Source organism: Protopterus annectens, chromosome 10.part0, assembly GCF_019279795.1.
Source record: "Protopterus annectens isolate FY-2018-M chromosome 10.part0, PAN1.0, whole genome shotgun sequence".
Lineage (NCBI taxonomy): Eukaryota > Metazoa > Chordata > Ceratodontiformes > Protopteridae > Protopterus > Protopterus annectens.
The window spans coordinates 273459273-273531361 of record NC_056744.1 but is presented as its reverse complement, the minus strand read 5'-3'; positions in this window follow the sequence as shown (position 1 = coordinate 273531361).

The following is a 72089-nucleotide window of genomic DNA, read 5'->3' as shown; positions in this document are numbered from 1 at the left end:
TTGTACTACTTGAAGGCCTTAGCCTGGACAGCGACATATGTTATGCTTTCCGGAATACTGTATTAATTGATCTGCTTGAGAGTGGTGTTAATCTGTTTATATGTATTTTGAAGTCAAAACAGCTAGATGACATGGCATATACAACTGTAATAGTACACAGATAAAGCTTTCTCATGTATACAAACTTGTGTGTGGTGTTATATCCTTTGACCTCTCTGTGGGTATATGTTTCAGGCAACAATTGCCTTTTGTATGGGTGACTCATACAGTGTCAGTTTGATAAGGTGGCAATTGTAGGAATACTGGCTGTTCAGCATGGTGTGCACCCTCTACATATGTATCTTCCTATACATATCTCTGTGTATGTGTAGTTTTATATATATATATATATATATATATATATATATATATATATATATATATATATATATATATATGTATCTGCATATATGTGTGTGTATATGTATCTTAGGAATGTTTATTGCATCCACATTGTACATTCCCTATGGTAGCCAGACTGTACTGCATGATATGTTATTGATACCAGCCTGACATCATACAGGTGGGATGGATTATTGTTAACATCTTGTGCCCATGTTGTGTCGGGTCCTGGTTATGGGACTTGCAACATTTGGTATTGTATTACAGGGCAGACCTGTTTGGCTGTATGGAGGGGGGGGTAATATTAATACGTACAAGACGTATGCAGCTTGGGCCCACTCATCCCCATTAAAGATGCCGGCGGCCATACATGTATTTATTATGTTCTCTTTTATATCTATAGATATATATCTGTATGTATATATATATATATATATATATATATATATATATATATATATATATATATATATATATATATATATATATATATATATATATATATATATATATATATATATATATATATATATATATATATATATATATATATATATATATATATATATATACACATATATATATATATATATATATATATGTATATATATATATATATATATATATATATATATATATATATATATATAGATATATATATATATATATATATATATATATATGCTAGGGCGGCCACAGTGGTGCAACGGTTAGTGTTGTCACCTCACAGCAAGAGGTTCTCTGTTTCGATCCTTGGCTGGGGTGCCTTCTGTGCGGAGTCTGCATGTCCTCACTGTGGTCGTGTGGGTTTCCTCTGGGTGCTCGGGTTTCCTCCCACATCCCAAAGACATGTTGTAGGTGGATTGGACAGTCTAAATTGGCCAAAAGTGTGAGTGCGTGTGTGTGTGTGTGTGTGTGTGTGTGTGTGTGTGTGTGTGTGTGTGTGTGTGTGTGTGTGTGTGTGTTTGTGTGCCTTCTGAGGAAGGTTGTGTGCCGGGCTGGCAACTCGACACCATAAACCTCCACTGCCAATCCTGAGCAGACAGGTGATCTGCTGTGGTGACCCCTATCTGGGAAAAGCCAAAAGAAGAAGATATATATATATATATATATATATATATATATATATATATATATATATATATATATACATATACATATATATATATATATATATATATATATATATATATATATGTATATATATATATATATATATATATATATATATATATATATATATATATATATATATATATATAAAGATATAGATATCTTTAGATAGAAATATATATACACACACACATGTGCTATTGTAAACTGATAGTAACTTTTTTGCTGACTGTAATGGAACTTTGTTACATTTTATTGACTGAGGAGCTTTTCTCCCTGGGTCTCTGCTGAAAATGAACCAAAAGCTCAGTCAGACTAACACGGTTAATACATGTAAAATAAATAAATAAACAATATACATCTACATGTTTAAATACATTTCCTTTGCTGCTGAATGACTGTGCTGAATGATATGTTTGTGAAAACATCAGGGTTATGTATATCTGACATGGCTTAGTGGTAAATCACTTTGGCTATGGTATGCAGGGTTCTGGGTTTCAGCCTTACAGAGGCTGCTTATTTTGTTGCTGGGCAGAACAAGGGCCGTTGGATAGAGAGTGATTAAGGCAATTTTAAGCAGTTGTAAGTGGGTCTGTGTGGGTTTGCATGGAGGTAAGCAATGCTAACTTCCTGTTACAGTTTTTTATACTGATTTATCTTCTCAATTGCTTAACCTGTGTTGGCACTGCTTATCCCAGCAGAAACAAGCTTAAACCCACTTACTGCCACTTAAAAGTGCTTACTCCCTCTTACCCCGCGCTAATTTCTTTAAATGAAATGAAAAAGGGTTGATAGGAAAGTGGTGAAAAAGGGGCACAAAGAGGGAAAGACAGTAGGGAAAATAGCTAGGGGTGTGCAAGAAGGGAGTAGGGTAGGTCCATATCTGCCCATTTCTTCTACGGCAACAGCTGTGCATATACACTGAATTTGGAGATAGATTTGGGCACTCATACCCCTGAGAGAGGGGTGAGAACAACAATAATGTGTTGTTAAGAAAAATTTGCCCAGATTACATGTGTCCAGTGGACATGTGTGTGAAATGGACAGCTATGCATGGGCGGGATTTTTTTTTTTTTTTTTTTTTTGGGAACAGATTGCCCTTTTTTTCAGGTGAGAGTGGGATGTTGGGGAGGGATAGTAAGTATATTTGGAGAGGTAGGTTTGGTTGGTTAACAGACAAGACAAACAAGACGCATACAGGGACAGTATATGACACATGTGGGGGGAAAATACCTTGATGGGGAGTGGTGTTTGGAAATCGGAAACCCATGAGACCCTAGTGGAAACAGTGGGACTGAGGTCCCCACCCATGAGCAGTCACCATTGCAGCTTCACAGCCCCGAAGGTGGCTCTGCCGGGGGTTGAGTAGGAGGGCCAGACTGACCCTCTAGTTGTGACACACAGCTGTCAAGCTAGAGTAGCAGATCTTCAACCTTCCTGCGGAGCTTGCTGCTCACAGTGACACGTACCTGGCGAAGGGTGATAAGTTCCTGTCTGCGCCCACTCCCAGGAGGGTGAGCTCCATCCCCTGAGTTGGTTCCACCTGAAGGTGGTGCAGGACCAAAGGATGAGGAGGTCCTGGGTTGGGCACCAGACGTGCTGGTGCCCGGTGCCACGGCCAGCTGAGGTGGGACAGGTGGGTCCATTGGGAACAGCTTTCCCAAATGTGCTATGGTGTTTAAATGTTATCAAAATATGTGAGTTAGTAATAGTTGACACATTCCAGGATTAGGTGTAACAGCATGCATAGATATTTCCATTAACCCAAACACCAGATATGGAACATTTGCATAGCAAACAGAACACATGCATATATGGGACCACAGTGTTCATTACAACAGCATGCAGGTACATTGATGGCAGCATGCCACCAATGTGGGAGTATTTCAACATGGCACATGCACAGACACAAATTTAAATAATTATCAAACAATAAGACATATGTCCCATCAGTAGATTTAATTCAGCACATACAGATTGAGTTGTGTATTTAGTTTATTGTTGCATATATGGTGGGGGAAGAGAAAGATGTCAATTAACAAGTAGTATATTCCTGTAGCTCACATTACTTTCCTAGTCTGTAAGTATTAGTATTACAGGTATAAGTACACTACCCTATTGCCTTGGTTTGGACAGCGGTATGGCTGTCGACAACTATATACATGAACTGAGTTTTACCTGCAGTATACACCTCTTACCTGGTATACCTGTGAAGATATTGTTTGTTAACACTACCTAACTCTTTCTACACATACTCCCAGATTCCAAGCTGATGTTATGCACATACCTGTCCATCTTTTTTTGCACACACTCTGGGCATGTCTTCACAACATGCAGGTGAACCAGGACATATTTCGACTATTGCCCTCTTAAACCTTTAGTGACTTGTACAATGGCAGGTTTGTTTTATTTGGCATTTTCCAAACATGTACAGGTATGACAGTCAATTATATGACATAAAATGCAGTCTACATGTCAGAAAGTAGCACACTGATATGGCAGGGGGACAGGGTAACAGCCAGCAGATATGGGCCAAATAACTGGACATTCTGGACATTTCTGTACAGTTGTGGGGTATGATTCTGCATACAGCTTACTACCACTCCCAGGATTTGAACCATGGCTGTGTCTGCTAAAAATAAAACACTGTCCATCACAGTTCAGTGTGCTATATAGATACTGCTGTGTATCTCTTGTCTGATTTCTGTCTATAATTCTCCTGTGGTTTTACATTCTGACCTTGTAATTACAACACTCTTATACAGGATTTCCTAGACAGTTGTATTATGTAGTACAGTGTAGGTGACAGTGACGAGTAATACTTTATTATTCTGAGCAACTGCAACACTAACAATGCCATACAATAATAGAGTAAACAGTACCAGTACAGGATATCATTATTTTATTTATAGGCATAGTGTTCGTATCTGACAGACCTGTGGGAGTAATGTTTGTTAGCACCACCTGCATGCTGCCACACAAATTAACAGTTTCCACATTAGTATTATGCACATATGTTTCACTCTGTTATTGTACACGCTCTGGTCACAGCTTGACAACATGGGGGTGGAGATGGGACATACTTACCTAATTACTCTCATAACATTTTGGGGAGTCACTAGAGTGACAGGTTTGTTCTTATAGATGTCTGACAATCAGTTGTATGTCTTGTTTGCTGCCTAAATGTCTGGGATCATCCCACTGATTTGCCAGGGGGGCAGGGTGACAGGCAGCAGCTATGGGCTGATTTACTGGACATTCTGGACATATTTGTACAGTTGTGGAGTATGATTCTGCATACAGCATACTACCACTCCCAGGATTCGAACCATAGCTGTGTGTGCAAAAAATACAGCAGTTCATGTCGCAGTTGAGTGTGCTATTTGAATTTTGTTCTCTGTCTTTTCATTGTTTTCTAAGTCTCTCTCAGTTGTACTATTTGACCTCTTGGGATTACAACACTCATATACAGACATTCCTACACATTTTATTTATGTAGCACAGTGTGGGTAACACTGCTTACTACAACAGCACTATTAAGTGATTGCAACTCTACATTACCATATGATACCAGAGTGAACACATGCAGTCTAGCAGTTAGACCTTTATTGTCATGCTATTATATTATTATTTACATACAACCTATATGAGACTCTCCCTGCCCTATTCTCTGGTGTATGCAGTACATGGCTTAAACAATACAGGTTTTATACAGGCAATTAACTTACTACTACCTTTAGATTTATTTCCTATGACAGGACATGCAAGAGTATTACTAACCTGCCTCGCATTTCAACCGCTGCAGTCTACAGCCATGGGCTTCCTGGTTTGCAGCCCGCTCACCTGCCACTGTGAAAGACATAAGGGACATATTTAGCTATACCTATCCATAATATACATGAGCTGGCAATTATTAAACAGATAGTAGACTGATAGTTACACATGGCTGGGACATCCCCTGTCCTCCTAGCCTCTTGGATCTACTGATCCAAGAGATCCCCCTTTCTCTGCTTCAGGTCGGCACAGTGATGCCTGACCTGCTCACCAGTTTGGGGTATGCCAGTGGCACTGGTGAGGTCATGGGCGAGATGGTCCCAGGATTCCGCTTTGTATTGGCATCCCTGATACTGGCTCTGCAGCAGTCTCTGGTCATGGTCTTTCACAAGGAGTCCTGCCATGACTCTGGACTCCTGGATGCCCCAGCGCTGTGCCCAAAAGTGCACACCCTCTCCCATTCCAGACATAGTGCCTACAAGGGGCACTATGTCTGGAATGGGAGAGGGTGTGCACTATGTCTGGAATGGGAGAAATAGTGCCTACAAGGGGCAGCTACAACCAGTTATGAGATGTATTCCTGCCTGTTGGGTTTAAATAGAGCCATTTTCCTGCACTTTGCTGTGATTGGACAGTTTTGAAAATGCTAAGCTATGGGCAAATCTGCTTACCTAAGGTTAGCATTGCTTAAAGGAGTATAGCAATGGGCAGACTGAGTTAGCTGGCCTACACATTGCTTACACCTACTAAGCTGGGCTGTGCAATGCTTAGCGTTGCTAAACATTTAATTTGCATTATATTTGCATTTTGGCATTGATTTATTATTCATTACATGCAATATATGTGTTTGGTATCCATGATTCATGGTTACATGCACTGTATGGTGTCCTGGTGTTTATTAGGGGATTTCAACACTTTATTACAATGACACCTCACATCTGGGCTTAATACAGTACTCCAGTTCACATACTTATGTCCTGTAGTAGGGTATACAATATAAAACTGTATATAGATTCCTTTCACCTGTTCAGTTTGTATTTTCTATAGTGAGGATCTGTTTGGTGATACATCACTCTTATGTACTGCTGTGATAACTTAGTGGTTAACTGCTGTGACTATAGTATAGAGGGTCCAGGGTTCAAGACCTGCAAAGCCTTTTTATTTTGTTTTTGGCCAGAGCAGCAGCTGATGCATACAGAGTTATTAAGGCACTTTTAAGCAATTGTAAGTGGGTTTGCGTGGGTTTGAGTGAAGGTAAGTAATGCTAACCTCCGGTTAAATATGCTTATAGAGAGTTAGCTTCAATATTGCTTAACCTGTGTCCACATTGCTTACCCCTGCACAAACATGCTTAAACTTGCTTACTACTGCTTACATATGCTTACTCCCTCTTACTACTGCTTAAATATGCTACTCTTGCTTACTACTGCATACTCCCACTTACCACCGCACTAATTTAGACAGTAATGTCTAATGGCTCTTGGGAAGGTGGTGGATTTGGAAACTGTATGGATTTATCATTCATTACACATTTTACCTTCCATTTACCTTCCATTTGTATCCCTGATTCCTGTGTACATATACTGCATGGGGCACTTGTGATTATCTGTGGACTTTACAATATTATGACAATGACACCTCAAATCTGCATTTCCAGTTCACAAATATATGTTATGTTGTAGGTTATGCAACAAAATAAATTGATCATAAAGTGATTTGACATGAAAAATGGATTGTACTGGAGTGGGACTTGAACTGGAATTACTGCTCTTAAGGCAAATGCTCTGCCCACTACATTATTGCTGTACTGCTTCATTTGCATATATCTTGCTTTTTATCCTCTCGTGCCATTTAAGCTGCATTAACCATAGCTAAGTGATGGAAAAACCCACGCACCTATGGTTAAATTTAATCTGTTTTACAAAAAAAAAACACTTATTTATATTTAATGTTTTAACTATTGCTCTTGTAAACTTGGGGGATGTTGCTGGGGGTATGCGAGCACCTATTAGCGGTCTTGCTCATTCTTATTCATACACTGCTGTTCTTCATTGTAGGGCCATGTATATTCTGAGAGCACTGCACACATTCCATGTTGGTTTAGGAGCTCAGGCAGCATGCCTTCATTGATATGCATGGCGCGCTGCCGTCCTGCTCCTAAACGGCCGCTTCCATGCAGGACTAAGCTAGTCCTGCATGTAAGGATAGTGAATCCGGGGGTGTGTCTGAAGTGAAACACTGAACTGCTTTATGGCATTTGTTATAATTGTTGGTTGGAGGACAAATGGTATCACCTATGACATATTGGGCTGTTGTGACTTACACACTAATAAAATTGAGAAGTACCACCTGAGAATCAAATATATAAGAAAAAGAGGGATACAATGTTAACCTTTCCTTATTGACTATCAGTGCCACAGGAGAACTTCATTTTTTTACATGGCAATTAGAGATATATTAATTTCAGAATGAATGGAAATATTGTTAAGAGATGCCTGTATCTGTGTGACTTAAGTAGTCATGGGACTGCATTTCTATGTTAAAGAAGGTATTTGTGGTTGTAAATACATTTTAGAATTATGGAGTTGGATGACCTGATTAATACATGTTAGCATATGTTACGTGCATAATTCACAAGACATACTGTCCTAAACATATATTTATCAAATGTGATGAGTCAAAATAATTCTAGCAAAACTATAATGCACATCCTACCTATGCAAGTGCATTTTAAAATAACTATCATCATTGTTATGTATAACACACTTTGCACACATTATTTTTGACTTATAGAGCAATCATTAATGATATATTTGTTGCAAAAACATATTTGTCCCGATCACCTTCAATAAACACATCACACCAAATGACATTTTCCGACCTTTATTAAACTTCCGCAACATAACTTTGTTATCCAATAGTTATTAATTACAAATGATGACACAAAATGGCTGATTGAATTCCAACCTCCACATCCATGTAATATTAAAAAGGACAGCATGATCTTGCTCATCCTGACCCAGTAAGCAGTGTCCATACCTCCAACTCACTTACTTATGAAGTAGCATCCCACTACTCACTTAATTTACCATTTGAATTGCACATCCCACTTATTTACTTATGAAGCAGTGTCCCACTACTCACTTCATTTACTATTTATTGAATTGCACATCCCACTTATTTTACCTATGAAACAGCATTGCATTGCTCACTTCCTTTATCACTTATTGAATTAACATCCAACCAAATAAGCAGCATCCTTTCCCCGCATGCTTATTTATCTAACCACCTTCAATACTCACTTTCTTTCCCAATTCATTGGAATGACCATCCAAAACTAGAGGGGGAACAGAAGAGGGCACACCTGTCCCTCTTCTCCGCCTTACCCGATCTGACAAATGACCACAATCACCACTATTCTGCTAAAAAGAGGGAGGAAGGGAGGGTAGCACATTCACACCAACATGTGATTCCTTACCCACTTTCAATTGCATATGTCCCTTAAGCCCCTCCCTGACCATACCTCATTTCCTCCCAATCATTCCTTCCTATCTAACCCTTATCTCCTTCCACTCTCTTTACTCCTACTAATATATCTAACTAACCCCACTCTGAAGATGTCCCAGGACAAATTGGTTTGTTACCAAACCTCATTTGTCCCTGTCCCCTTCAATAAACACATGACACCGAATGACATTATACGACCTTTATTAAACTTCCATAACATAACTTTGTTATCCAATATTTATTAATTTCAAATGCCAACATAATACAGCTGATTTAATTCCAACCTCCACATCCATGTAATATTAACCAGGACAGCATGATCTTGCTCATCCTGAACCAGTAAGCAGTGTCCATACCTCCAACTCACTTATGAAGCAGCGTCCCACTACTTACTTCATTTACCATTTGAATTTGACATTCCACTTATTTACTTATGAAGCAGCATCCCATTACTCACTTCCTTTATCACTTATTGAATTAACATCCAACCAAATAAGCAGCGTCCTTACCCCGCTTGATTATTTATCTAGCCACCTTCAATACTTACTTCCTTTCCAAATTCATTGGAATGACCATCCAAAACCAGAGGGGGAACAGAAGAGGGCACACCTGTCCCTCTTTTCTGCCCACCAGCCTAACACAGCTGTTCCCCCTCTCTCCAATAAACTTTCACCAGTCTAGTCACCATTCATTAGGCCAACATCATTCGGTGTACCCTATCCCCACTAACTAAAATGGATCTGTAGCATTATATTCTAAAGCCCTATCACATAACAAAATAGCTCTTTACCCAAAAACTGACAAACCACTGATCCTTTTCCTAAACCAATTGTAACAAATCGTAAATTCATAACCCAGTATAACCACTACACATGAAATAAAATAATCTGTATTTCACAGCCAGCAGAAACCTCAAGGATTTAAAAGACATTACCAGCCAACTGTACAACTAAATCTTAAGCCCCATGGCCAAAAAAACTATGCAGATGTGACTGCCTACCTTCATGCTCCTTACATCCCCATTTTAGCATTCAAATGAATGTGACAACCAAATGAAATCCCTTTAAAGTCAGCGCAGTAACCAGGCTATCATCAACTGTCTATTATAACATAATGTGCATTAAGTAGCCATCATGGCAATAAGCAACTAACCCATCATCCAAGAGCATTCAGCCATCCCTCAAACTATGCAGCACAGAGCAGCACCTAATGTCATCCTCACCTTACTGACAGTACCTCCTAAAGTCCCTCCTGGCTAAAACCCTAGCAACGACACCAAATAGAACATGCCAACTTCTGAAAACTCCAACAGCATGCATTGCTTAAACTTCTATTACCAACATAAACAAAGCACCCAGCTACCAAAATATCCAACAACACACTCGTACCTATGATGCTTCCAAAACGATCCCTACAACATTCCTTCAAGAATAATTGAAGTGGTTCTTGTAGTATTCCCATCTAACCCTAACCTAGTATGAAACATTACAATACCTACCAAGCCCTATGCCGATATCAGCTTCCTGTCAACAGATCATGGTCCTTCTACCAAAACACCAACCTGAATAAATAACTGTAAATGTACCCCAAAAGGTCCAGCCAACTCTGACATGCCTAACTGCATACTTACTATGTTAACTGTCTACCCTGCGCATGAAAGATAATTTCAATACCAAAATTTAAGGGAATCAACTAGTGATTTCTATACAAGCTATCAGCACTGTATGGGCCCAGTTAACTCCTATTCCAATGATTCTAAGAACATTTCCATAAACAAGCAATACAATAAAAATCCCCATGCAATCACTCTAACCCAATAACAGTTTAAACAAAAAGTCATAGTCATGTAAAAATGTGACCTTTGATCTGCAAATGGCTGTAATCATGACATTAAACTGCAAATAAACCTAAAATGCTGAAAACTTTAAAATACCTCCCTACCCATACCTCCCAAGTATACCTCGCTTTGAGGAGCTTCCCTCACCCAAGTCATAAAAAGTCATAGTCCTCTGCGTTCCACATCGAAAAAGTGTGGCACCCATTCCATTCTAGATATAAGAATTAATATTTAGCTTGCATACTAGGCCCTAAACCAGTGGCCTTACCCATGATCCTATGATGAATGGACTCCACTCCACCCATGAAAACCCCAATCTCCTCTTTACAATCCCCCTCCCTGGGAAACCATGTTCCAACATGCCTCTCCTTAACTTGCCCCTACACTACCTCAATAAACTCCAACTCTGCTGTGCCATCAATACCATAGACTTAGGATTACCTGATAACCCATTGTACGCACTCCCGCAGTCAAACATCCCCACAAGCAGAAAACATTACCTTCCAAAACCATTTCTGACAAGTAATGACCACTACTCACTGTGCACTCCCCTGTCTGTGCTGTCACTGTGCATCGTTCAAGAAACCGACACCTCCATTGGAACAGCTTCCATAAGCTTTCGAGCTCCGTCACTTCCGACCATCAACCAACAGCCACTTAAATTCCATTCCTCCACAGTCTGCAACCTCCTGGTGCACCACTCCAGTGGACAGCATAAATAGCCAAGCAGAATCCATCACATCCATGCCACCGACTGCTCCCCACACTATGCTCATCTATGTACAACCTCATTGCAGCACTCCAGCTACCAGCACAAATGTCGACTCTGCACTCATCCCACATTGATCTGGAAAAGAAAAGAAAACTGTAAATTATTTGCATACCCACACACACACATTTGTTAGCACTAAGTGCTGATAAGAGCCCTCTGCCATATCCCAAGTACAAAGAAAACCATGATACCATCTTCTGAAGGACATGAGGTCCAACTCAAAGTCAGAGAAAGTACTAACCACTGCAAATGTATACCAGTGGTAAAATGAGATAAAGCTGATTGGTATGGCCCACCAGCCTGACATACTAGAGGAATTCCAAGTGTATGTGCAGCTACCTAAAATAGTGCTAAAATTCTACATGCTATAACGCAGATGGGAGTTGCTTCTATAGAATGTATAAAAACTTCTCACCTGCCCCCTTCATAAGAAATATGGACCAAATGACAATGAAGAGCAGGACCAATGACCAAATACCAAACCACCACCACCACCATACCTCTCAACCTCTTAGTGCAAGAAAACTGGACAAAACCTTACACAATAGGAGGAAAAAAGAGTCCAAAAATAGGGACAGAGTTTAAATATTGCTCTATAAACTTAGAGAGTTGCTAGAGTAACGGGGTCTGTGTTGACATATATTTTCTGAAGGATTTGAAGTCTGAAACTCAAATGTATGTCATTACTCAGTGACTTCACTCCTCGGCTCATCCCAGTGATTTGAAAGAAAACCACTACTCTTATGAAAAATAGTCTAAAATTATGAGACAAAATATGAACAGTTGAGCGGTATGACCACCACACAGCTTCCTACAATGCCACCAAGTCCTATTGATATCTCAAAATAGGTTGAGGTCCCACATACAGGTTATTCCAGAGTAGTCCAACTACCAAATATGCCACAGTCCCATTAAGGCGGGGTCTGAGATAGCATGTATGCCAGGCAAAGGTCATCCCTGAGGAGTCTGTATGAAGCTGAGTAGAGGGACATGGCTTTAGTCTATTTGTGTAGGGTAGATGTTTAGAGCCCTAGATTCTCCAGGTGAAAAACCTTTATGGTCTCTCCGGCTGCTGCATGTGCTTAGTGAGGTACATGACAAAGGGGGCATTGTACTGAATTAGCCTTATAATGGAAGAATGCAAGTATTATATGACCTCTCCATCCCTGGATGAGATACCTTTAGCTATGAGGTGTGTAATGGAGAACGCATTCGAACAGCAAAAGCAACACGGTGATCAGCAAATCAGGTTACTATCAACCTAGGTTCCCAGATCCCTCGCTACTGCTTGTGTACCTTGAACATTGTCATGAATTCTTACCTGGAAGAGGGTGGAATATAAGGGGAGTCCTGAGCCATTATGCTTCCTACGAAGAACACATAGACCAACTCAAGTAACTGTCCCCCAATGACTTAATCTTTGATTTGATAAAGGCATAGGCTATTAAACAGGCCGATAAAGATGGCACAATTGTGGTTTTGGATAAGAATGTGTATCATGATAAACTGAAGAGGTTAGTGTCAGACAGTGATACTTATGTTTCTATTTCGCCTTTATCAGTAGGACATATTATACAACAGGTTCAGAATAGATTATTAGGACATTTAGAACAGGGTTTAATGAATGGTGACCTTTTTAAGTTTTTGTGGAAAGAATATGCAGTGATTCCAGTATTCAAAGCTCTCCCTAAGATACATAAGGATCTGAGGGACCCTCCCCTCAGACCCATTGTATCAGGAAGGGAATGGGTTATGGAGATTATCTCCATTTGGCTTGAGATAGTATTGAGACCATATGTAGAAAAGATTAAAGAAATATTAAAGGATACAGGCCACTTTTTGAGATGTTTGTGAGATCATCGGGTTATAGAGATGTATGGAGAGTATGTTATGGTTACGCTGGATGTTCAGAACCTTTTCACTGTCATCAGTAATGATTACAGAATTAGAGCTGTATGTAGTTTACTTAGTGAGTTAGAGGTGGAGGATCACAAGTTGAGATTGATATCTCATATGCTCACACTTTGTTGGAGAACAACATCATCATATGCCTGAATGAAGTTTATAGACAAGCACAGGGGGTGGCCATGGGCACCCCCTGCACCTATACTTATGCCAATTGGAGAGACAATTCGTGTTGGGAGCACATAATGTATGGTTAGACAAGATTGGCTTATACAGGTGATTTGTGGATGATGTGTTTATTTTGTGGAAGGGAGATGAGCAACAATTGTTAGATTTTATATCCTATCTGGAAAGCACTACCTCGATTTTTCATTTTACCCCCACATACTCTAGAACTGAGGTTCATTTTTTGGATGTAAAGATTAAGCAAAACAGTAGGAGGGATTTTTTCGACTAGCTTATATAGGAAAAACTGTTGGAAAAACAGTCTACTGAGATATGATAGTATGCATCCGAGGTTCACCTTTGAGAATATAGTGAAGGGGAAACTATGTAGGGTGTCTAGGGTTTGTACTGAGGATATAGATTTTGAGGAGGAGGTTGAAAGCTTAGAAGGATTTTTCACGGGTAGGGGATATAACAAAGAATTGGTTAAAGGTGTATTACAACAGAGAGGGTTTCATAGAGAAGGTAAGATGAGACCTTGGCTGAGGCACCAGAATGAGAGGCAGGCATTGGATGTTATATGTACTCCTGTTAATAAGCCACAAAATACCAGGATTATGTTCACTTATAGTAAAAACATACATGGAGTTTGTGCAATAGTGGAGATGAACTGGAGTATACTCAATACTGATGATAGTTTGAAGGGTTTGGTAGGGGACAGGCCATTCTTTGGTTTTAGGAGAAATAGAAATTTGAAAGACATTTTGGTTCATGAGAATGAACATAAAATAAAACATGTTACAAGCAAGGAAGGAACTGTACCCTGTGGAATGTGCAAGGCCTGTGGCTCTGTTAATAAAGCAGTTGGGTATGTTCACCCAGTTACGAGTAAGGAATTTTATTTTAAGGCCAGGGCTACATGTAGGACAATAGATGTGGTTTACTTAGCTGAATGTCAACAGTGTACAAGTTTTTATGTGGGGAAAATGAACTTCATGTTCAAAGAAAGAATATTACAGCATCTATCTTCTATTAGAACCAGGAATCCACATAATGCTTTCTATAGGCACATTGAACAGAATGAGGGGCATGGATTTAAGTTTAGGGCTATTTGGAATATGAATAGGAATTTCAGAGGTGGGGACATAAAGAACCAGACAGAGTTAGTGGAGACTAGATGGATTCTAGAACTGATGGCACATTGGTTTCCTGGCCTCAATGAGGTGGTTCCAATGAAACCCACCCTGAAAAATAGGTGGGTATTTTACTGAGCATTGATTCATTGTTTTTGGGTTTAAATATTTCCTAAGGAAAATTGTTAATTATCTGAAGAAGGGTTAGTACCCAAAAGCGCTAAGGACTGGATAATTTTATATTGTTGTTTTATTCATTTTATCCTGTGTCATTTGTTGATATTTGTTTTCAGTATTATTAAAACTTTGGAATATATTGGTGGTCTGCAGCGATTTGGTTTTTCGTTTGGACTGTAATAGCAGTAATGTAAGAAGAAAGCACACCCGGCAATGAGTATACCTGCAGAAATAACTATTGTGCCGAGTTGCCCTTATTGTCCTCATTAAACATAATAGTTGAGAGATAACGGGCCCTCATCTGACCATGAGCACCCATGCATGCGCAGCAATGCCCATCCACCATCAGGCTCAGAACCCGCAAAAACCACTAGCTTGGTCAGTGGAGGAAAATCCTCACAAAAGGACACGATAGACTGGGCATACCAGCAAAACCCAAAACCCTGTTGAGACTGAAACAACACAAACCAGCGTAAGAAATGGCAGAAGAGCAGTGCCCACCAGTAACAGCCCACATTATTAATGCAGGGACCTGTCATTCAAAATGACAAATGGTAACATGTAAGCTACCTTGAATACATGTTCAAACAGTCTCAAACAGCACCATCAAGCACTCAAACCTGTATGCGTGTCTCCAATGCCTGCCCCCAAAGACCCACTGCAAATGTCCCTCACCATGACCAGTGAATGAACCTCCCCAAGAAGTTTTAATTTTCATTAAGTAATATCTATAAGCATCATAAGCACCTGCTAATCCTAACCTTCACAATCAATGCCTGCAGGCAATTGCTGAACCACACTCCAACACCCCCGCCCAAAGCATCCAAACACTGAGACCGCTAGGCTTGCATCACCCTTCCAACATTTAGAAAGTAATATGCTGGAACACCTATGCCACCCCATACATTTGCAAATAGAACTCTAAAACGTGCCCCTTTTATCAATGTCCACACACAAATGAAGTCAAACTTGCGATCACGCGATAACATATGAGAGCTGAAAAATACGTCTCCAAAACAGCTCTCCTGCGGCAAGGTGCATTCTGATAGTTGGTCATCTGCATTTCAGTAGCATACACTGTAATGTTCCAGATAAAAGACTCATACATTTCTACAGCACACAGCAAAACAAACCATTAAGGAGAGAAGTGTAACTGGACCAGCTCATCTGAGGAAACCCCACTCCTGACAAACTACAACACTCAAGTTGCCAACAGTCCCCACCCGGAATGAAAACAAAGTCCTCCACACCAAAATGTGATTCCTTATCCAGTTTCACTTGCATAAGTCCCTTAAGTCCTTCCCTGACCATACCTCATTTCCTCCCAATCATCCCTTCCGATTTAACACTTACCTCCCTCCACTTTCTTTACTCCTACTAATATATCTAACTAACCCCACTCTGAAGATGTCCCAGGACAGACTGGTATGTTACCAAACCTCATTTATGATACTCAGTTACATTTAGTCTTGTGTTCCTAATCAAAGATTATTAAAAATGTCATTCTGACTCCCTCAGTAAAAGTAACTGTAAACTAAATTCAAACCCTGCATTATTTGTCTTCTTTCTCTAAATTCACTGAGCTTTCACTTTGTACCACAAAGATAGGTAGCCATTTTCTTTACTCAATATTGTCCAGAGTGCTATGGAACCATGCTCCTTTGTTCTACAGAAAGCAGCCCAAATTTAATTTTTCATTTTTGCCATCAGCCATACACTATGCTTACAAGCTGATGAGTGGTGTGTAATTGTAAAACTTATATAAGTATAGGATGTGTCGCTCAAGGGACAGAGCACATATAGCATTAACATGACCCATTCATCCTTTCCACATTTTGTTGCCACATCACCTTTAGCCTTTGTAATCCAAAGCATCAGGATTTCATGTAATGGCAAATGTTAAGAATGGAGAGGCACAGAAAATTACAGGATATCATTATTAACAAATTCTATACAGTTAATCATTTCATAAAAGTTTAAAATAAAATGCATTTGTTATCACGATGATGAATAGTGAGATATGGATGAGTCCTCCATTATATATGACAAATAAGTCCAAATTACTAATGCTACTGCTTTTGTGTTATCGCATTTAACAAAATGTCATGTTACATCATCCATAGCAAATATTATTATTAATAATGAGAAGAGATGAGTTTCCAACAACAACACATTTGTAACAGCAATTCTTTTGAACTACAGGTAAGATTCTTAGCTGTTATCACATAGACTTTAGCCTGTTCATTTCATATACAACATTGTGTCTCAATATTTATTCTGAAAGTAGTCAGAAAAGATATCTGCATACTGAATTCAACCCCTACATTATGTGTCCTGTTTCTCTAAGCTCACTTCATTTACACCCTGTGCTAGAGATAGTTAATTGACAGGTGAAATTTCTTCACTCAGTACCATCCATAGCAGTGCATCAGAACTAGTCTCATTTGTACTATTGATGGCATTCCAAATTAAAGTTTTGAATTTTACCTTAGAAAGTGAACTATTGTTCACTGCCAGTGACCACTGCCAGTCAAAAGTGTGCAATGCCAAATGGTGGGCGAAAGAATAAGAAAGGAAAAAAGGAAACACTATGAAACAAGTATGTAAAATGTATTTTCTGGTGTTTTCTCAACTTTGTTGTGCTGTAACATGAACACAAACTCTTCAGACATTGCTACATTCACATAAACAGCACCCTGTCTGTATTTGAACCAACAAACCAAGGCATTAAAAACATGAACTTCAGGTTATTTTCAATATTTGCCACAGGCACAGACATATATTAGCAAAAATAAAAAGTAGATTTCATATACTCAAGATGTGACATTGCATAAATTCATATTAACAATGCATAAAACAAGTTCTGAAAATTATCCTTTGTAATTTGCCCATAAATGTGTGGCTGCATAGGATATTGGCAAAATTTAAGTGAATATTTCCTCCCATAATGCTAAACAAATATTTGCATCATTGAGTTGCTTTCTTTTCTTTCTTTTGTGATCATCATTCTCTTATCTACACTTTTCTAACATGAATGCAAAGTGATTTGCACTGGTTTTGATATCTGCTTCAGTGAGTAATGTATTCCCATAGAAAAGTAGACAAAATTTTACTCAGAGCCACAGCAGTGTGTTCATAACCACTTCATTAAAATATTATGAATATTTATTTTCTAAGTCAGTCAATGTAATTTCATACTTTTTGGTAAGTCTATTCCCCCTGACACACTCCCGGTAAGTGTACATCAAACAGGAAGCAACATGAAACACTGAATATTCCTGCAGTCCCACTTATCATTCCCACCTGCAAACCCTTAGCATGTAACAATTCTCAATTCTCATCTTTGCAGTTCTAGGATTAATGCACGCAATTGTGTTACCTGCCCTGCAGTTGGTGAAGATTGTGGAATTCATGAATGCTAATGCAGTCACACCTGAATTGCATATTCACAGTGCTCAGAAGGCTGAATCTGCATTATATAAAGCTATTCATATTGGTACAGAGCTTGTATCATAGTACGGGAGAATGTTTCGATCCAGACAGCTTGATACTGCTATTTGATTTGCAAAACATTTTTCTGCTTTAACAACTGAACTGATGTAAAGGTATGTTGCTGTTTTACAAATTGATTTATTTTTACCTTACTGATGGATTACATTTCACAATACCCCATTTATGTTCTTTCTACATTATTTGTCCATTGCTGTTGGCATAGCCACGTGTATCAGTTATTTCTCTGCACTGAATTTTTTTGAAAGTAAATGTTATTTGCAATTATGGAAACTTTTTTCTGGGAATATGAAATATATATTGCAAAAGAGTGTTGTATCACTTATTAGCAATGTTAAGGATTTTATACTTGTAGTCAATCAAATGTGTTAAGCCTGTGATATATGTCTGCCTGGTCTCAACACAAGTTGATCTCCAAAGAAATTTGTATCCATTTCCAATTGAAATGTTTAAATTCTTTCTGTTAATTCTGCAATGTACAACAGTTGTAATCCTTGAAGACCTTTAGCTTTGTTTTTCTTTCTTTCTTTTTTTTTTTATTTTTTTGGAGGATGGTTGTATTAACTTGTGTGCACTCATAGTGAGCCTTATTTTTTAAATTGTTTTGTATATGATGGCTGCATACATTCATACATATTTTTGTTATGTTGAGGAACCAAATAACTTTCACATGAGACAATTCAGCAGAGAATAAAAATATCCTATATATTGCACAGAAAGACATGTATATGAGAGACTAAGAAATCAAGGTCTTGTCTCCTGTTATTACAAGAATCAATGCTTTTTATACCTTTTTAATTAAAAGCAACATTAATGTAACAATTTTAAAATTACCATGACCAAATAGAACTGAACACTAGAGCAACACTTTTGCTACCTAAGATCTTATGAATGCTTGTTAATGACATTCCATATTAGGCATGAGTTCCACATTTCATAATAAAACTTTCTACTCAGAGGAAATCTTATAATTTTCTAACCTTTCAGCACTTGCAAATATCAAGGAAGAACCAAGTTAATAGGTACATATTGAAGGACACTGATTTTTCATTCTCTATGAAAACATATTAGAAATGAAAAGTACAAACTAACATATTCCCTTCTCTGTACTTCTCACCCTTCACATCCCCCCATCTAATGTTTTAAAGCATCATCTAAATTATAAACAAAAAATAAACCAACAACTAAACCTTAAAAAACACACTCTACCAGGCGGAAACAAACTGGTAAAACGGCACGGACTGTTTATTGATGTAAGCGCTTTCGGCTGCAATAGTATACAGCCTTCATCAGACAAAATACAAAATCCATGACATCCTGCAACACTTAAATATACCCATTCATCATTAAACTCATGAATCAATTAACCAATAAAAACAAGGTTAATTAAACCTGTACAACATTAATATTAAATGTACTTCTTTTTATAAAAAGCACAATTATAAACAGTAGTAATAAATGGCAATTGTAAAAAAAACATTATAAAAAGTATCCACTACAAATAAACTACAAAAAAGACTTGTCACAAAACATGAAAATAGAAATAGAAAAATTAGAAAAAAAATAATAAATAAAAATAAAAATAAAATCCTCATCAAATAAGGAAAAACACCTATACATTGCCAGTTCGAATTCAGCTTAGTTTGTACATATTACATTAATTTATAAATGAGTTTTTATATAAATAATTTAATATAAAACATGAACTAATACTTTACTAACCCTAGTAATCCACCCTCACTACCTAATTACTTATCTACATAAAGCTTTGAGCTTCAGAATACACTTGATGGAAGCAACATCATTCAGCCCTGGAGGTATCTGTGCAGATGCTCTAATTTGCCAAAACATTTCCTGCTCTTCTAGATAGAGCGGCCACGGACCCCCTCTAACATCAATGTTGACCTGATGGACAACAGTGAACAGAAAGTGATGTTCTGGATATTCCAAAATATGCCTAGCAAGTGCATTGGTCAAATCCTTCCTCCCTATGGCATATAGATGCTCATAAATTCGCTTTCTTAACTTCCTCTCAGTTTTGCCGATATAAAACGAGGGGCATTTCTCACATACATCAATTTAAACAACTCCACATGATTCACAGTTATAGTTACCATTGTTGGAAATACTTTGCTTATTGATATTGATTTTGTTACCAGGTAAAACATGCTTACATTGAGGGCACATTCCACATTTTCGCATACCAACTACTTTTTGTTTATTAGTAGCCCTACTTTTTTCAACAATCCCTTTTAAATTAAGGCCCCTTCTATATGCAAAAACTGGATGTGTGCCTAATGTTTTGGCCAATGCTCTATCTTCTAGGATAATGTTCCAATTTTTAACTAAGATGTCCCTAATGGCTTGATAATTCATACAATATGTAAACAGAAAATGTATCCTATATGATGTCAACACGTTGTTATTCATGTTTAACTTGGATGGCCTATCCAACAACGCACCTCCCAGCAAGGGCATAAAATGCCCATTATATCTTTTGCCCTGCACTTCATCTTGTAACTGTTTTATTAGATGGGCTGGGTAGCCTCTACTCAGGAACATTTTACCTATGTTGTCACATTCATTAACAAAATCAACCTCTTCTGATATCATCCTGGCAGCCCTAACGAGCTGTCCTTTTACCACACTTCTTTTTAGGTGGAGAGGATGGCAACTTGAAAAGTGAAGATAACATTTAGAGTGGGTTGGTTTTCTGTAGATCAGAGATTTAAACTTGTTATTAACCATATCCTTACGTATTGTTACATCAAGAAAATTAATTTCGTCCATACCCATAGAATATGTAAACTCCAAAAAGTTAGTCATAATGGAAATACTGTCTATAAAACACATGTCATCTTGGTATCTAGTATACCAAGTTACATGTTGTTGATACATTGCGTTGTTAAATAAAAATTGATGTTCCCAAAACGCCATAATGCTGTTAGCAAAGCTACACCCACATGGTGAACCCATGGCTATTCCGGTATTTTGTAAAAAGAATTGATTCTTAAACACTAAAAAATTATTAGATAAGACCAATTCTAAAAGAGTCTCCACAACATACATCTGCATGGAAGAGGCGCTTTTAGCCAGCATAAAATTCCTAGTTCAATCTATGCCCAATTGGTAGGGGATCACTGTGTAAAGATCTTTCACATCTGCTACAAGAAAAACATACTCTGAATTATATTCAATTTTACTGAGGTTCTCCAAAAAGTCCCAGGAATCTTTGCAAATCTGGGGTTCACCATGTATCATTGGCTTAAGAATCCCATCAACATACTTGGCACAAGTGTAAGTAATGGATCCTCTCCCATCAACTATTGGCCTAAGTGGGGGATCTACTAAGTTTTTGTGAATTTTTGGTGTACCAAATATGGTGGGAATCTTGGGGGCTGGCATGGACAGGAAATGAAAGGTGTTACAATCAATACTACCTTCCAAAAACAAGTTGTCCAAAATCCCCCTAATTTTCCTATAAGCTACATGTATCTCATTTAAGCTGGAAGTCAAGTATACATCAGACTGCAGATGATTTAACATCTTGCTGTCATATAAGTATTCATCCATGAACATCAGACCCCCACCCTTATCTGGCTTCATGACTCTAACCTTACAGTCATGCAAGAGTGAAATAAAATCCAATTCATTTTTTTGAGATGTTACTTGTCTTTTTGTTACTAGAATTACTAGTGTTCAATCTAGCCCTTAGATCTATTTCACAAACTTTTTCAAACATGTTTAAAGCACAGTTCAATGGTGGGTTAAATACACTTGAAACCCTCAGGGTGTTACAAAGGGCAGGTGTATTACCTAAAGAGACTGCCAAGTTCAACTTCCTAACAAACAATTTTAAGTCAATGATAGTTTTAACTAGTTCACCCCTTCTATCCGGGACAAACGACAGCCCTTTTGAAAAAAGTCAATAACAGATTGATCAACAGTCAAAACTGTGTAGTTGTATATTTTAAAATCACAGTTTTGACTTGTAAGAACCGTAGGTCCCATCATTGGAGGGAATGTCATCTCCTCCATTGGTTCCGTCTCTTCCTCCTCTGTGCTTGACCCCTGTTGTTGAATCTGGTATTGTTGTTCCCTTGTCTGTTGTTGTCCCTGGAAAAACCCTGATCATTGCCACTTTGGGCAGGTGCATAATTTTGATTTTGACCATGGCCATTATTATTACTATTACTGTAATTATTATTGGTTTGATTATGAATACGTTTGCTTCTACGAACTGGCACTTGTTCTTGATTTTCAGTATCTTCAGAAGGGGTGACTAGCTCATTTACTTCCCCTCTATTAAATAAATTGTGTCCCACTAATGGGGGAGGGAGGTAGGTTTTGTTGTTTTCATAGTCATAGAGGTCTCTGTCCATCTTATGTTTTTTATTGCTGACCAATTTAGCAATAGATGCCTCTATAATTGAAAAAGTTCTTAAATAGTCATATTTATATCGTGGAAAATCACTGTCCTGCAACAAACCAGTCTCAAGTACTTCAAGTTCATCTTTAAGTACTGTGATTTCCGAACCATAGAAATTAATTAATGATGACAAAAAGTCAAAGCCCTGTGTGTCAAATAGGGCTAGCAATTCTTTGTGGTATAATGAATTATTGACCAAACCAGCAGGGTAACGCCATTGGCGTAATCCTTTAGGAATCACTTTTTTGGATATACATTCCTGTAGGTAAGCAACTTCAAGTTACAGTTTCTTGCACCTAAACAGTTTCTGATCAAAAATATTCAGTTTATCCACAAAGTTACTCACCGCTCCTTCTTGCTGTGAAGTTCTTTCATTACGATTATTAAGTGGACCAAAAAAATCTTTTTTGCCCAGAAAAGTTGCCATGGAGGGTATGGTGGTCGAATTGTTGGCACCATTTGAAATCACTGGTGACTGATGACCTCGTTCGTGAATAACATCCCCACTGGCCCTATGAATGTTTGTATTAGCATTCAATTGTTCAGGTGAACTGTTAATAGACAGAAGCAACGACTGATTTCCCTGACGCGCTCCAGGAAGTGCATTCGGTTCAGTATTCCCTCTAGACACCACCGAGCCTCCAGAAACGTTCCTATTAGCGTTCTGCTCCACTTTTTGTGACAAGTTGTCAAACCTAGTTAGCAAAAGGTAGAATAAAATAGTTGTTACCCAAAGCATTCCCTTCGTCAGCTTTGTTGGTAACATTGGAAGTGTTGATCAAATTAGATTCTCGCTCCTCATCTTGCGAAAAGAGAAGTTGTGAGGCAGTCCTATTATGCCCATTCTGCGTACCAGAAGCAGCGTTACCGCCAGGCATTCCAAAGTAATAAACAGTAAACAAAAAATAAACCAACAACTAAACCTTAAAAAACACACTCTACCAGGCGGAAACAAACTGGTAAAATGGCACGGACTGTTTATTGATGTAAGCGCTTTCGGCTGCAATAGTACACAGCCTTCATCAGACAAAATACAAAATCCACGACATCCTGCAACACTTAAATATACCCATTCATCATTAAACTCATGAATCAATTAACCAATAAAAAACAAGGTTAATTAAACCTGTACAACATTAATATTAAATGTACTTCTTTTTATAAAAAGCACAATTATAAACAGTAGTAATAAATGGCAATTGTAAAAAAACATTATAAAAAGTATCCACTACAAATAAACTACAAAAAAGACTTGTCACAAAACATGACAATAGAAATGGAAAAATTAGAAAAAAATAATAAACAAAAATAAAAATAAAATCCTCATCAAATAAGGAAAAACACCTATACATTGCCAGTTCGAATTCAGCTTAGTTTGTAGTTTATTTGTAGTGGATACTTTTATAATGGTTTTTTACAATTGCCATTTATTACTACTGTTTATAATTGTGCTTTTTATAAAAAGAAGTACATTTAATATTAATGTTGTACAGGTTTAATTAACCTTGTTTTTTATTGGTTAATTGATTCATGAGTTTAATGATGAATGGGTATATTTAAGTGTTGCAGGATGTCATGGATTTTGTATTTTGTCTGATGAAGGCTGTGCACTATTGCAGCCAAAAGTGCTTACATCAATAAACAGTCCATGCCATTTTACCAGTTTGTTTCCGCCTGGTAGAGTGTGATCATCTAAATTATAACAATTATGTACAATTGGGCAGTGACTACAAGTTTTCAGATAAACAGACACTTTTTCATTTGCTATCAGACATTTTTCCATACTGTTTCTTCTTATTCCTGAAATGAACAATCCTTACACAACTACTTGAAAAATACAGTCTTATTTTAAATGAAAACACACCTATGTCTTGATGGAACAAAAATGCAATCTGAATCCTTTAAATAATCATCAGCAATGCATTCAATACAATGTACCTTACTATGTACTTTTTCACATCCTCCCTTATATAGATTAACATGTATTTTACTAAAATCTCTCAACACTTTATTTTCATCTTGTGTTATACAATAAAGGATAAGTACTATTCAGAAATGAACATGCTGATTGGACAGCCCAATCAGTGTGCCCTTTGTAAATCGAGCATATACCAATAGAAAAAAAAAAGTCTGGCTGCTAGAGTAACATTGAACTGCCAAACTTTTTTCTTGACATATACCAGAGGACACACCATGAGAAGAATCAGGTATGTTTTCAAAAACTAGAACAGAAACATACTTGATTTTCCTGATATTTTTGTGTTGTCTCCATAAATGTCTATTTCTCAACAATTAAAAAAAATAAACAAACAGAAACTGAGATTCAGTTTTGCTTCTCCGATGATGATATACTGGATAAAAATGCAAGTTCCACATGCATGTGTAGTACATCAGTATAAAGCAAACAATGTTGAAGATGATGGAAGTGCCCTTATACTGTCAGTTTTTTAAGGAAAGTAAGTATTTTTGGGTATATATTAAATGTTCAAACATTCAAAATTCCAAATTTCATATGGTCGACACCATATGATTGGATTTTTGAATGCTTGAACATTGTAACGGAGATCTCCGTAAGGAAAGATTTCCCTTTTCTGCACTGTAGTGCAGTCTTGGAGTTGGTATATTTAAACAAGGTAGGTGTTTTGTATAGTTTATTTATTTTTATTAGATATATGGACTTTTGAAAGTTCGATCATATGGTGTCGACCATATGAGTTGAACTTTCAAACATTCGATTATCTAATATAGACTAGCATTTTTTTCTTAAATAATGTTATTGTATAAAAGCAATAATTCACTCCTGTTTTGGGTATATCAGGATTTGATGATGGCTGGCTTTACCCCCTTGCTAAAACCACACCAACTGTTGGTAAATCCTTATATACCCATGCACAGTTGTGGATTACTGCTTTATTATACCTATGATCTTTATTAACAGTGGTCAAAACAGTGTTTCAATCAGGTTCAATTTTAATCTCTTCTTGACTGTAATAATTTTAAAATACATGCTTTAAACATATAAATAAGAAGGTCTTACAATATTATTATAATGGCCATAAGCATGAAAAACTTTAGGATCATCTTTCCATCCAGACAAAAGGTTGGCTAATCATGCCCATTGGGAACTATCAGCTTCTTTGGCATCTGAATATTCAGTAACATTTCGAATTATTTTTAGGTGACTCTGGATGGCACCAGTATTTTTGGGAATAAATAAGCAGCACCTCATTTGGATGAGTGTGCATATAGAGCCCTTTAGAAGTGAGGGTCAAGTGCCATGCAGTTCTGTAGCACCACACAGTGCATTGCAGTCAATCCATGCGAGCAAACCCTTCAAAAGCAGTTTGTTGTAGAGTATTATGCTATACCCAGGAGACATCTATTTTACCTACTGGTTTAGGAATGTCTTTAATGTCTCTTCTGTGAAAAGCATTGTGATTGTTGCCTTCTCATAAAGCAGCTGCATGTTGAATAGCAGGAATAACATGATCAATATAACAACAACCAGACCAGTCTGTAGATAACCAAGGATAAGCTGGATTTCCACAAATGTAATAATATTCACATAATATACTGCCATGGTCTGCCTTCCAGCCCCATCATAAATGTTCCAAGTAATATTGCAAGTTCTAACTCTGACAAAAGGTTTTCCATTTTTACAATAGCAAACAAATCCTTTAGCAGTCATTGCTAATTGAACCAGCTTTACAGTAAACCGGGGGATAGATAAATGTTTACTGTTTCATTTTTTAGCAAGAAAAATAAGGTGAAATACATCTCAGAATCAGTCAGTGATATTAGAGTCAGTGGAATATCCTCATCATGTGGGAGTAACAATGTGCGTATAAACCCTGCAGTTGCTAACATTGAGGGTCTATTCATAAGCACGCAAGGCAGAAATAAAAGTATTAAACTGAGGATGTGATTCAGGTGCTCTTAGTTTAATTATAATCAACACCCTTTTTAGCTTTTTTAACAAAGCATGAACGTCTATTAAGAAATGATCTAATACATGTAGTTCTGATGGTCACAGTGGATGATCCATACATAGCTTCAGGTAACAAAAGCAGGCAAAACAAAATGATGATGTAAAGCACAATAACCAAAGTGATCCCCAGTAATGAACAGCATGTTGAGGCTGGAGAGGACTGAGGAGAAATTGTAAACAAGGATGCTGGGTGGGCTGTTCATTATGCAAATGAAATCACACAGCAAAAAGTCATTTACCAAGGGCCTTAATCACAGATGATTTCAAAAGGGAATGTTGTCTGAATAAATCAGCACCCAAATTGCAGGATGAATCAGTGTTGTTGGAATTGGAAACAAGAAAAAATGTTGCTGGACTTGAAGAAGAAGAATCACTGGAAGCTGAATCAGACCAGGATAAGATATCAGAGTCACATTGTTTAAATTCCTGGTCAGGCACCAGAGATAGCTTAAATGCATTCAGTTGTGGGGGTGAGCTAGATGGCAGATGTGCAATCTGTTTGAATGGCAAACAGTTCACAGGTAGTTCTGGATTTGGTTTTGATGTAAAAGTGTTATGGACTTTCACTTTCAGATGGAATGATGCCTCTGGTTTGTAGTCTGGTTCAGCTGGTAATAGGTTCTACTTGTTCACATGATCTCTTGTCAGTGTTTTTTTGGATATACTCATCCAAGAAAACACTGACAAGAGATCATGTGAGCAAGTAGAACCTATTGCCAGCTGAACCGGACTACAAACCAGAGGCATCATGACACCCATGCAGATGGACAATACAGTTATGACTACTGAATCCTACACAATTGCACTTTATAAGCACTTACATGAGTGCATGGATCGTGCTATCCCAAACAGAACCAAGACGCTATCCTCCAAAAAAAGGAAGCCAATCTGGTGGTCCACTGTCATAAACAAACTGTACAACAGAAGAAATAAACTGTTGCAAAAGAGAGTAAAATCCCATGAGTGGAGGAGCTCCCTGGTCAGCCTCAGTAAGAAGCTGCAATCCCTAATAAAATCCTCCAAAGCTAGTTACAAAAACAAAATCGCCACTGATTCTAAAGACAACCACAAAGCATTCTATCGCTATGTCAAGAATCTCAATGGCAACAGTCAGATCTGCTCTGAGTTACAGCACAATGGCACTAAATATACAGAACCAACTGATATTGCCAACATCCTGGCAGAGAGGTTCAGAGCTAACTTTACCCCCCTCTCACCCCCTAAAGAGTCCACCTCTATACCGAAAGAATGCAAAGTTCCTGTAATCACGGCTGCACAGGTAAAAACCACACTCTCCAAAGCCAAGAACACAGCATCCATGGGACCAGACAACATCCCAGGCTGTGTTCTACATGAACTACAGAATGAACTGGCACCCCACCTAAGTATCATGTTCAATCATAGCCTCACCTCAGGCTTTGTGCCTGCTGAATGGTGCACAACGATGGTTATCCCACTCCACAAGGGGGGAGCCACCACGGACCCCGGGAACTACTGCCCCATTAGCCTGATGAGCCTGGTCTGCAAGGCCATGGAATGTATCATCATGGAACTTATAAACAAAGACATTGGTAATCTCCAAACATAGGACCCCACCCAGTTCGGGTTTGTAAAAGGCAGATCATCTTTCCTAAACCTGATAGACTTCTTTGAAGTAGCCATCAAAGCCATAGATGAGGGTAAGGTGGTTCACACAGCCTATCTAAATCTTGCCAAGGCTTTTGACACCATCCCCCACTCTGGAATTATAGATAAACTCACTAATCTAGGTATAAATTCCTATGTCACAAGATGGCTTGCCAACTGGCTCACTGACAGAATCCACACTGTGAACATAGCAGACTCCAAATCTGACTTCAGATTAGTGACAAGTGGAGTACCATAGAGTTCAGTCCTGGGTCCTCTCCTGTTTGGTATCTACTTCTATGAAGTACAGGCTAACACAGAAGGTCTTTGGCTAATGAAGTTCGCAGATGACTGAAAACTAGGAGCCTTGATTGAAAATCCGAATGATGTGGACATCCTATAAAAGGGCCTCACTGAGACAGATGCCTGGTGTCAAAGCCATGGCCTCAAGCTCAATGCTAAAAGGTCCATTGTCATCCCCTTTGGTTAAAACTCTGTACCCATGAACTACAAGATAGGTGGTAGCATACTTAACACCGAAAGTGTGATAAGAGACCTTGGGACACAGGTGGACAGTAGTCTCTCCTTTAATAATCCCATCACCACAGTAGTTAGGAAATCCTTCTATGTGGCACACCTCATCACAAAAAAGTTTCTCATCTAGAAAAGAAGAGGTCATTGTTCCCCTCTACTCATCACTCATTAGACCCATTATAGAGTACAATGCCCCTTTTGCTATGTACCTCACAAGACATCTACAACAACTAGAAAGGCCGCAGAAATACCTCACAAAGAGGATTACCGGCCTCAAACAGATGCCCTACACAGACCGTCTCAAAAAACTCCAGCTTTACTCTGTCGCATATCGCCTACTTAGAGGTGATCTATGCTTAACATACAAAGCTATGTCAAACCCAGAGCTGTTGGACATGCTCCACGTAAAGAAATCCCAATTCCTCTGAGTTACACACTCTAGGGACCTAAACCTTGTCACCACAATAAACAGAACATGGTGGAGGGATAGATTCCTGTCAGAGACTTCCCATACTCTGGAATAAACTACCTATCTATATCAAACAAAGCTCCTCATTAGCACTCTTCAGAAAAATCTTGATGATTGGATGGGAAATAGGAAAATCACCCCGGGGATCACTTCTGTGGGTCTGCTCGACAGTGGCACAGGAAAATAATTTTCTTGGGTGGCAAAAGCCAGGGTACCTTTTTGGCTAGGCTTGTATTGGCCCTAGGGCCAATAGCCTAGTACCTACCTATGAACCTATGAAAAGGGAGGGTTCTTTTGACATGTGACTCATGGATCCAGGTTGTGTGAAATGGATGTAAATAACATTTGCGAGCAAAACCAAGTATGGTCCTTTCCATCTGGGGCTAAGTGAGTATTTTCAGGAATGGAGTTTAATCCATACCTTGTCTCCTAGATACAGGTCATGCTCTTCTGATCATGTGTTGGACTGCAGGCAGAATGATACTTTGGTATTTTTGCAAAAGAGAACACAAGGATTTACAATAAGAAAGCATGGTCTCATCAATGTCTTGCAGCCATAAATGTTTAGGGAGGGAGTGGCAGGCCCTCTTGTGGGTCTATAATTAGCAAAAATGCAGTGTAATTACTATACTTGAGGTAGCTCAATGAAGTACAACTGATTGGAACAAAAGGTTTCCCAGGGCTTGTGTACTAACTGAAGCAGTGCAGGTACTGATTTAGATACATTATATTCTGAACAAATTACACAAGTACTTAAAGTTTTGACCAACTTCAGAGAGATGAGATGCATACCAATCAGTGGAAATCTGTTTTGTTAATGTACTTTTGTCCAAATGACAAGGTAAGTGATACGTCTTAACCCATTGATTTAGAAAGTTTATGGCTCCCTATTGAAATGTCAGCACCCAAAATGCTTAGTGCCAAAAAGCAGAAAAAAAGACTGAAAACCCAGGGAAGAAAGACTCTTGAAAATTGATCTTCTGCTTAAAACTTCTTTTTGCAGGGGGGTAAGTTCCTCTGCACCTCCCATGTGGGAGACAAGGCCCCCACATCCCCCAAATTTATGTATACCAACTCCAAGATTGCCAAACCTAGTAGAAAAGAGAATTTTTCAAAAATGTCATCTTGGACTTGGTATATACAAGTCTGCTCTTTTGATCATTCATTATCTGTATTTCAAGAGTTGTTCTACTGGTTCCCAACATTTTAAATGCTTACCAAACTGTACTGGGGCTATAGCCTTAACCATCTTGTTAGTGCCACAAAAGATCCAGAGAGTTAGTGCAGTCATCACGTATCCACCTTCTTCTGTCTTTGTCTTTTGTCTGATCTTGAACAGACAGTAACTCCAGTAAAGAAAAGTTGACATTTTCATTCAATTACTATAAAAATATAGCCTGAACAGGATAAGATGATGCAGCGGGACTTGCCGCTATATCAGCAAAAGTATTGCCCTTGGAAACAAAGGAACTATCAGTCTTGTGTGCAGCGCATTTTACTACAGCTATCTTTCTTGGTAATTATAAAGCTTTTAACAGTTCATTAACAAAAAAAAAAAACATTTTTAATAACTGTTTCTACTGCTATTTTCTTTCCAAAGTGTACTAAAATAATGCGTAGCTCCATATGCATACCAAGTATTGGTATCTGTGGTTAATGCCTTATCTTTGTCAATTTTACATGCTTCATTTATAGCTACTAATTCTTCTGCTTGGGCAGATGCTTTTCCAGTTAATTGTCCAGTTAGTAAAATATTTGCATATAAATGTGAAAGGCTGCTATGAGTTCATGAAAAGGATGAGATCTGTATTCTGAACCACAATGTTAGTAACAACTGCATGTTTATGGGGTTGTCCTTCATCCACTTTAGGGATTAAAGAGGCAGGGCTAAGTGTTTGGTATTGAACAAACTGTAAAGAAAGGTTATTAAGTAAATACAACTCATATTTACATAATTGTGCTGCAGACATACCTGTCAACCTCTTAGAACAAAAAATATGGAAAAAGCCATAAATTATGGGGGGGGGGGGGGGGGCAAAGGGCCAAAAATAGGGACACATTTTAAATATTGCTCTTACAAATTTAGAACGTTTACAGAACAACAGGTTTTACATTAGCATGTATTTACTGAAGGGTATGAAATCTGAAACTCAAACGGCTGTCATTATTTTATGACTTCAACTGTCAATGATTTGCCAACAATTTGCCAGAAAAAAACACAATTATATGAGAAACAGACCAAAAATATGAAATCAAAATATGGACATTCTGCAAAAATCTGTACAGTTGAGAGGTATGGCTACAGATAATTATTGTTTTAGTTTTCAGTAACAGAGCTTCTACAGAATGGGGAACGGCTATTTTAGTCTCATGCCCAAGACACAGTGCAGCTGCCATGTCTACAATGTGTGCAGTCAGGGCCACTCTCCTAAGGCAGTGGGAGTGGGCTGCAGATACAGGACCAAGATTCTTACTGAAATATGCAACAGGTCGAAAGCCATCATTTCTTATGCTGCGCTAATACTCCTACTGCTACTTTATTTCTTTCATTACAATATTGTAGTTAATAGTTAAAGAATATATTCCTTATGTCTGCCTGATTTTCAGCTTGCAGAATCCGATGTATATGTTACAACTTCTGAAAGTGTTTTAAGTACTTCATATTTTTGTTATTGATTTTTTTTTACTGCTGCTCTTCTTGTTAAGTGTAACTATTTGTGGTATGTAATCCTGGCTTTTATTTTATCTGCTCAAATTGCTTTGTCTAAAGTGTTTTCCCTTTTCCATCCTTCAGCGGAAATTAACCACTTGTTATCCTGAAGCTGCGGACGACATCCCCTCTCATGTCATACCAACTCAGCCAAAGCAATGAAAGGCAACCATAACTTAAAAGGAAACTCTGCCTGGGCCTCCATATGGCCTTGGAACTTAAAGTATGTTCGTTTGTGTAAACCAATGTCACTGCACTCTATAAAGTAATAATTGTAAGTGGCGTGCACACCAAACTAGAGCTAATATGACTTGTTCCCACCTCCACCTCCTCCCTCCACATAGTGTAGTCTCCTGGACACTATAGCTGTTGCTGTAGTAGAGTAAACTTCATAAGACAGACTATAAAATAAGTTCACTATATACTCAGTTCCCTTCTAGTCTTAATTTCCTTGTTAAAATGTACTTACCTGATTTTTTTTTTTTTTTTTTTTTTTAGTTTCAGCAACAATCAGGATCCTGATCCAACCTGCTCTATTCAACCTCCGCCTTGCTCCGGGCTAACTTAGCCCACCTTATCACCTCCTGCTACCTCTATAGACTCCACTAACTTCCCACCTTGCAAAAACATAACTATAATCTCTCTAAGTATACAAAGTATCACTAATAAGATGTCCCATCTTCACTCTCTGATCTCTCAACATACCCTCAAAATTCTTACTCTCTCTGAAACTTGGATACAACCACATATCTCTGACTCAGAAGTCCTTTCCCCAGAATATATCTTCCAACCTGATCATCAATCTAAAAAAGGAGGAGGTGTAGCTATTCTATACTCAGCACAACTCTCACTTTACCCTCTTCCTACATCCCATCCTAACTTTTACTCGGCTGAAATTCTTATAGTCAACTGGAAACTTAAGAAACACAAAAACCTCACTATTGTTGCCATTTACATCTTCTCTGTAAATAATATTCCTATCTTAGAGCAATTTCTCTCTTGGGTCTCTAACATCACCTACAAGACCATTATCTTGGGTGATGTTAATTTTGACTGGTCAACTATAAACTCCTCCTCTCCAAATAATTGCATCAACCTCTATGGCTTCTCTCAGCTCATCTCTTCTCCTACTCTTTATAATAAGCATTCCAACACTGGCACTACTCTTGACTGGATCCTCACTTCTAACTCAGACCTTTACTACAATCTCTGTACTCTGCCAGATTCTCTCCGTGACCACCTTCCCACCCTAGTTCATAGAATCTCTCCTAGACTTCACAGACTCCACCATTTTAAAGACTGTCATAAACTACCTGCAATCCTGATACTTTGAATAATATACTTTCCTCCTTCAATCGGACCTTCTTATACAAACTTTCTCTTGATGAAGCCATCTCCAAAGTCAGTGAAATTGTCCTTAATATTTTAAACTCTCTGGCCCTCATCAGAAAAATAAGACTTAAATCTAACTTTTCACCTTGGTTATCACAACCCATACATTACTTCATGTTACACAGAGACAGGGCCTGACAGACCTGAAGAAAACTAATCTGCCAAGCTACCTTCAAATTTATAGAGAACTTAGAAACCTTCCCAAGAAATATATTGATAAGAACAACAGGCAATATTATTATAAACCACTAAACAACCCTCACTCTAATCCCAAACTATTTTGGAACAATATTAATAAGCGTCTCTGTCCTGATAAGTCTGCTACACTTAGTCCATGTCCTAATAGATGTGACCTTGATACTACCACTCTACTAAACACTTTCTTCATTAATTCTATCAAAAATCTTACTTAAAATAACAATACAAATCTTTCCTCTTCTGAGCCCATTCCCTCCTCCCCTACCTCCATCTTCTCTCTTGAGCCCTCTCCCACTGCATATATCAAATCACTTTTCTCTAAACTTAAACCATGTTCTGCCTCTGCTGACAACCTACCCCCACGATTTCACAAAATCACTGCTAATGCCATTGCCTACCCTGTCTCCATTTTCATAAACTGATCATTTCTTGAAATTGCTGTGCCCAAAATTTGGAAGAAATTTTATGTTATCCCCCTTCATAAAGGAATAAACTCCACAGACCTCTCCAACTATTGTCTCATTGCTATCCTATCCCTCTCTCCAAAATAATGGAAAAAGGTATACATAAACAAATACCTGAACATATCATACAGGAAAACCTCCTAACTCCCACACAACATGGTTTCCATTCCCACCATAGCACTGTCACTGCTCTTATTACTTTCACTCAGACTATTGTCAAAGCTCACAATGAAAACAAACTGGTTTCTTGCCTCTTCCTTGATTTATCAAAAGCTTTTGGCACTGTCTCTCATATTCTGCTTCAGTCTAAACTTAAAAACCTTAATCTGTCTCAATCTACTATACTCTGGCTCACCAGCTATGTATCTGACAGACTTAAGCCTCCTCTCCCTTCCTTCCTGTTCAGACTGGTATACCCAACGCTCCATTCTAGGGCCCTTCCTATTTAAAATATTCACAAATAATCATGCACATCTTGTCCCCACACTTCTCTAATCCAGTATGCAGATGATTCCGCCATCATGGCTTGTTCAAATAATCTACCCCACTTCTGTCCCTTACCCAAAACTCACTCCTTTCTGTGTAAAATTGCTAAAAAGCAATGAACTCGCACTTAATCTGAAAAAAATGAAACTACTTCTCTTCCTTCCTAAATCTCTACAACATTGTAAAAACTCCTTCTTATTCCATCCCTTAATAACTCTGCTCTCTCAGTAGAAACCCTACTAAACTCCTTGGCATTGTTATCGATGATCAACTCAAATTTGACATACATATTTGACAAGCTATCAAAAAAACACACCAAAAACTAGGCCTATTATATAGGAATAAAAATACCAGCTGAAGGACACAAAACGTTCATTAGCACAAGCTTTTCTCCTGCCTACTCTTTTCTACACTACACCTATACTCACTAATCTCCAATCTAACCTCATGGCCAAATTTGAATCCATCTATAATAAAATTGCTAGATTTGCCACTAATCTACCTTTCCGCTGCCATCACTGGACTGCCCTAAAATATCTCTTGTGGCCAGAAATACAAAACCAAATCCTACTTCCTCAACTCCACCTCACACACTCAACATTAACTAATACCACCCTCTGCTCTGCTCTCTCTACCCTAATCTTTCCCTATACTCCCAAATGGTGTCTCCACAGTGCAGACCAACATCTACTGGAAGTCTATAAGCCCACAAAGGAAATTGGTAAACTTCTGTATAGTCACTCTGTCGCCTGCAGCTGTAAAAAACTACCCCCAGACCTTACAGCCATCTCTAACAGTCTCTGTTTAAAAAAAAAAAAACTAGAAGATTACATGCTTAATACGTGGACCTGTCCTTGCCCTACCCCAACCTGACCTATTCCTCCTCCATTTCCTTTCTCCTTTATGTCTGTTAATACAATGTTACATTATCTACACCAACTGTTTATGGCTATAAATAACCTGTTTTATCTCAGTGAAACAGATATAGTGAATTTGCACGCCACTAATTAACTGGTTGATTATTATCCAATGTAGTAATTGTAGTCTTACTCTCTGTATGACTACAATTGTTTACTTCTTTTGTTAATAAGTCTTGATTTGCTATTGTATCTCCAGTATTAGCTAAGCTCTGTATTTGCATTTGTATAAGTGTACCAGTGGCGGCTCATGCTATTGGGCTGCAGGACAGCAGCCCCCCCCCCCCAGCTGAGAAAACTAAAGAAAACCAAAATAAAAAAATCGTAACTCATGCATGCGTGAGTGGAAACTTAAATCTGGACTGCTGTTTAACCAGTCCAGATTCAGAAGAAGGCAGCAGTCTTACAGATGCTCCAGAAGTCTATGCAGTTACAACTGCATAGACTGGAAGGGGATTGGACTGCAAGGCCTGCAGTCTGTGCTCAGAACGGAACACAGACACAGCACGTGCATGTGTGGCTGGCATTCAGGTGCTGAGAATGGAGGAAATGGCTGCTTCGGAACTACTGGCTGCTTTGAAAGAGGAAATGAAGCTTGGCTTATGGAGAAATGGACTACTGCCTGCTTTTTATGGAGAAAATGTTTGTTTTTGCTTGAGGAGGGATACTTTTGCAAACCAGGTACCTGCTTTAGTGTGTGTATGTGTGTGTGTGTGTGTGTGTGTGTGTGTGTGTGTGTGTGTGTGTGTGCGTGTGTGCGTGTGTGCGTGTGTGTGTGTGTGTGTGTGTGTGTGTGTGTGTGTGTGCGCGTGCAAAATGCCCCAGTTAACTATAACTGGTGGCAATAGAGTAACTCAGGTTCAAACCCTCAACCTTAGGTGATCATTGTGAGGACATGAATTCTCTACCCATCACCACTTGTGAAAAGCATTCAGAATTTTGCCTCATATTTTTGTTCTGTTCTGTTCCTCATAAAATCTGTGTTTTTTGAGTTTTCTGGATTTTCAGACAGTTGAATTTCAGACTTCATTTTGTTCAGAAACTACATGATAACACAAAACATTTTATTCTAGCAATTTTCTATGTTTATAAGATCAGTATTTTAAATAGGTCCCTATTTTTGGAGCTGTATTCCCCCATTATTGGCTTTGTGTAGGCTTTTTGTGCTAAGAGGTTGAAAGCTATGGTGAGAACTAAATTCACTGAATATGTTTAGGGGCTGTATTCCCCAATTATTGTCTTTGTCCAGGTGTTTTGTGCTAAGAGTTTGTGCTATAGAGAGAACTGAATTCATTAAATGATAACCATTTAAGTTTCAGTCTTCCTAGCTTTCAGGAAACAGCTGATTTAGCATAGTGGTATCTTGCTTTGACTGTATTACACAAGGTTCTTGGTCCAAAACTTGGCAGTGAAATGCATGGTGATAGTACAACATTTTATTCTAGCAAATTTCCAAGGTTATGCAAGCAATGTTTAAAATGTGCCCCTGTTTTTTGGGCTTTTGCCCCCCCCCAATAAATGTTGTCTTTTTCCAGATTTCTTATGCTCATGTGCTGCAAATATGAGAGATACCGTTGAGTGTTGAGTTGATTTTTCAAGGAGCTAAGAGCTTCAAGGGGAGAGAAGTTCAGTGTTGCTTAGGCTGAGTCAGTTTGCATTGTTAATAGTACAACAGGTAGTGCACTTGCTTTTGATGCAGAAGGCTGTGGTTTCTACTCCCACAGTATGTAGCTGCATTGCTAATACTGTACTGTGTTGTACTTTTAAAGGGGGTGGATGCTCCAGTCCTGAGAATGTCCTCTTTGGCAGAGATACCTAGCAACTATCAATCTGTTATTAGGTTGCCATCCATTCCCTATTGGAATATTACTAGCATATCATTTTTAAATGTAACATGGGCAATTTATTCCTCAAGGTCAACAGGCTCTTTATTTGTAGATGAAACAATGAAATATAAAGTTGTTTTTTTAGCAGCAACCTCTTCATTAGTTAAAGATCTCTTTAATGTGGAATTATTTAGATGATTTTACTTCTGTGGAGATTGTGCATATTTACTGATACCGGTGGATTGTAGAAGTTTGAGTAGACTTTTATGATGGAAATGTTCTGACTTGGGCAGTCTTGTCATTATTGGTGTATTTATTCTGTTTCATTGTTTACTGGAAATATGTTCAAAACAATAAATTTAAAATGTCCTCTAACAACTGTATTGTATTATACAAGGAATATAATTTAATACAATCAGAAAGGTACATTAAACAGGCTGCTGAGGTGGTGCAGCAGTTGGCATTGCTGTCTCACAGCAAGAGGTTCTCTGGCTTAATTTTCAACTGGACTGCCTTCTCTGCAGAGCCTGCATGTCCTCCCTGTGGTCACCTGATTTTCCTCTGGCTGCTCCAGTTTCATCCCAAAGACATGATGTAGGTGGATTGGACACTCTAAATTGGCCCTAGGCATGCGTGCACATGTGTGCCTTCTATGGAAGGTCTGGTGCCAGGCTGGCAACTTGACATTGTAAAACTCCACTGCCAATCATGAGTGGACAGGTGATCCAATGTGGTGACCTGTCCCCAGGAAAAGCCAAAAGAAGAAGGAAGGTGAATCAAAGAACACATATATGTTTCATGTGCAAGGATCCTATGATTTGAAAACAGCACAAAGTTAATCTTTATCTGCCACTGGCCAGATGTATTTTCTTTGAATGTGGGATTCAAAGATGTTTCAATGAATGTGTGTTTCAAGGGCAGATAAGTTTTAATGCGGTCTATTTTTCATTGAGAGACTGCATTGCTTTGTTTAGCAGATGTCTGTTAGTGTTTGTGTGGTAAAATGTAAAATAAAACTTTTAAATGAAAGCCAAATAATTGTAGAAGTAAAGCAGTATGCACATTACAGTGTTTATGGTAAATGGGATGAAATAGCCAAGTAATAGGACATTGTAATGGTTGCAGGGTGGAGGCCCCATTTGACCATTATTTTGTGAGGGGGGAAGGGCAGCAAACTCAAAGACAGCCCTGGCTGAACTATACCTCTCAACTGTCCAGATTTTCACAGAATGAATAGAATTTTTATTCTTATTTTTGGTTTGTTTGTCATAAAATTTGTGGTTTTCTGGCAAATCATTTAGGAATGAAGTCACTAAATAATGACAGGCAATGAGTTTCAGACTTCATACCCTTCAGAAAAATGCATGCTAAAGCAAGACCTGTTCTTCTATCAGCTTTCTAAGTTTATACAACATCAATTTTTAGTACTGTCTATATGTTCCCCCAATATATTTGGCCTTGTCCAGATTTCCTGCATTAAGAGGTTGAGAGGTATGAGCAAATAAATCACTTTATAGAATTAGGTATATCCAAACCTCTCAACTGTCCCCAACTTTGGCTCAAAATGTTGCTTTCCCCCTAATAATCCCTCTGCAAAATGGCAATTGTGGAAGAAAATGTAGAGGGTTTACAATTAAGAAATAATTGTAATGATCACAGTTATAGATTACTTTTATTTCAGAAATGCATGTAGATTGTCTTATTTTGTCAGCTGCTTAACTTAACAGTACTAATATTAAAAAGTGGCACTTCTTTGACAGGTTCCCAGCTGTATTGTGTGGCTATTTTATATGTTTGCATCACATTTTTGGTCCATTTTTTCATAAAAGTGTGGTTTTCTGGCAAATAAATGGCAAATCATTAAAGATTCAAGTTAAAAAAATAATGACAGACATTTGAGTTTCAGATTTCATATCCTTCAGAAAATTCATACTAATGCAAAACCTATTATTCTAGTATCTTTCTAAGTTTATAAGAGCAATATTTAAAAATTGTCCTTATTTTTGGGCCTTTGTCCCACTTCTATTTATGGCTTTCTCCAGATTTCTTGCTCTAAGGTTGAGAGGTATAACACATGTGTCAGGGCCATCACCATAAGCCAGAGACATTTCAAATTGTGACATGCTTGTTGCACCCCCCCCCCATGTAGTAACTCTAAAGGAGCAGTTATGCAGTGTAAGTGTGCAGAGTATCCTCCCATCCAAGTTAGACACAAGCACTACAGTAGCTTTTCATCTGTCCTTGATTTTGCAGAATGTTCTGGTTTTCTGTCATATTTTTATACTGTTGATTTGTGCTTATTATTATTCAGAAAATGCATGTTGTTGCACTGCCTGTTGCTCTGCGTTTAAGTAGCAATGATTTAATGACCATCAGGTAAGGTTGTCTGAGACTGTAAGATGCAAGTAAGCTTTAATAAGCATACTATTAAAGAATTGCCAACATTGAAAACCTTTTTGTTGTTGCCATGCAGAGAATATTTACATAACTAGATAACGTATAAGCCTTAGGTATTGAAAGGCATATGACAGTATTTGCAATAAAGGACAGGATTACAGTATTTTCAGAAGCTCATTACATTTGTTGGAGACTTGCAGTCATCTTTGCAGGCTTTACCAGTAAACTAAACAGAATGCCAATCTATCATCTGCGGTCCATATCCTGTGCAGTAATCCTTTAAGCAATTTATCTTGAACTTGTTTCTTGTTTGCTGTTCGTTTTTTACTTTGATCCTGTTTTCCCCATGAAACAAGTAGACAGTCGTCGTCAGGCAGCAGGTCTTTTTTGGATAAGAAACTTTTTTACAACTGGGGGTGTCACAGAGATTATGATACTTGTTACTTTTATAAAGCTGAATATAAATTATAATTAGAACTGCAGTGCAAGGATAAGTGGTTTGAGATGAGTGCTGCTTGTTTTTTATACTTGATTTTGACTGACATTCCATTAATGCATTTAAAAAGTAATTTATTTTTTCATGCCTCACAACCTTTTTGTTTCCATCTAGATATTAAGTAAGCTGTCATATAGCCAATGCAATGAAATATTTTTTTTTCTTCTATACTTCATTTTGTCTTGATTGGACTCTCATAATGATGGTTTGGCAACCAGGGCAGCATATTTAATTAAAGGCACAGTTTTTGTTGTTTTGAGCATAGCCCTGCTCCTTTCTAGTTGGTCACACCCCTTCCCATTGACCCCACTCATTCAACTGTCTCCTGCAGCCCTCCTTTGATTTGAAGTCACCTGCCACCACTGAAGTTTACAGATTTTATATATTTGGAGCTTTTCTCCTCGGGTCTCTGCTGAAAAAGGGCTTCTCACCCAGTCAGACTAACCCGATCAACAAATGTCAAATAAATAAATAAATTCTTAGAATAATCTGGTAACACGAGTACAGAGGATTTTAAAGCATCATTTTCAATCATTCAAAGAGCTTGTTCATGGTAATCCTGCCTGGGTTGAGGTTCAGGGGTATCTTTCTTTAACAGTTCTAACAATTGTCTTACCACTTCTGCATAGTTAGAAATCCATTGTCAACAGTAACCTATTAAACCCAGAAAAGCTTGCAGCTGTTTCAGTGTAGTAAGGCATGGTGCAGTTTAAATCACAGCAATTTATGAAGGCAGAGTCTACCTAGCACATTCCGAAATAAGATGCCCTGAGTATTGAACCTGTTATTTCCATAACTGCAATTTGTTTTTATTAATCTTAACTCCTAATTCTACTGAGTAAAAAAAAAAAAAAAAAAACAGCATCTTATTTACAAACATGTACAGTTCTTGAAGCCAAAAGAAAATCATCTTACATATTGAATCAAAGTAGATCCACAAGGAAATTTAATCTAATCTAACTGTTTCTTCATTTCTCTAGAAAAAAAGAGTAGGATATTATATATACTTTCTGTAGCCTAGTGCAAGTGTACTTCTATCCTTTATAAGTAAAAGCAGATAAGTACTGACCATTAGAATGTGTAGGGATAGAAAATATGATAGATGAAATATCTGTCGCTGAAAAGGTGGTGGCATGTGAAAGGATCAAACAGTATTGTTGCAGGGTTAGGAACAACTGGAAATGTTGGTACTACTACAGTATTCACTGCACATAAATCTTGTGCAAACTTACATATACATTTCCCCAGCTTCTTAACAGGTAAAACAGTAGTATTACAAGGAATGCAAGTTAGGACCCACTGGTACAGAAAATTAAGTTATTATCCAGACACTACAGTGACATGGCCCATTCCTCTTAAATGGAGAAAGAGGCAGTGGTAACAAGTCTTCCTATGCCCATATCTGGGAGCAGGTGATCAATGATGTCAATGTGGTCAGAGGATATAACCATACTTATGAAAAAAATAGACAACAGGCCAGTGATATGATAGTGAATGGGAAAAGTAGGGTGGCTGCAATTGTCTTGGAATGGCTGGCTACTGAACCACTATTGACTGAGTAAGAGGAATTCCTGTCCACTGTCAGAGGTCCAAACAGCTCAGCAGGAGGTTCACACAGGACCACTGATGTTGGTGCTGATATGGAGGCCAACCCAAGTGTCTCGACTTCATAACGTGCAGGTATGTAATATAATATCTATATATCTATATCAATCTATCTATATATATTTAGAGAGAGAGTGACAGCAAGGATGGTGGGATAGAAGAGACAGTAAAAGTGAGAGACAGAGAAGAAGGGGGAGAATTAAACTGGACCGTCAACTTCTGTATGAGATGCTTCTTATTCTGCAGATGTAAACAGGATTGTTTTCTATTTCTTGTGTCATTGTTGTCAGCTTATCAGCTGTGTTTCACCTCCCTTTCTTAACTGTAAACGCAGCTGGTTCTGATTTTGCATGACTGCATCCAAATGGCAAGCACACCTTTTTTATTCCTATTACGGTACATAAAGCATATTTTGTATACACGAAAGTCCTTTTTTGTATTGTGTTAGCATCCGTTATTTTTTTAAAATACATTTTACATAACATAAGTTTATGAGTTTGTATTCTACTTCTCTCTTTATTGTGTTGATTATTTGTTATCATAGGTGATCCTGCCACTGACACTGTGGAACTCCCACTGCTTGATGTCACAGTATCCGTAGCCTCTAATGATGATGGTAGCAATGATGAGGCAGAGTCAGGGTGGCAGAGGTTCAGTCTGACACTGAAGCTGTGACTCATATGTCCACTGACTATTCTTCAGGCAAATACTGTATTTGTATGCATATCCACGCCTTGGAGATCTCAGGCACAGGGCAGGTTGAGGGTGACACAGTAGATCAAGGTAGTGTAGTTACTCCAGTTATAGAGCTGGTTGAGTCTCCCTGTAGCCATCGTGAGGCAAAGTATGACACAGGGGGTGGGCTTGACAGAGTTATTCAGAGAAGGTCTGCTGTCCACCCTGCTCCTGATGTTGGTGTGTTAGTAGGTGCCACACTATGTATGGGTAGAGCCATCATGGAGGCACAAGCATGTTGCTCCAGGGCCTTGGAAGAGATAGCATGAGTAATAAATGTTGTACATTCTTATGTGTGGAACTGCCTGAACCATATGGATGACTCCTTAGACAGCATGAACAGCACACTAGTTTGGGTAGTGTCTGTAATCGAATATCTACTAGGGGAAGGTCAGCATCCACATGAACAGAGAGCTGCTACACCACCAAGTGCTAACTGATGTAGCTGTAGCAGATCTCACTCCTGTAGTGGCATTAATTCCACTGTTCTCTCAGTGATCAGGAAGATATAGTAGATCATGTGCTCATGGTTGTGGAAGTAGTCATGATGACAGCTTTTCTAGCAGCCATCACTTCCATTCAAGTAGCACACTGACTTCTAGCTGGACCATGGAACTAGCACTGCAACTCCTTGTAGAGGTAATTCTTATGGTCAGGAGTCATGATGCTGAACTGTCTGCTGTACCATGCACAGCTCATACCCATCCAAAATGCCAGGATGCAATGCTAGCATAGTGCTTGATTGTGTTCATGAAGACACATGGACATTGAAAAACAACTCATCCATACCACCTCACACACACACACACACACACACACACACACACACACACACACACACACACACACACACACATAAACACTACTGTTGACCTACCTACACACACGCATGCATGTGTTACATAAACATTAGTATTAAACCTATATGAATATCTTGCTACTAACCTTGACAACTGCAAACTTACTGAATGAATTGTTTCTTAGTCACTTGCACTCACTTCTTTGGTAGCAGGCTTGCCTTTCTGTCTCCCTCCCACCCTGTGCAAGTGATGATGACTGTGCCCTGTTCTTTGCAGATTTCTTTGTGACTTTAGAATGACTGATTATGCAATTGTTGACTCTCGTTTTATCTGTATTAGTATTCTTAGTAATGCAGTCAAAGTAGATAGTTAACTACTGCTTATTGCATATATTTGTGCAAATGATGCTAACAACATTGATCTGCTTACTCTTGGTTTGTGTACTTTGGTCAATCTAAATACATGATGTACAGCACCAGGCAAAATCCATAGCTGTATATCATAAGCTAATACTAACATTACTGTACACCTGAGATGTGTTTTAGCTTAGGGACATATACATATTTGCATATGAGAGTAATAATCAGTCATATGCCACCTGTTTTACTCAGGTTCCACTCTTATCTTGTTAATAATGCAGCTACAAGGTGAGCCCTTGGGGGTTGTCTGCTGCTAACAACATGAAACATTTAAACGATTAAGTAAAACTTGTGGACTTTTGTAAGCATTGGTTTCATTAAATCTCTGTATGTGTTTAGGATCTTCTCTTAGGTAGTAAGTGAGTGAGCTGCCATTTGCCTATTAGCAAGCTCAATGGCATATTGTGCCTGCCTATGTCTGCTATCATCATCTACAAAGTGTGGTTCGCCCGTACACTCCTCTTCTGTAGTTACTGGCCTGTAGTCCTGGAATTTGATGTCCTGCCCCTTGCTGCCCTTGCTGATGCTTTTACATGAGAATTATATTATGCAACATGGCACAGACTGTGACTATTTGGCCAGAGGTGGTTGGGTCATACTACAGGGCACTTCCTGATGTGTCTAGATCCTGGAACCTAGATTTGAGCAAGACAACTACACATTCTATGATATTCCTAGTTTGAGCATGGGCATCATTGTATCTTTGTTCAGTGAGGTTGTGTGGGTTTCTCATGGATGTCATGAGCCACAGTTTCAGTGCATAACATGCAATGCCCACTACATGCTCTTGTGGAGAGTCATCTCTAGCAAACCATGTATATAGCTCAAAGTTGTGCCATATAAGAGAATCATGAAAACTGCCTGAGTTACCTGCACAAGCATTTAAGATGATCCCTTAAACATTACAAACAACAGTTTATAGAGTAGTATAATTTCCAATTAATGTAACTCTTTCCTTTTTCACCAGATAGAACTTTTATTCCTATATGTGTGTGATCTATACCCAACATAATTTCAGGGACGTGTGCTGTTTTATAAAATTCTTGCATGGTTGTTGCTCTATTTTTTGGGGCTCAATAGAAACATAGGTGACCCCTTGCAAGTTGTAGCATTGCATTTAGAAAGTGATGTTAAGATTCTAGAAGCTGAGGCCTGTGACACCCCTAATACATCCCCTGTGGGTCTCAAGAAAGTACCTGTAGCTAGAATGCATAATGCTACACATACCATTGTTTCCACTGGGACTGGTTCTTCAGAATTTCCACGGGGTCTTGGGTGAGGGTAGCAGAGGTTGATTATTTCCTCTGGTGTTTACCTGTCTACTCTGTTTCATTCTGCAATTTTTGTGTCATACAGCGGTGGTGGTGCTGCGGTAGCATTGTCGCCTCACAGTAAGATGTTGTCCTTTTTGATTCTCAGCTAAAGCGTCTTCTGTGTGGAGACATGCATGAATGGGCGTACCTTCATTGAAGGTTGTGCGTCAGAGCTGGCAACTCGGCACGTAAAAATCTACTGCCAATCATTAGCGGAGCGGAGTTCCGCTGTGGCGACCCCTAACCGGGAAAAGACGAAAGACACAACAACAACAACAACAGTCCATGATGTCAAAGGGGTTTAAACGCCCTTCTATTTCTCAACTGAGGTCTGGCAGCAGCAGCACCTTGAATTGAACATACAGGCTAATAATGGCAGTAGCAACCCCTAGCATTTTTATTTCTAAATTTAATCATGTCTGTACTCCAAAGTGTTTTGGATTGCAGAGTAAAAGGGAATACTGAGTGTACACACTCACCTCATGTTTTTTTTTGAACAGCACAGCCATGTTGAATTGCTTAATTAGTATGTAATTCATCTACTCCTGCCTTAGTTAGCATATTCTGCTGTTTACTCTTACTTTGAGGCTCTGCACTAAGTGCAGCAGTGTTTAATGAATAGCAAACAGCAGTCTACAACAGCACAAAGTGAAGGCATTCATGACTGCAGCACTGTGTCTTTTTATGTTAGTGTAATACCTGCACTTTTTTAGTACAGATTGTTGCAACATGATAGCATTTAAGCTGCAAATAACAAAAGAAGCAAATCTGACTGTTAACATTTACACTGAGAAACATATTTCAACAACATTAGATTTTTATGAAAGCTAATAATACATGCATTGCATGGTCCTTTTACACTGCACATGTAGCATGGAATTGTGTACTGTAGGATTATAGTGATCATCAAATATTCAGAAATTAGATTCAATTCTCTTATTTTTTTTTTTTCTATTTTTATTTTAATTTGTGCAAACATGCACGCAATTTAATTATATGGAGCCAGGCAAGCAATGGCTAGAATAATTTTATGCATGCTGCAAACCAAGATAATTTGCCAGAACTCCCTAATGACACATTTTATGACCTACTTGATAACATCCAGTTCCGTGGTAGCAGGTCTTGATACTCTGACTGCTGTTCCAGATGCAGAATGTACCCTGTACATATGTAAATATGATTGATTAAGGAAAAAAAGTCACTGCTAATGACATTAAGCTGACTGTCTAGCTTACTTCTGCACAAACATTAACAGGAGTATTGATGGTTGTATTAGAAAGTGTCATTGCAAATGAAAAAAGCAACAACTTATATATGTGTAATCCAACAAAATTGGTGATGTCTGTTGTCTCGTATATGGTGATTAATCATAAATAAATAATAACGATTATTTTATAACACTGTTATAGAGTTGTTGTTGATGTTGATGTTCGAAGCCCTGCATGCTATAAGAAGCAAATATGTTCTCCAGATAAATAATTCCTAATTTTATCTGAAGGAGCTCTTTTCTTGATAATAATTACTAGTTGAAAATTTAGAGTCAGTTAGAAACTGTCTGCAAAATGCAAAAAATAAATATGTAAACTTTACTTCAATAACTTCCAATAAATAATATCAACTCTCTTAAAATAAATGCTGTCAAACAGAAAATGAGTTAATAAATTTTTCACTTAAAATTTATTGATTGATTCATTTTACTATAGAAAAGCTGTCCTTCTATCAAAAACAGAAATGATCACCCTTAAAGCAACATATTGTAAGTACTATTATTATTAATTTAATGCAGCAAATTTACAACATCCATCCTACTATCAAAATACTAAGTTTAATCTGAAAAACTTAAATATAGAGGAGGATTAGACTATGATACTGGATATATAAGAAGGCAGAAAATGGTAGCAAAATGCCCACTAGTATTGCAAGATAAAAATAATAATATTCCATTTATTACATGTTCCGCAGTAGAGGCCAGTAGTCAAAAGTCATTAAATATTATTTAAAACCCCAGCACTTTCCTTCTACATTATGTTTATACTACTGAACCTTAACCTGTGCTTGAAATGAGTAGTAAGCACAAATACATGAGCGAAGAAGAAAAATGCATATTTTTTTATAAAATAATGTTTCACTCAAAAGCTGTATGTTGTTCTTCTTTTGGCTTTTTCCCAGTTAGGGGTCGCCAAAGTGGAACTCCGGTCTGCTAATGATTGGCAGTAGATTTTTTTATAGGTGCCGAGGTGCCAGCTCAATGCCCAACCTTCAGCAAAGGCACACCCATTCTACGCATGTCTTTCAAATGCCACTTGACCACGGGGAGGACATGCAGACTCCACACAGAAGGCACTCCAGCCGTGAATCGAACAGGAGAACCTCTTGCGTGAGGCAACAATGCTGCTGATGCACCATCATGGCTTCATACTCAAAAGCTGTATAATAATGTCAAAATGTTGACTGTTACTGATGTGGTCCAGTATAAGTCCTTTGTCCTAGGGCAGAAACAGAATGTTTCTCAATGGATGTTGGCATACTTCTTAACAACCCCCCAGGGCAAATACATCATCATAGGACTGAAATTTTAAAGTCAGATGAACCCCTTGTGTTTAACAAAGCCAAATAATGCATACATTATTATTAACACTAAAATGACATTTATTATATTATGACAGATAATGAGATGCACTGAGGAAGACCTTAACTGCAGCTGAAGAAAAATAAGCCAGACATATTTTAAAGGAATTTAAAAGACACAATTTTAGAGAAGAAAATATCACATGAAAAAAATGAGTTTTAAACAAAGTTTATTGAGAATAGTTTTTCTTGTGGCAAACAATTAGGACCCCTTTTGTTGTTGGGGAATTACAGCTACTTGGAGTTTGCTCATTTATCTGAATTACTGCAACCTAAGAGAACTGATTATATTTGATGGCTACATATGTACATTGTGGACACTGCAAAATTGTATGGTTGAAAAGTAAGGTGGAGGGTTGAAATCCATCAAAAGAAAAATATACTAAAATGTTTTTTGCTATTACTTTATTGACCAAAAACTGCGACTAATGGGTGATAGCATTCAAATATTTGGAGTTCCAAACGTGTTAATTTCTTTAAACTTTCATATCTCACATCATGTCTATGGAGAAATACTTGTGCATTATTTCATTAATATACTACCTTCCAATTTAAAGGACCCATACAATATTTTTTTTTTGTAGGAGATGAAGCCACTACTTACCTGGTCATGTTTTTAAGACATATGCATCAAATCTGTCTATATCTTTTATAAATGATGAAGGAAGGCAATGAAAAGTGAGAAGAGGAGAGAGACAGACATAAATGCCCCAAAAATCTGTTTTTCACCTGTCATTTAACTTAATCTGCAAATTATTTGGTTTGTCATTGAATTTTATTCATCTTGTACTGGTCCTGCGAAATACATGAACCTCTTATAAAGGTAAGATACTGGTTTCCATTTATTTTAGACTTTAAATTCCAGCTGACTGCTGATGTCTACTGCATAGACCTTTCCATATAGGCATCCTTCCAGGGGTTGAAATGCATATTTAATTCCTAGCTAAATAAAGAACTATATATGTCTATTGCAGTTCAGAATACACAACAGCACACTTGCAACTGTGTGGCTTCTGTAAAAGTCTGTCAGGCATTTTAGTGGTCAATCATTTTTATTAATTACCCATAGAGCTTAAAATACAATTTAAAAGTAAAACTAATATATCAAAAACATTAACCTCAAAGAAAAAAAGTTACAATATCAATTTCCACTTTAATTTCTCCAGTTGCTTCGGATTAATAATACCATGACAAGAATGGAGCCCATTCCAAAGCAAGAGTATGATTAGGCTTCATGAAATTAGTATTGTTTCAATTTTTTATGTTAGCCAAGAATGCTCTTCTCAACACTTATAATGTACCCAGGATTGACTCCTTCTGTCATTTATTTGGGTTACATTTTGTCTGTAGCATATGTAAGTGCAACTGCAAATTCTTTTCTGTTAGTCCTTTCACTCTTCTATTGGAAATGTCTGTGTATCTTTCTTCCACATTGTCCTCACTTGTGCTTGGAAATCTTGGTATTTTATGAGGTTGTGCTTCTCTGTACATAAGACATTGTAGTCACTGTATATAACAATTTCGATGATCAAGGCTACTTTTGTAATTTTTTCTTGATTACTACATCCAGTTTTCTGGTTTGGGCTTTTTGGTAATTGGTGATCCCATATGATATAAATGTCGTCTTTCGCTGTAATATTTTATGGCTCATATTTCCAATGCTTCTTATGTACTTCCAAGTTGTAGGGCTTGTGTAATCACCAATGCAGCGTACTTGCCCCATTATTATATCATTCAGTGTACACACCTACAGCCACGAGTGTATCATACCCAGCAGCAAGCTGTGCAACTGTTTCCAGTTTTGTATTATAGAACCTACATTTGCCTGTTTCTTCCACTTGTTCTATTATCTTTGTAACCCAATGTATACATAGCCCACTGTCATGGTTAGCCATTATTAGTCTTTCATGTTTTGGTTTTAGTTCCTGCATCAAATCATGGCCAACTTGAGGTTGTTACAGAAGATTTATATATGAGCAACTATATTTGTGGACATGTGGACCTTCCTTCTCATTTAATTATTTTCTTTATATTATTTCTTTTTTTTGACACTCTCAGTTGCTGTCTGATTTCTTGTCTACTTGTGGTTAGATTTCCATTCTTGCTTTGCTCAAAAATGCACCTGTTAGACTAAGGAAAAATGTTATCCTAGACTTCATGATTTCGAACATCCACTATGCTTGGATCTGATGAGGTCAGCAAATATGTATGTGGTCCCATAAATACAAATATATACATGTAGTCAATTATGAGGAAGCCATTCCCTCAATGAAAATGAGGAATGTATATCCTTGGTATTCCTTGTTTTTATATATAAGTTGAGAAGCATGACTCATTTTTCTTGTTTTCTTTTCTAACTGGTTTAATGTTTTTTGTAGCCAAACAGTCACTCTAAAACTGTAAGTTAGAACAGGAAGAATACATTAATTTATAACTTGGACATTATTCCTAGATGTTAAAGCAGTTTTCAGCATTAGCTTTAGCTGTCTGAAGTATTCCTTACTGAGTTTTGTTTTCATTTGTTCATTTTTTACTGTTGACTCTTCACTATTAACAAGTATTTATTTACTCCCTGCTACTCAAGTTCCTTTATATCATATTCCTGTCACATGATATTCTGTTTGTGCTGTACATTTCCTTTTATAAATGTTACTTTTGCACATTTATCAAGACCAAATGTCATTCTTATATCATCAAATAAAGTTTCATCCATTTGCAGTTCTGCTTTCAAATCCTTGATTGATGATCTGTACAGTTTTAAATCATTCACAAAAAGAAGATGAGATGTCTTTAGACAAGGATGGCTTATATGAGTTAAACTATAGCCATAGCCTAACATATTATGTAAATAACTCAAATGGTTTAGGACAAGACATAACTGTGACAAAAAATCAGTATGGTATATCCCCTTTAAATTTTTATCCCTGGGATAACAACTTGCTCTTTGTCATACCTTAGCTGCAAAGTGGCTTGCCACTGTTTCATAGTTACTGTAATATAATTCATTGATATATCTATCTATCTAGTATATCTGTGAGTATTTTTTTATATTTTTTTTTTATGCTGTCAAATTCTGTCTTGTACCCTATATGTACTAGACTTAGATTATTTCTTCCCATTTTTTGCAACTCTTTATCATGGCTTTGTTTAGCAACAAATGATGCTTTGTTCCATATGAATTCTTTTATTTCCATAACTGATCTTTTTTTCTAAAGAAATATAAACTCTGTCTGCATCAATTCCAGTATATAGTCTGTATATTGTAGGAAGGTAAGTTGTCAGTCTATAGTTCTTAGAATGGCTTGCAGGTTCACTTTTAAGGAGGAGTATACTTTTTCCTCTTGTTACCCATGTTAATATCTGTTCAGGATATGAATATAAGTAATTCTTACTTAAGACTAAATTTTTTTATAAATATGTTAATAACTTCAGCAAGAAGTTAGGTAATGCAACAAGGCCCAAGGTTTTCCAGCTAAGAGTCTGACTTCTATTTCATTCCATTTCACATCATCTACATCATGGCCCCTAACTATTATTTTATTTTTTTTTTATTCTATCAATTTTATGTTTTTGTTATCTTCAACAGGGTCTTCATTAAAACTTCTCCAAAAAGTATCTGTTTCTTCATTTTTTTATAGTGTTTCTATTCATTTACCTTTATTACCCAGTTCTCCATAAAATCTTTTTGGGTCATTATTGAATTACAGTCCCAAAGAAAGACTCTGCAAGTAAGGCGTCTGCAGGGTCCTAAAACACTATTGTAAATCAAAAGTATGACCAGCAGACAGTGGAGACCAAAATAAATATATAAAATGTATCAACAGACCGGTTTTGGCTTGTATTTATCACAAAGCCTTTATCAATGTGAAAAAAACATAAAAAATACACCCCATTTATAGTGTGTCATCAATCCTAAAGCCAATCACAGATGTTCATTTAACCCAGGTGCAAAAAGCCCTCCCAGTTTAACTATCCATTTTTCTCCTTAACATTGAGCAATTCATGCCATCCAGTTTTATTTGGTTGAAACCCTGTAATTTTATCTATAATTGTAAATTGGAAGCTTGCAGTCTTGTGTATTAAAATGTGTTTATATAGAGCATTAGTGTCATGCTGGTTCCTAATTTCACTCATATGCTCAGAAATTCTATGTCTCACCGCCCTGGACGTTTGTTCAACATAAAAGGCTGAACATTGACATGTTGCTAAATAAACAACCCATTCTGAGCTACAGTTGGTGAAAAAAGGAATCTCGAATGCCATGCTAGTATTCTTGCTACTGAAGCACATATTTTCCAGCATTCTGCAGCAGTGCCTACAATGTCCGCATGGGTGACTCCCCTTAACAAACCCACCTTCGATGGTACTTTGTTTTTTCTCCCTAGGTATATAACAACTATGTTTGTAGTGATTAAAATATGATGCAAAATTTTTTCCATTTCTGTATGAGAAACTGCACCTATCCCCAAGGACCTCTAATAATTGATTTTCTGCCATAAGAATATTCCAATTCTGACTTACACTATCAATAAGCACCCCTGTATTCCACCCATATGTGGTCACAAGCCTAAGTTTTGTTGTGGTGTCAGAATCCTTCTGTTTATATTGCAAGAGTTCATCCCTGTTAATCTCATTGACCACATTTAGTGCTTGTGTGATGTGTCCTGTTGGAAAACCTCTTTCCTTAAACCTGTTTGTTAGGTCATCTCGGAAATGCAAATATGTATCTTTGGCAGAGCATACATGTTTTACCCTCATTTACTGTGATTTAGGGATATTTTTGCATATATGAGTTGGATGATAACTGGAGGCATGGAGCAGAGAGTTATATTCGGGGAATTTTCTATATACTTCAGTGGTGAGAGTATTATCCGGGGCCCTGATGACAATTACATCCAGAAAAGTTATTCTATCCAGGTGGCAATTCACCGTGAATTTGATCCCCCACTTATTTTCCTTAAGATATTCAACAAATTCCCCAAGATATTCCTCATCTGACCTCCACACCATCCAGCAATCATCCAGATATCTTCTCCAAATATCAATTTGATCAATATATAGATTATGAGATTGATCATACAAGATTTGTTCCTCAGAATACGCCATAAAAAATCTGCATATATGCGGGCAAACGAGGCACCCATTGCTGTCCCTTTGATCTGTAAGTAACATGCCTCATGATAGAAAAACACATTTTTGGTTAATACATGCTCAGCAAGACCAAGAAGAATAGTAATAAAACCTGGTCAGTACAATTATGACCTATATAGCCAGTATTCAAGGGCTTCAAGACATGCCCAGTGTGGAATATTTGTGTATAGAGCTTTAACATCTAGTGTACAAAGCCACCAACCAGGTTCAAGTTGAATTTCCAAGATGACCTGTAAGAATTCTGTGGTATCCTTAAGTCTGCATCTAACCCACATAAGAAAAGGTTTCAAATACTTGGTCAGATATTGCGACAAAGGCTCTGTCAAAGAGCCCCTTCCAGAGACAATCGGTCTACCAGGAGGGCAATATAAATTTTTGTGAATTTTAGTCAGGAAATAAATATATTGGTCCCTGGGGTCAACAATTGTGAGTTTTTCTTTTATCCTATCAGTAATGATTCTTTCCTCCACAGCTAAAGTGTGGAAGTCATCAATTTGTTTTTGAAAAAACTTTGTGGAATTATAATCCAATTTTAGATAGTACCTTTGATCATACAATTGTTTATTTGCTTCCAAGTTATATTGATCCCAATTTTGTACAACCACAGCTCCTCCTTTGTCCGCCCTTAGAATCACAATGTTTTCAGCCAACTTAGAAATTACTGACATCTCCTGTTTAGTAACATTACTGGACTTAACCTGAAAAGAACCAGTTTTAAAATGCAAATCCTTTAAAGTAGAATTTTGAAATGATAATACATTGTGATTCATGGGGGAACAAAAGAGGACTTATGGTATCTAAACTGGTCAACATCACATGATTTTGCATCCGACTGAAAAAATAATTTCAAACTGAGAATTCAACAAAAATCAACAACATCTTTTGCAAAACATTCTTCAGATACAAAAAAACCCGGGAATGTATGTTAAACATTTATTTAGAATGTTCCTCTCTACAGAGGAGAGGGGATAGGAAGAAATATTTAACACATTATCATTTTATACTTCTGTACAAATTTGTGAAGCAAACCCTCTATGTTCTTTACATTTCCTATGCTTCCTACCCACCCCTCCCTCTGGGTTTAACTGCATAGAATCATTGGAATTTCTATGTGTCTGTACTGGTGAGCCTGTGGAAGAGAGGTACTCATTATCCTGCCCCAAAGAGAAGTCATCCCCTGAAGTATCAGATGCCCCAGTCCTCTTAAGGATAGACCTTGGACGTTTTCTATTAGTGGGATATTTATTGGTTAATCTAACATGTTTTTCTTTATTCCTGGAAAAAGGGTCCCCTTGTTCATAGTCCAAAACATCCCTAAGAAACTTTTTCTTTTTCCTATCTCGCAGCTGAGTTTCCAAATAGGTCAGTTCTATGTTTAGTTTATTGAGACAAACTGAATAATTTTGCTGTCCCTCAAATTCGTTAATACGTCCAGTAATCTCATTGATGGCATCCATTTCAGCATCAATGGTTCTGTCATAGAACCCACATAAAATTTCTACAAAGTGCATAGTAGCTGTATGTTGGGCTTCCTTCCATTGCTAATAAAGCAATTCATCTGGGCTGCTGACCATAGGCTGAACCCTAACTCTCAAGCACCTAGGTGTTATTCCGTTAGCCATATAGGCTTTGAATAGCTTATAATGCCACACATTATTCCTCATTGATCTCATATGTTTTGTTAGTGTGGCAAAAAGCCCTTCTCAAGTATCATTAATTTTAACACCAGACACTCCCTGCTCTTATCCTAGTTCATTCCCTATACCAAAAGCAGATAGGTCATCCCTATCCGAAGACAACCCCTTAATTAAATTAGAAATATTCATTCTATAGGATGGGGAAGTTTTGACCAATCATATAAAAGGGGACAATATCAAACCTAGTGTAGTATATTGACAAGGACCAGCCTATATAGAAAATTATTTTATGACAATAATGTCTTAATAAAGACATATATATTGAACCTTACTGTGTCCATTAATTAGTTCCAGTTTGAGTCTACTGTTTGTATCAATAACTTCACTCTGAGACTTAATTTTATACTTTATAATAAGTCAATCAATATATAGGGACAATATTAAACCTGGTTAAGATATTTTGGACAATAACAGCCGAGGTTCTAAAGAAACCCACTGAAATAATCAATCAGATAAAATTCCAACTCCAAATTTAGCTGTGTCCATTATTTCCAGTTTGAGCCCCCTGTTGAAACCATACATATGCATTTACACTTCCCCTTCCCAAAGAGTGGGAAAAATCAAAGATATTCAATATTACAAAATTGGTATATAGGTAATAGACCCATCAGAACAGAGGTACTATAACAAATAATGATTCAGAAAAGCAAGGGCCAGCGACACCAGAAGAATGTGGAAGAAAAAATATTAAATATACAAAAAGACTAATAGATCCCAGAGAACATAAGTGGCCCAGAACCAAACTGAAGCCACAAATATGCACCCATTAATCAAAAATCAAGGGTGCCAACAATGATTTTTGCCCCATAAATTACAAGGCCTGGCCCATTATGAATACAAATATTAAAAATATTGTTACAAATGTCATTAACCCAATAAGGGTATATTAAGATAAAACTTCAACAGCAGATAGGATAAATGTGCATAAACGCTCCTCTATTATATATCTCCTATATTAATATTTCAAACATTTTTCAATATAATGATTTACATATGTGTCTAACACTTATGTCATGACTATGTTACCTGAATAATTAACCCAACTTCACTAGGGAACACCAAAGCAAAAAAAAAACTTTTTTACAACATTGCAATTATATAAATATAAGTCATAAGTAACACTCCACAATGATTCTCTGTTGGAAAACCAACAGACTACACTCTAATGTAACACTCATGATGTTATTTGACCAAAATTGGAGCATATGTTACATAAACACTTTAAAATCCCATAGGAAAATTGCTTTTTTCAATGTATATAACACTCACGTGTACAGCCCAGTTGTAGAATTGTCCCATTAGTCTTTTACATTTGCTCAAAATGTTGTTGAAAATATAGTCTGAGCACTATCCACAATACTCGTATCTTTAGACAATCAGAAATACTATATGTAAAAGGTGCACCATTTAAAGTACCTAATAGATGCCTCCTTGTTGGGACAACTCGTAAGGCTTTTCGTTTCAAAATAAACACATCATTTTAAGCGTCAAAATGAATCATTAATGAAATCATGGAATTGAGCCCCACCAATGTGTATATAAACCCAATACAGTTGTAAGATGTACTAATACACATAGACAGAGAGAAAACATATAGACATTAATGGTAAAGACCCATCCATGTATTACTGGTAAAGTTATAAATGCTGAACAACTCCCATTTCAAAAGCATAATATTCCTTGTTCAAAAAAAACACTAAATAAAGGCGCCCTTCATAAGACATACAGTTTTGTATCTCCACAGGTGATTTTTCTGTTGACCTTTCGTGTCTGGAAATTGTTTGCATACAAAAAACCTTCATTAAGAAGGCCTAGTGTGCTGGAGTCAAAGCGCTATGTAGGAACAAGCCACTACAATTGTTATAGCAAAAATAAACACTTCATAAAAGAAAACTTTAAGCGCCAAAATAAATCATTAGTGAGATCAGGAAATTGAGCCCCACCAATATATATATATATATATATATATATATATATATATATATATATATATATATATATATATATATATACCCAATACAGTTGTTGAGTATACTATTACACATTGACAGAAAAAAAACATATAGACATCAATGGTAAAGTCCCTTCCACATAATACTGCTAATGTTGCGAATGCTGAACAACTCCCAATACAAAAGCATAATATCCCTTGTTCAGAAAATGCTAAATAAAGGTGCCCTTCATAAGGCATACAGTTTTGTATCTCCACAAGCATTATTTTTGTTGATCCTTAATGTCCGGAGACTGTTCGCATACAAAAAAACTTCAATAAGAAGGCCTAGTGTCCCAGAGTCAAAACACTGTGTAGGAACATCTCACACAAGTCACTGCAATTATTATAGCTCCACATACATTGTTTTAGTTTGCCCATAATGTCAAGAAATAGTCTAAAAACCTTTACTCCATTAAGTGCAACTTAGAGTCTACTGTTGACGTCCTTCCTCGGAAAACCAAAAGCTACAACTGTTTGTTCAAATGCAGAACGCCAAGCCAAAGGATAATTAACTAAGCACTCTTGATGAAGAAAAAAGAAGGTAAGCACCTAGGGTATACCATGTTGATCAAACCAGACCGATGATCATGAATAGCAATTATAATGAGTAAACATACTCCTCTCCTCCACAGGCCCACAGCAGAGAAACAGATTCAACAACAGTCCTGAGGGTAAAACGTATATGCTCAGCCGAAGATACATATTTGCATTTCAGAGATGACCTAACCAAAAGGTTTAAGGAAATAGGTTATCCAACAGGACACATCACGCAAGCACCAAATGTGGTCAATGAGATTAACAGGGATGAACGCTTGCAATATAAGCAGAAGGATTCTGACACCACAACAAAACTTAGGTTTGTGACCACATATGGGAGGAATGCAGAGGTGCTTATTGATAGTATAAGTCGGAATTGGAATATTCTTATGGCAGAAAATAAATTATTAGAGGTCCTTGGGGATAGGTGCAGTTTCTCATACAGAAATGGGAAAAATTTTGCATCATATTTTAATCACTACAAACATAGTTGTTATTTACCTAGGGAGAAAAAACAAAGTACCATCGAAGGTGGGTATGTTAAGGGGAGCCACCCATGTGGGCATTGTAGGCACTGCTGTAGAATGCTGAAAACTATGTGCTTCAGTAGCAAGAATACTAGCATGGTATTCCAGATTCCTTTTTTCGCCAAATGTAGCTCAGAATGGGTTGTTTATTTAGCAACGTGTCAATGTTCAGCCTTTTATGTTGGAAAAACATCCAGAGTGGTGAGACATAGAATTTCTGAGCATGAGTGAAATTAGGAACCAGCGTGACACTAACGCTCTATATAAACACACTTTAATATACAAGACTGCAAGCTTCCAATTTACAGTTATAGATAAAATTATAGGGTTGCAACCAAATAAAACTGTATGGCATGAATTGCTCAATGTTAAGGAGAAAAAATGGATAATTAAACTGGGAGGGTTTTGCACTTGGGTTAAATGAACATCTGTGATTGGCTTTAGGATTGATGACACACTATAAATGGGGTGTATTTTTTATGTTTTTTCGCATTGATAAAGGCTTTGTGATAAATACAAGCTAAAACTGGTCTGTTGATACACTTTATATATTTATTTTGGTCTCCACTGTCTGCTGGTCATAGTTCTGGTTTACAATAGTGTTTTAGGACCCTGCAGATGCCTTACTTGCAGATGCTTTCTTTGGGACTGTTGTTGAAACTGTTTCTCTGCTGTGGGCCTGTGGAGGAGAGGAGTATGTTTACTCGTTATAATTGCTATTCATGATCATCGGTCTGGTTTGATCAACATGGTATACCCTAGGTGCTTACCTTCCTTTTTCTTCATCAAGAGTGCTTAGTTAATTATCCTTTGGCTTGACATTCTGCATTTAAACAAACAGTTGTAGTTTTCGGTTTTCCGAGGAAGGACGTCAACCGTAGACTCTAAGTTACACTTAATGGAGTAAATGTTTTTAGACTATTTCTTGACAATATGGGCAAACTGAAACAATGTATGTGGAGCTATAATAATTGCAGTGACTTGTTTTGACTCCGGGACACTAGGCCTTCTTATTGAAGGTTTTTTGTATGCGAACAGTCTCTGGACATTAAGGATCAACAGATATAATGCTTGTGGAGATACAAAACTGTATGCCTTATGAAGGGCACATTTATTTAGTGTTTTCTGAACAAGGGATATTATGCTTTTGAATTGGGAATTGTTCAGCATTCGCAGCTTTACCAGTATTATGTGGAAGGGACTTTACCATTGATGTATATATGTTTTTTCTCAGTCAATGTGTAATAGTATACTCTACAACTGTATTGGGTATATATATATATATATATATATATATATATATATATATATATATATATATATATATATATATATATATATATATATATATATATATATATATATATATATATATATATATATATATATATATATGTATAGATATATATATTGGTGGGGCTCAGTTTCATGATCTCACTAATGATTTATTTTGGCGCTTAAAGTTTTCTTTTATGAAGTGTTTATTTTTGCTGTAACAATTGTAGTGGCTTGTGTGAGGTGTTCCTACATAGTGTTTTGACTCTGGGACACTAGGCTCTCTTAATGAAGGTTTTTTGTATGCGAACAGTTTCCGGACACTAAGGGTCAACAGAAATAATGCCTGTAGAGATACAAAACTGTATGTCTTATGATGGGCTCCTTTATTTAGTGTTTTTTGAACAGGGGATGTTGTGCTTTTGAACTGGGAGTTGTTCAGTATTTATAACTTTACCAGTATTACGTGGATGGGTCTTTACCATTGATGCCTATATGTTTTCTCTCTGTCTATGTGAATTAGTACATCTTACAACTGTATTGCGTTTATATACACATTGGTGGGGCTCAATTCCATGATTTCATTAATGATTCATTTTGTCGCTTAAAATGATGTGTTTATTTTGAAACAAAAAAGCTTTACGAGTTGTCCCTACAAGGGGGCATCTATTAGGCACTTTAAATGGTGCACCTTTTATATATAGTATTTCTGATTGTCTAAAGATGTGAGTATTGTGGTTAGTGCTCGGACTATATTTTGAATAACATTTTGAGCAAACATAAAAGACTAATGGGACAATTCTATGACTGGGCTGTACACATGAGTGTTATATACATTGAAAAAAGCAATTTTCCTATGGGGTTTTAAAGTGTTTATGTAACATATGCTCCAATTTTGGTCAAATAACATCACAAGTGTTACATTGGAGTGTAATCTGTTGGTTTTCCAACAGAGAATCACTGTGAAGTGTTACTTATGACTTATATTTATATAATTGCAATGTTGTAAAAAAAAGTTTTTTTTTTTTTTGCTTTCGTGTTCTCTAGTGAAGTTGGGTTAATTATTCAGGTAATATAGTCATGATATAAGTGTTAGATGCATATGTAGATCATTATATTGAAAAAAATTTGAAATATTAATACAGGAGATATATAATAGAGGAGCGTTTATGCACATTTATACTGTCTGCTGTTGAAGTTTCATCTTAATATACCCTTACTGGGTTAATGACATTTGTAACAATACTTTTAATATTTGTATTATTAATGGGCCAGGCCTTGTAATTTATGGGGCAAAAATCATTGTTGGCACCCTTGATTTTTGATTAATGGGTGCATATTTGTGGCTTCACTTTGGTTATGAGCCACTTATGTTCTCTGGGATCTATTAGTCTTTTTGTATATTTAATATTTTTTCTTCCATATTCTTCTGGTGCCGCTGGCCCTTTCTTTGCTGAATCATTATTTGTTATAGTACCTCTGTTCTGATGGGTCTATTACCAATATACCAATTTTGTGATATTGAATATCTTTTATTTTTTCCACTCTTTGGGAAGGAGAAGAGTGAATGTATATATATGGTTTCAACGGGGGGCTCAAACTGGAAACAATGGACACAGCTAAATTTGGAGCTGGAATTTTATCTGATTGATTATTTCAGTACATTTCTTTAGAACCTAGGCTGTTATTTTCCAATATTTCTTAACCAGGTTTGATATTGTCCCTATATATTGATTGACTTATTAGAAAGTATATAATTAAGTCTCAGAGTGAAGTTATTGATACAAATAGTGGACTCAAACTGGAACTAATTAAAGGACACAGTAAGGTTCAATATATATGTCTTTATTAAGGCATTATTGTCATAAAATAATTTTCTATATAGGCTGGTCCTTGTCAATATACTACACCAGGTTTGATATTGTCCCCTTTTATATAATTGGTCAAAACTTCCCCATCCTATAGAATGGATATTTCTAATTTAATTAAGTGGTTGTCTTCAGATAGGGATGACCTATCTGTTTTTGGTATAGGGGAATGAACTAGGATCAGAGCAGGGAGTGTCTGGTGTTAAAATTAATGATACTTGTGAAGGCTTTTTGCCACACTAGCAAAACATATGAGATGAATAAGGAATAATGTGCGGCATTATAAGTTATTCAAAGCCTATATGGCTATAGGAATAATACCTAGGGGCTTGAGAATTAGGGTACAGCCTATGGTCAGTAGCCCAGACAAATTGCTTTATCAGCAATGGAAGGAAGCCCAACGTACAGCTACTATGCATTTTGTAGAAATTTTATTGGGTTCTATGACAGAACCATTGACGCTGAAATGGATGTCATGAATGAGATTACTGGACGTATTAACGAATTTGAAGGACAGCAAAATTATTCAGTTTGTCTCAATAAACTAAACATGGAACTGACCAATTTGGAAACTCAGCTGCGAGATAGGAAAAATAAAAAGTTGCTTAGGATGTTTTGGACTATGAACAAGGGGATCCCTTTTCCAGGAATAAAGAGAAACATGTTAGATTTACCAATAAATATCCCACTAATAGAAAACGTCCAAGGTCTATCCTTAAGAGGACTGGGGCATCTGATACTTCAGGGGGTGACTCCTCTTCGGGGTAGGATAATGAGACCCTCTCTTCCACGGGCTCACCAGCACAGAAACATAGAAAGTCCAATGATTCTATGCAGTTAAACCCGGAAGGAAGGGGTGTAGGAAGCATAGGAAATGTAGAGAACATAGAAGGTTTTCTTTACAAATTTCTACAGAAGTAAAAAATGATAATGTGTTAAATATTTCTTCCTATCCTCTCTCCTCTGTAGAGAGGAACATTCTAAATAAAGGTTTAACATACATTCCTGGGTTTTTTGTATCTGAAGAATGTTTTGCAAAAGATGTTGCTGATTTCTGTCGAATTCTCAATTTGAGATTATTTTTTCAGTCGGATGCAGAATCATGTGATGTTGACCAGTTTAGATACCATAAGTCCTCTTTTGTTCCCCCATGAATCACAATGTATTATCATTTCAAAATTCTACTTTAAAGGATTTGCATTTTCAAACTGGTTCTTTTCAGGTTAAGTCCAGTAATGTTACTAAACAGGAGATGTCAGTAATTTCTAAGTTGTCTGAAAATCATAACATTGTGATTCTAGGAGCGGACAAAGGAGGAGCTGTGGTTGTACAAAATTGGGATCAATATAACTTGGAAGCAAATAAACAATTGGATGATCATTGGTACTATCTAAAATTGGATTATAATCCCACAAAGTTTTTTCAAAAACAAATTGATGACTTCCTCACATTAGCTGTGGAGGAAGGAATCATTACTGATAGGATAAAAAAAACAACTAACAATTGTTGACCCCAGGAACAAATATATTTATTTCCTGCCTAAAATTCACAAAAAATTTATATTGCCCTCCTGGTAGACAATTGCCTCTGGAAGTGGCTCTCTGACGGAGCCTTTGTAGCAATATCTGACCATGTATTTGAAAGCTTTGCTTCTGTGGGTTAGATCCAGACTTAAGGATACCACAGAATTCTTACAGGTCATCTCGGAAATGCAACTTGAACCTGGTTGGTGGCTTTGTACACTAGATGTTAAAGCTCTATACATGAATATTCCACACTGGGCAGGTCTTGAAGCCCTTCAATACTGGCTATATAGGTCAGAATTGTACAGACCAGGTTTTATTACTCTTCTTCTTGGTCTGGCTGAGCATGTATTAACCAAAAATGTGTTTTTCTATCGTGAGGCATGTTACTTACAGATCAAAGGGACAGCAATGGGTGCCTCATTTGCCCCCATATATATGGATATTTTTATGGCGTATATTTTGGAACAGATTTTGTATGATCAGTCTCATAATCTATACATTGATCAAATTGATATTTGGAGAAGATATCTGGATGATTGCTGGATGTTATGGAGGTCAGATGAGGAATATCTTGGGGAATTTGTTGAATATATTAATGAAAATAAATGAGGGATCGAATTCATGGTGAATTGCCACCAGGATAGGATAACTTTTCTGGATGTAATTGTCATCAGGGCCCTGGATAATACTCTCACCACTGAAGTATACAGAAAATTCCCCGAATACAACTCTCTGCTCCATGCCTCCAGTTATCATCCAACTCATATATGCAAAAATATCTCTAAATCACAGTATATAAGGGTAAAACATATATGCTCAGCCGAAGATACATATTTTCATTTCTGAGATGAGCTAACCAACAGGTTTAAGGAAAGAGGTTATCCAACAGGACACATCACACAAGCACTAAATGTCGTCAATGAAATTAACAGGGATGAACTCTTGCAATATAAACAGAAGGATTCTGACACCTCAACAAAACTTAGGTTTGCAACCACATATGGGCGGAATACAGGGGTGCTTATTGATAGTGTAAGTTGGAATTGGAATATTCTTATGGCAGAAAATAACTTATTAGAGGTCCTTGGGGATAGGTGCAGTTTCTCATACAGAAATGGAAAAAAATTTTGCTTCATATTTTAATCACTACAAACATAGTTGTTATATACCTAGGGAGAAAAAACAAAGTACCATCGAAGGTGGGTTTGTTAAGGGGAGCCACCCATGTGGACATTGTAGGCACTGCTGTAGAATGCTGAAAACTATGTGCTTCAGTAGCAAGACTATTAGCATGGTATTCAAGATTCCTTTTTTTACCAACTGTAGCTCCGAATGGGTTGTTTATTTAGCAACGTGTCAATGTTCAGCCTTTTATGTTGGACAAACGTCCAGGGCGGTGAAACATACAATTTCTGAGCATATGAGTGAAATTAGGAACCAGCGTTACACTGACGCTCTATATAAACACACTTTAATACACAAGACCGCTAGCTTCCAATTTACAATTATAGATAAAATTACAGGGTTGCAACCAAATAAAACTGGATGGTATGAATTGCTCAATGTTAAGGAGAAAAAGTGGATAATTAAACTGGGAGGGTTTTTTGCACCTGCGTTAAATGAACATCTGTGATTGGCTTTAGGATTGATGACACACTGTAAATGGGGTGTATTTTTTATGTTTTTTCAGATTAATAAAGGTTTTATGATAAATATAAGCCAAAACCGGTCTGTTGATACACTTTATACATTTATTTTGGTCTCCACTGGCTGCTGCTCATACTTCTGGTCATTACTGAATTGTCATTTTGTCCCTTTCCTTGGTATCTATCAGCATAGCGTCCAAGGTTTGTGCTGATATTTTCAATGTATTACTGGAAATAGTGTATGATAACTCCTGTTCTGTTTTGATATTATACAATATATTTTAAACTTTTACCTTTTGTAGGATTCTTGATGATCTTTTCTTTTTTTGTGTGTATTTTTCAAACAGTGATACTTTTGTCTTAGTTGCTTTATAGCTTTAGCTCTCTAACAAGACCAGACAGATGATAATGCAATTCTGATTTTTTTTTCAGTGCAAACTCAGTTTATGAAAGTTGTATACCATTTATCAAAAAGCATCGAAAAGTAGTGTACAGTTTTCAGCTTTATTATGGACCCCTGTTTAGATGATGACTAGTATAATTTAAGTCAATAAGTAGCAATTTGTTTTTTTAAGAAGAGACAGGAGAAGGTATAAGGGATTTGAAATTGTTTATTTTGTAAAATAAAACATGCAGGCTCTAGTAATCTCTAACTTGCAAGTACATGCAGATGGTCTACCCTGCTGAAACCAAATATAATAGCTCTAGCACAGCAGATTGTGTCAATTTGGAGAAGTTTAGTATTTTAGTTAAATGATGGCAGACCCCTCAAAAACTGTAATCTTTCTCTTAGGTTTTACGCTGTATTATTAAGGGGCAGATCGTCTATAGTGTGGTGTGTGTGTGTGTGTGTGTGTGTGTGTGTATGTGTGTGTGTGTGTGTGTGTGTGTGTGTGTGTGTGTGTGTGTGTGTGTGTGTATATATATATATATATATATATATATATATATATATATATATATATATATATATATATATATATATATATATATATATATATATATATATATATATATATATATATATATATATATATAGAGGTTTTTTTTGCTGTGTAGTTGCCTACTAAGACTGAATAGCAACAATAAACAGCTGCAGGAAACATATGATATACTTTTTGCATGATATGAACATAATGACTGTTTAGTAGATACTTTAACAGTATCAAGTTTTAGCTTTAGTGGTGTCACTGTTGTATGTTGTCAGGGTACAGAATACAATGTTTACAAAACTTATTTGTTGGATGAATCCTTACATCTATGGGTCCTTGATTATGAATTGTATGAATTAGCTTCTCAGTTTAAGTTAGATTTGAATGGCATATGATACAAGAAATATTGCACACACTAGCTCATAGGACTTTAATAACTGGCTTAACTTCTGGTGTCATTCTAAGGGGATGTAATATTTGTCAACGTGGAAAGAGATGGTCGACAGACCACATTGCCTTGCCAGGGATGGTCAGCACCTCTTTCCTCTCGCCTTTTAATAGTAGCTAAACATTGTCTTCTTTCATAGTGCCTTTTGTCAGGGCAATACCAAATTGAAAGTACTTCAGACATAGAAAATCAAAACCAAGAAAATCTAAAGGTATTACTGCTCAATGTTAGGAGTCTAAACAAAAAAAAAATCCACTTCCTAGAAGCTCTCTTCACCTTAGAAAATGCTAACATCTGTGCAGTCATTGAGACATGGTTTAAAGCTGCAGAGAGCACTCTGACAGTGCTAGATTATAATGGCTTCCACACATTTATACCAGCTACTACACACACAGGATGGACATGTCCCAATTTACATAAAAATAAATATACCTCAAGGCTGGTCAAACAAGACAATACACTTGAGCTACTCCAAGTTCAAATCACTATAGGCAAAATCAAATACCAATTCCTTCCTTGCAAGCTATATGTCCACCTCTGTGACCAAGGGAACCCATATCATGTATTTAAACTTCTTGGAAACACTCACCATCCAACAAAATACCATGTTCATGGGCAAATTTAATTACCCCACTATTAACTGGGAATGCTATATGACACCAAATGTACAGGCTCATAAATTTTTGGATTTTGTAAACAAACTCAGTGGACCACATTCTAGCACATATACTATCAATGGCAAATTTAATTGTGAATCAAAGGGAATTGTATATGTGGCTAGTTGTGATGCGTGTCCTTCATACTATATTGGTAAAACCGAGAGAAAGGTTAAACAGAGGATCTACGAGCATCAATATTGTATTAATAAGAAAGTGACTACTAGTGTACTAGCTAACCATATTATTGAAAATTCTGGTCATCGTTTTCAGTATGCGGTTATGCATCAAGTGCAATGTGAATTAAGGGGAGGCCCTTGGGAACTTAAATTGGAAGAAAGTGAATTAATGTGGTAAATTCGTACTATTGCCCATATTCCACCAGGCCTCAATGAATATGTATCAATTAAAAGCATTTTAAAACTAAAAGCATTGACTAGATAATTTATATATGTTAGTATGTATATGCTTTGTATGCTGGTAAACAATCTAGGTACATTTGTGTACATATATATATATATATATATATATATATATATATATATATATATATATATATATATACATTTTTTTAGCAATAAATAATAAAAACAACAAAAATAAAAATAAAATAATAATGAAAATATTTTGATAAATCATTAGCTTTATACATACATATTTAGAACAAACCACTCATTTTTAACAATTGGGATTGGAAGTCTGCACCAAAGCTCTTTTAAGTATATTTGTTTTTTTATGTACATTTTTATGTAATTTTATGCATTTAAACAAAGTCTAAGTTATATAGAAGTTCAAATTTTAAACAATTTTTGATATTTAGTGGCATTGCTGATGAAATGTATGATTTTAACACTAAGATATGCAGTTAAATGTTGAAGTAGGGATAGTAAGATCGAATTATGTAAAAACAATAATTGGTAATCAATTAATTGAATACTCTGATTGCGTATTTAAATGTTTGGTTCATTGTCTTTCTTTGTCTGAAGAAGTTGGGGCACTGACTCCTTCGAAAGTGCTCACTATTAAACGACATGTGTTTGCATCTCTGGCTGGTGTTTGTTAATTAGTTTATTTTGTTTTGTGTGGTCCATGGACCACATTGTCAATGCATCAACCTGTGGTGCAACCATACTGGATCTGGTCTTCACTAATATGGGGGAGTGCTGCACACTATAGAAGATACAAATCCATTGTCAGGAAAAACAGACTTTAATGCAGCAAAGCTGTCAGTTAGACAACCTTTCTCAATGCTAAAACAGTACACAGCATATTACAACACATTTAAATAAGAGCCAAACGGTAACATGTGAGCACAGCCAACAAATCACATTATAGAATCAATTAAAACTTTTTCTAAAATATTCTTAAAAGTGTATGTCACAAATTTTGCCGTTGTGTTTTAACAAGCAGAGGCTTGATACTGATTACATTATTCATACCAGGTTCTAAATATGCATGGAACCTGAAAATCCACTCATATTCTTTATTCTCAAGATAACTATTCAAGTCACCTCATCTAGGTCTCTTCTGCACAATATCTATCACACTAAATTTAAAACTATGATCCACACCCTTGTGCATAATGTGCTTAAACAGCACATTATTCTCATTATTCCTTCTTATCTCTGACTTATGCTCTGTAATGTGCTCTTTTAATTTCCTTGTAGTCTTTCCTATGTAAAATGAATCACATTTTATACAGGTAGCAAGATAAACCACTTTAGAACTATTATAAGTGGCAACACAGTTAAAATTAAACTGCTTATTGGGCACTAGGTAGACAAATTTGTCGATATTATAATTAACAATATCTTCACAACAATACAGCACATACATCCATATGTACCAGGCTTATTACCCAACTTTGCATTTATTACATCTTTAAAGTCTTTGTAAAATAACCTTATCTTTAAACTCTTAAGATTTCTATATAAGAAAAAAAGGTCTGTCTCCTAATATGGTATGCAGCTCAGGTGCAGCCACAAGTATAGGCCAATTCTTCTGTATAATTTATTTTATTTGATCTGTTTTTAAACTATAGGTAGTTACATATCTAATGTTATCATTATTATTGTTTCCTCCAGCTATAGCTATTTCCCCTTCTTTAAAAATTGGTTTCATATCATTGCCTCAACATAATTTCACATCTTCTGCTATTTTTACAACCTCCATATGGCTATAGTCACTATTCACAAATTCTCCTATCATCTCATTCATTTATTCACTAAATAGTGCATCATCCATATTTAGCCTACTTGACCTGCACTTCTGTGCTTTAACTATCCCAGGAAAAATAATGGGAGCATGTAAACTTTGTCTATGCACATATCTATTCACATGCACATTTTTCTTATGTATACTTATCTCCACTTTATCCATTTTTTTTTCTAAATGCACATCAAGAAAAAAACTATCTCACTATGGGAAAATTCATTTTAAACTCGAGAAATCCAGTGGTGTTATTTAAATAAACAACATAATTCAATAAATCATCAGCTGTGCCATTCCATACAAAAAGCAGTCATCTGCACATCTTAAATACAGCTCAACATTCCCACATAAATCATTCTCATTATTAAAAACACACTTTTTCTCCCACTGATGAAGAACTATATTCGCTTAAGTGTTGGACACAGGTGTCCCAATGGCCACACTGGACAATTGCTAAAATGGCTCATTATCAAATATAAAAACATTTTTAGTTAAAACAGTTTCTAATAAAGCACAAATATTTTGCACTCTTGCTGTTGACATTCTCACTTCACCAGTGAGAAATTCACGTACAGCCTCAATCCCAAATTCATTTGGTATTACTGTAAATACTGACATTATATCTAATGTCACAAATATATACATATATATATATATATATATATATATATATATATATATATATATATATATATATATATATATATATATATATGTGTATATATATATATATATATATATATATATATATATATATATATATATATATATATATATATACATATATAGTCAGAAATCAGTTTTTCAGCAATTCTTCCAGTATACCAACTTTTGAACCTAATTAAAAAAATCAGTAGTGTCTTTAATTGCATTCGGACATAAACACAGATATTGACAATACTCCTTGTAAGTAAACTGATGCTGGCTCTGTAACCCAATCCCCACAAGAGACAATTGGTCTCAGTGGGGGTTCTGTTAATGATTTATGGATCTTTGGTATCCCATATATCTGTATTGTCCTTTATACAAGGAACAGTTACGAAATTAAATAAATCAATTGAAATAAAAGTAATCCTCTTAAAAATATTTACGTCCTCTAATAGTGACTTCAATGAATTTAAATAGTCAATGTGGTTCATTATTACTGGAGCACCTCCTTTGTCTGTCTGTTTTATAATTATGTCATTATTACTTTCTAAATCTTTCAAGGCTTCATATTCATTATATGTTAAATTATAGTACTTCCTTTTCAAATTAGAATCATACATTTGCCTAACTTCACATTCACACATATTATGAAAGGCAGTAATTACAGGATTACTGATAGGTACAAAAGTACTACGTTTTTTACATATCAAATCCTTTGTTTGGGAAGCATTCTTAAACAATATCTTGAGGTTTAAAGTCCTCACAAATAAGTTTGAATCAGTTAAGGCACTTACTAGATCTTCACAGGCACTAGGAATAAATTTCAGTCCTTTCCCCAATAGGGGCACGTGTGTTTCAGTCAATATACAGTTGGAAAGGTTTAAAATACCTTTAGTTAACTCTAATGATGCCACACAGTCTTCTTTTGCTGTGCTGGACTGTCGTTTTTTCTCTTCATTCCGTTTGGGGTCTGTCTCTGCTGTGAATGATCCCTAGATCCATTCCTACTTATGACAGTCACTTTTTCAGGTATATTTAACTAAACATGCATTTGAGACCTTGACTGGACAGAAGAACTGGCCTATACTTATGGCTGCATCTGAGCTGCATGCCATATTAGAAGATAGACCTTTTTTCTCATATAGAAATCTCAAGAGTTTAAAGAGAAGGTTATGTTACAAAGACTTTAAAGATGTAATAAAGACAAAGTTGGGTAATAAGCCTTGTATGTATGGATGTATGTGTTGTAGTTGTTGTGAAGATATTAAGTATAATATTGACAAATTTATCTACCCATTGTCCAATAAGCAGTTTAATTTTAACTGTGTAGCCACTTGTAATAGTACTAACATGGTTTATCTTGCTACCTGTGTAAAATTTGATTCATTTTACATAGGAAAGACTACAAGGAAATTAAAAGAGTGTATTACAGAGCATAATTCAGAGATAAGAAGAAATAATGAGAACAATACGTTGTTTAAGCACATTGTGCACAATGGTGTGGATCATAGTTTTAAATTTAGAGTGATAGATAGTGTGCAGAAGAGACCTAGATGTGGAGACTTGAATAATTATCTTGAGAATAATGAATTTGAGTGGATTATCAGGTTCCATGCAGATTCAGAACCTGGTATAAATGATGTATTCAGTGTCAAGCCTGTGCTTGTTAAAATACAAAATTTGTGACATACACATTTAAGAATGTTTTAGAAAAGGTTTTAATTGATGGTATAGTGTGATTTGTTGGCTGCGGTCACATGTTACCTTTTGGCGCTTATTTAAATGTATTGTAATATGTTATGAACTATTTTAGCATTGAGCAAGGTTGTCTAACTGAAAGCTTTGCTGCATTAAAGTCTATTTTTCCTGACGGTGGATTTGTGCCTTCTATACTGGCTTTTTTGTTCCAGCTCTCATTGTAACACTTATTTGGCTCTAATTGTGGATTGCTGGACTGATATATTGAAAGTCAACATTATAAAAAGACTAACACAGCCCTTTAAATGGAAGGTAGAAGTGAAGTGCATTGTTCTGTTAAGAATTTATTGAATGTGGAAATGTGTAACCCATTACTGTATCTGCCATCATCTCCTCCATTGTTAGAGGAGCACCTCGTAGTGATGTTACCTTTGAAAAGTTAATGTTAGTACTGGAAAGAAAAGTTGGGGCATATAAATGCTTTCAATGACAACATTTGAGTTTTCAAGCATACTTAGACTCGGGGGTAGTACCATGTGGTCTTCGTATTCTCAAGATGCCTTCCTATGGAAATACGTACCCCGAGCTGTTGAAGCATTGGCAGCAGCTTAATTTAAAATTAAGTCTAGACTATTTGTCTGTAATGAACAAATTTTTCATTGATACTGAAAATAACTTGAAAGAAGATATTATACAACTTGAAGATGAACTCGTGCATATGAACTGTTTTTCCAGTATAATGGAGTTGTATCAGAAAATGCTTGACAGGCTAGAACTACTTGATGATCGCCTGGAAGCTGTCAACAGATGTAAACTAATGAGGGATGTTAATGACTTTAAGCAAGGTCATATTTTCTTGTGGCCAAAAGTAGAGAAGCAAGTTCAGCTGGTCAATGCTCAGAGGCGGTATATAGATCAGCTGGATGAGTTCTCAATAGATGATGATGTCAGAATAATTAAGGAAAATGTGGTTCCTGCTACAGCATCTTCATATTGCAATAGTGAGCATGTAGCTCCTCCCCCAGTGATGACATCAGTGGATTTGAACTCCGGGACAGAAACGAGTGTGATTGAGCAAGCAGAAGCTATATTAGTAACTGAAAATCGCTCATATCAGTTGGGATCACTCAGTATGGTCCAGTCAGGGTCTCAAATGCATTTTCAGTTAAATCTACCTGAAAAAGTGACTAGGGTTTGTAGGGTTTGTTCACAGCAGAGACAGACCCCAAATAGAATGAAGAGAAAAAATGACAGTTCAGCACAGAAAAAGAAGACTGTGCAGCATCAGTAGAGTTAACTAAAGGTATTTTAAACCTTTTGAACTGTATACTGACTGAATCACACGTGTTCCTATTGGGAAAAGGACTGAAATTTATTCCTAGTGCCTGTGAAGATTTAGTAAGTGCCTTAACTGATTTAAAATTATTTGTGAGGACTTTAAACCTCAAGATATTGTTTAAGAATGCTCCCCAAACAACTTGACATGTAAAAAATGTAGCACTTTTGTACCTATCAGTAATCCTGTAATTACTGCCTTTCATAATATGTGTGAATGTGAAATTAGGCAAAT